The sequence below is a fragment of the Barbatula barbatula genome (assembly GCF_947034865.1).
Source record: "Barbatula barbatula genome assembly, chromosome: 8".
Lineage (NCBI taxonomy): Eukaryota > Metazoa > Chordata > Actinopteri > Cypriniformes > Nemacheilidae > Barbatula > Barbatula barbatula.
The window spans coordinates 2,990,794-3,061,939 of record NC_136771.1 but is presented as its reverse complement, the minus strand read 5'-3'; the positions used below and the strand labels follow the sequence as shown (position 1 = coordinate 3,061,939).

Sequence of the window (71,146 nt, the reverse complement as noted above, 5' to 3'; positions counted from 1 at the left end):
ATCTGTTTAAGGAATCTGAATACAGTGAGAGGATTAAGTATCTGGGAGATGAACAGCACGACTGCAGCGTCAGACTGACTGATGTGAGAGAGACAGATTCACACGAGTATTATTTTAAATTCATCACTGATCAAGATAAATGGACTGGTGAACCTGGAGTGACTCTTGATGTCACAGGTGAGAGTGAAAGAGTGTTTGATGATAATAATGTGATGTGTTGAATGACATGAGGAGGATCAGTGTTGTGTTGTGTTCAGATCTTCAGGTGGAGTCTGAAGGTGAGAGAGTGATGGAGGGACATTCAGTGAATCTGACATGTAAAAGCAGATGCAGTCTGACTGACACATCAACATTCATCTGGTTTAGAAACACACAGACATTAAATGACAGAAACAAGAAACTCATCCTGCCGTCAGTTAGAAGAGAGAATGCAGGAGACTATAGCTGTGCTGTACAGGGACACAGTCTCGCATCACCTCCTCGACGTCTCAATGTCATCTGTAAGTTCACTCTCAATTCTTTCATTATTCACTCAGAATGCCTTTGTTATCACTGATATACTGAATATAATCTCTCAATAGATCCTCCAGATGAACCAGTCATCTCCATCAGTTCTTCTGGTGTAATAGTGGAGGGTGATTCAGTGAATCTGACCTGCAGCAGTGAATCAAATCCACCTGTTCACAACTACAGCTGGTTTAAAGAGACTCAAACATCATCTGTTGGATCTGGAAACATCTACATCATCTCAAACATCAGATCTGATCACAGTGGACAATACAAGTGCAAGACTGAAAATGAACTTGGACAGAACAATTCAACAGTGACTTTAAATGTTTTATGTCAGTTAATGAAACTGTACAATAGTTCAGGTTGAGTTAAACAAATGTTGAACAGTAACAATAAAACTGTTTTTTAGATCCTCCAAGGAACGTCTCGGCATCCATCAGTTCTTCTGGTGTAATAGTGGAGGGTGATTCAGTGAATCTGACCTGCAGCAGTGAATCAAATCCACCTGTTCACATCTACAGCTGGTTTAAAGAGACTCAAACATCATCTGTTGGATCTGGACAGATGTTCAGCATCAGTAACATTAATTCATGTCTTGGTGGATGGTTTTACTGTGTGGCTCAGAATGAAGTTGGATCTCAGAGATCAGCTGCTGTATCACTCACTGTTAAAGGTGTCTCATGTAAGTAGGTCGAGTCGTTTCTTAAATAACATTTGATTGTAATTTTTGAATTCAATGCTGCAATGCAACATGTTATACATGGAGATAAATGTTGTGGTAATGTCACTTTAAATGGCATTTAAGTTTCACATCAATGGCATTTGTTTTTGTGTCCTCAGCACTACAAGCCTAAATGACTGAACTCTTTATTTTCAGCTCTCAGTTTCTCTGTAGGTTTTGGTGTCGGACTTTGTGTTGGAGTCTGTGGAGCAACAGCTGCTCTGCTTATTGTGATGTATATTTGGTAAGAATGTGTGTCAGTCTCATTTTCAGTGTTTAAAACAGGAGAACTAAATGTCATTTTCACAGCATCTGTTGATTTCAATGACAAATCTGAACAAGATGCCAAATCACCTCCATATGATCAGGTTTAGGAATGTCTCTGTGTTCTTTTGACAGCAGAAGAAAGAGTTCAAGAAGAAAAGCGTCTGAAAACCAACTGAAGGTGAGATGATCACCAATGAAATCTCTTCATACAAAAAACATTGGAAAGATTGAACTGTCCGTCACATGTTTGGTGTTCTCAAATGTGTCTTTATAGAATGAAGATGTCAGTAATGACACATTTACAACTCTTGAACTCAAGACCAGATCATCTGACCTGTATGACACACTCACAGTAAGTGTTATTCAATTCAACTACATGAAGAACACAAACACAGTTATTTTAATTCTTGATCATTCATCTTTATTTGTCTCAATGTTTGTATAGCCCAACCAGAAGAGGATGAAGTAAGAGGCGGAGCACAAAGAAACAAATCCTATGATCTCTGATGATTGGCAGCAGTTATGACAAGGAGTCGAAGGTTTTTATAAGTTTAATAATCACGATGTACTAAGAGACATTATTGAAAGTAAAGTGTAAAAAACAGAGGAAAACAAAACGTGATGTGATCTTTAGTAACTGGATACAAACTCATTATTGTTTAATATGAAACCTTGAAATGTTTAAAGATATTTTTCACATTTTATATTAATATAACCGTTTCTTAATGGCATCTGCAATGTTCTGCACACATATTGTTTGGTTTTTGGAACATCTAAGCTTCTGTAAATACTTTTTTACAGCTCCAACTTTCTTCAAGAAATAACTTTTTTAATTAATCTGATATATTTCTGTGTGAATCATATGAACTAATACATGAGAATGTGCATTCAAGAAAAAATATTAAAATGTAGACAAACCCAACCAACTGTCCATATGAGAACAAACTGATGTCAGCGAATGATTCTGCACTATACATTCATACACTTTGTGAGAATGATGCCATGATTATACCAACAACCCAGATCCCTTTAGATAATGTAGCCATTTAGTGGCACAAATAATCTTTTGTCAGTGTTTGCTTTCCGGCTAATGATGATAACTGCCATCAAGAAACCCAAAATACCCACATTTAAAAAAAAAAACACATTGTGTAAACAAATAACAAAAACAGAGAAAACACGTTGTGCATTGGTAATGGTGCAGATCCGACCCAAAGCGGACAATCAGATCCTTTTCTAGAAATATATAAATGTATATATATGCATTTACATATGTAGAAATAAATTATAGAAAAGATGTTTGTAGTAAAGTTGGTATTGAGCAAATCTCTTCCTTCCAGTGGCCAATTCAAAAAAATTTAAACATACAGGGAACGTGTAAAATATACCCTAGTGGAATAAAGGACGACAGCACCAAGTGTTTTGCGAACTGTGTGAATTGTAACCCGTGTTCAGCAGTTGAGTTGCTTTACCAAATCAGATTTTTGTTTATGAGAAATTATACTGTTTGAAGTGTACGTCAAGTCTACTGAGATCTTAAACTGTGAAAGCTAAATAATTCTAACTTTTATATTGATCTGCTACAAGATCAGCAGACTCTGTTGCCATCTTTAAAAAACGCCTGAAAACGCATCTCTTACGTCAACATGTCGCGGATTGATTTTAAGCTAATTCTCTTCCCTTTCTTTCATCTTATTCAAAATAAATAAATAAAATACTAACCTCACTATTTTTAGCTTTGCATACTGTGCTAGGCTTTAATGGACTAGTTTTGATGCAGTTATGTATTTTGTTGCCTTTGTTGTTATAACTGCTTCCTCATCTGTAAATCGCTTTGGATAAAGGCGTCTGCTAAATGACTGAATGTAAATGAATGTGGTTATATTCTAGTGCATGTAAGAGAACCACACAAACTGCAACTTCTGTGTTTTTATTAAATGTTTGTCGTTTTATTTCCATACCCAGTAATTAAGAGGAAATAAGATGAAAATAAACTGCAATGTAATTCCGTACTTACCCGTGGTGTTACAGTTTTGTTAAATGCTGCCAAGGGTCGTCTCGTCTACCTTATTAGACTCGGGAAGGGTATATGAAACCGTGTTTTACTTACATTTTTACTTCATCACTGGCCTTACTCTAGCTGAAGCCTACCCTTGGCAGTCTATAGTGATGTTTATCAATAAGGTAGGAAACAACGTACATGCCTTAGTGTGTAAAGAGACCAAAAGCACTAGAGACGGGGACCAAGATCCTTTCGTATCTCAGTCTTCCAGGGCAGTCATAATCTATTTTCCCCTACAAGATGGGCCAAATCCCCCGTTACACATAATTCACAAAACACATGGCATTGATCTGTGGCAGTGCTGGATAAGCATCATTTTAGTAGTTTGTGGGCAAATCCACTATTCTGCATGTAGACTTTTGTTATGTTTTTATAGAAAAATCTAATTGAGACATTAGTCTTATATTACACATTAAACACTTCCCGCTCTGAAAAAAATATGTTTGTTAGAATTTTTATTAAAATACTTGATATTCCAGAGATCTGATCATTAACACCAGAACCCGAATCATTCAAAACTTTGAGGAACAGAAATATATCCTCAAAAAAAGCCAGAAGATGATGATCACAGGTGAGTATCACAAAACAAACACCATCGATAGTTTTGAAGCCTGTATTTGGAGTGATTTCGAAGTTTTTTAGTTCATTTTTCTAACATGAATTAAGTCAGTTCTGTTGATAAAATGTCCAAAAACCTCCACCAACCCGAAAGGTGCTTTGCTGAAAAAGTTGGCTTTTCAAATAAATGCCCTAGATCTTTTGATGTCCTCTTTTCTTATGCAGTTTCATTCAGACATTATGCGTGGTATTTATGTAGATGTGAATGTACGTGAGTTTGACTTGAAGAAGCTTTAGAAACAACAGCCTTGATTCCTGTCGTTCTGGTCTCTGTGACATGAGGGAGGATGTGCGACGGGTCATGTTTGGTATAATCGCACAGAAACGAATGTGTGAGATGCATTGAATTCGGTCTTGAAGGGCAGCAGAGGTTCACGCTGTATTAAACAGAGCTCGTCCTTCCTGTACACCGCACAAAAGTGTTTTTTCTCACATGATTATATGACACTGATGAATGATGGCACATTAAAGGACTGACCTTTGATCAGACACAACAGACTCATCCGTGAGGAAAGGTTTGGGATGTGCTATGTGTTTGGTTTTGAGAAGAGAACATTAATCATTAAAGATAATGATGGCATGGTCAATATCAGACCCGTGAGTGCATTTCACTCGTTTCATTAAACAGAGGGGAATCTACATTAACTGATGAGGCAAGGCAAAATTATTAAATGAAGCCATTCTGACATTTTTTTGTGTGACTATACAGTATATTTGTCCTAAAAATAGAATTGCAGTGATCAAATAAACACATTTACACAAAATGTTTACTTTTATTCAAAGTATACAAGCATTCAAATGTCAATGCACCCAAATATTTACCATTTATTAACAGTACATTGAAAATGTAGAAATGCTCCTATGTATGAAGGTATGGTTGACATCAATTTTGTTTTAATAAATTAATAAATGTGTTATCTTATTAAATAATTAATTAATAATAAATATATTTGCTTGATAAATATTGATGTCTCTGTATCATCCCTTTCACGTACATTTTTACACAATTCAAAGGGACATCGCAAGCACAATCCCTCTTATTAATGTCCCAACCAGCTGATCATCATTTATGAGTAAGGGATATTTTTCTTTCTCTGACATCGACTCTGATAAGCACTTTATACTAGTGATGTCCGCAACTTCTGTGCAAGGCGTTGAGTTCATCTAATGTCACATACCGAATAAAATGTTTGAAATGAAATTGAAAATAGCATCAGGATCGTTTCAAAAGTATTTCTGCATAGTTGTGAAAGTGCTTTATTCAGGTGTACACAACTGTGTAGTGTGTTGATGAGAGGAACAGAGTAAAAACTTTACAGTGGACGGGGAACTGTATTGTGTTGCTCCAGCTTCACATCATGTCCACTGCATCTGGCCTATAACAAAGAACTGCACATGTAGATGTCAGAGCAAAAAGCAGTAAATTCACACACCTTATTCTCTTCCTCTGAACTTCACTCCGCACTGCGAGGCCCTGGATCCAAGAGCGCGCTAAATATCGCTAAATAAAGATGAGGCTTAACGGCTGTTGTCATGTGTTTTACGCGTGTTTCTGTCTGTTTGTATATCTCTCTCTTTGTCTGATTGTGTGTCTGTATACCTCTCTGCCCCTCTTGCTGTCTGAGGAGGTCTGTCAATCTTTGTTTTGCCTTTATGTCTGATTGTAAGTCTGTCTGCCTCTGTGTCTGTCTGTCTTTATTTATTTATGTTTGTCTGTTTCCCTGTTTGTATGTCTGTCTGTTTTTTTCTGTCTTTCTATCTTTTTGTCTGTTTATATATATGCCTTTCTGTCTGTCCGTTTAATTGTATGTCTGTCTGCCTCTTTGTCTCTCTGCCTGTTTGTCTGTCTGTTTTTGTCTTTTTTTACCTGTCTGATTTTGTCTATCTGTCTCTCTCTTTGTCTGATTGTCTGTATGACTGTCTGGCTGGATGTCTGTCTACCTCTGTGTGTGTGTGTGTATCTGTCTGTCTTTCTTCATGTTTGTCTGTCTTTCTTTCTCTGTCTGATGGTATGCCTTTGCAAATATTTCTGTCTGTTTGATCGTATGTCTGTATGTCTGTCTGTGATTGTTTTCTGTCTGTTTGTCTGTGGAGTGCTTTATAAAAATGACTTAAACAAGCATTCACTGGGAGGTTACACTAAAGTAAAACTAATGTTGCTTAAAATTGAAGTAAAAGTAATGTTACTTGAAATGGAGGAAAGAAATAGTATTGATTTAGTTTATTTATTTTGACCTGTTCAGCTTTTTCCTTAAATGTGTTTGTTTTGGTGCTATTGTTTTTATTTTGGTCCGAAGTGTGACCCAGACATGTTTATGATTGTATTTACACAAACGCCAGGATGACGAACGTACTAGACAGACAGCACAATCTCACGCATCATCTCTTGTCTTTCATCACTCTTTTTCTCTCCTCCACAGTGACTTCTTGATTGGAGTCTTTTTTCCAGCAGCTCCTCGCGTGCCAGTTCTGACTCCTCCTCCTCCAGCCCTCCATCCTCTCCGTCCAACACCTGTCCATCTTTCATCTGTTCTTACAGAGCCAGGCTTCTGTGTAAATGAGGACATCACATGACATCACAGTGACTTTTCTGCCGTTCTAAAGGTCTGGCACGAAGATCTACCATGATTTTACAATGCTACCATATTTAGTTATGGTTACTTCGGTCATTACAGTAAAATCCTAAGATTTCATAGTCTATATCAACTGATAAATAATAATTTGTGGAGCTTCTTCTATTTTCATATTTTATTTTGTTTAATTGTCATCCTTGTTTTTTCTGTGGGGTTGTTTGAATCGGGTGACCACACAACAAATTTATACACACAGATGAAGGTGTTATGCATTAATTTGTTAATATTACTGACCTTTGCAAAGGTGAACCCAGTACGTTTAGCGTCGGTCCGTTTTATCGCGCAAGGTGTTATGGGTGGTTGCTGAAGTGTTTTGAGTGCTGGTAGGTGGTTAGTTCTTGGAAGGAGTTAAAAGAGTTTGTTTCCCTCTCTGTGCGGTGCTCAAGGTTACCGCTCTGCTCCTTATTGTGTATTCACAAAAAGTTCAATGTTTCCTCTCCTACATAAAACCACGAATGAACGGTGAAAAATGCAATAAGAGACTTCATGTCGAGGTCTGCGAAGCTCGCCGCTCTTCGACACGTGTGCCATGAAAGAACATTGCAGAAGCTGTGTTGCCATGCCAACGCAGCATCGCCATATAGAAATTCTACAATTACTGCCCTTGGCATCGGTACACATTAAAACACACCACTGTCACTCAACTCTGGTTCACTAAAGAGGAAATTTTAGCTGCTGGTGGTTCATGCTGTTATTATAATTATGTTTAGAATTTTGAACGATATTCCTAAATGCTAATTGTAATGACTAAAACTATTTCTATAGAACGTATTTATATTTGATTTTATTTATGTTCATATTAATTTAGACTATTATTTTATTGTTTGATAATTGTATTAATTTAACGATTTGTTGAATTTTGTTGTATGTTCATTTTGTTAAATAAACAATTTGTTGAATGCAGTTCGGTCGCATTTAAAGCGCCTTTACAAACAGAGCTTCCGCATATCTTATGTTAATCTTGAGTACTTACAGAACAGTATCGCACCCTTCAAATATCCGTAGTCTTTAGTTTGATCACATTTATAAAAGACAGATACAGCTGTACAATTATTTCCGAAAACATGCTTTTCCGGGAGAATTGTCCAATCCTGTACGAACGCTGGGCGAGTGTATCGAGCGCAGAAATACTACGTAATACGTTCAACTCGTTTTTTGACAAGTTGACCATGTCAAGCATGAGAAGACAGCACGTTTAACATTGTAAATAAGTCAGAACGCAGGAAACACCGTTGCGGGGCCACTTTAAAGAAACCGTTTGGTACATTGACATCTAGCGGTTGTGCTTGGTATCGCAGTCTAAAATCGAAATATTGGAGAGACAAGTTTTGCCAAGTAACGGTTCTTCTCAGTTTCTTTTGCTTGTTATCAGGAATTGTATTAAAGTTCATGAACACGTGCATCCGCAGTAACGTTTGTTTATGTTGTAACTTTGAAACCGTCTAACCATCCACTCGAATAGATGATGCTGTGTTTATTCTAGGGCTGTTAAACGTGATTAATCGCGATTAAAAACAAACAGTGTCCTGCCGAACACCTGGAACACCCTAGCAACCAAGTAGCAATGCCCCAGCAACCACTTAGTCAAACGTTGCATTCAGAGTCTGTGCACGCTCCAGTTTTAGCCACTCCAGTGCAGTTTGTTTTCATGAAGTGAATGTGTTTGCTTGTGTGCAATACAACAAGCGTTAGGTTTTAATCTTGCAAGAAATTGCACTGAGAGCTATGCTATCCATACATATTTCACTGTACTGTTACTGTACGTAAAAGCCGAACAGATCAGCGTGTATGTGTGGAGGTGAATTTTCACAGTGTTTGGTTCGATCTGTTCCCTGTCAATGCCGTGATGTTTCCTCTTGCATTACGCCGGCACAGCAGATGCACTCAATGTTTTAATGAGCGTCGAGATCAGACAGTAATTACTGCACATAGATGTTCTGCGCACCGTACATCTTTTCCACACGATCAACAGCCTCAGCCATATACCAGGTCTACACTTTCTGCATGTTGACTGGGTGTAGATACCCAGAGTTTATACAAAAACATCAGGGTGCAGTTTGGAAAGTGAAACACAAACACACATTAAGAGTGATCATCATTATGGGTCAGTATTTTATCTTTAGTGCTTTTGTGTATCTAAAGCGTTCATTTCTGTGTCAAGATGAATAGCAGATGTGAATAGGTGTAATTATGAATCCAGACACTAAAGAACATCAACCTTCATCTCTTTTCATCGTATTCAATGGCATAAATGTCAACCAGCACTCAAACAAATAACCCAGCTCACAGGCACGCACCACAAGCACGGCCCAAACAAAGAGAGTGCCTTTGTTTTCCATGGTAAAGCGAGTAGTTATTAATTAATTGTGACATTTCCCAGGTTTTTTATGAGATGGGAGCTTTTACCATATTTAATACGGACTAATGTATATTAAAATAAAAAACAGCATTTAATGAAATGTAGATATTGATGTACCTGTATATTATGGTGTGCTATAGTATTTTATGGAGCTTTAGTAGATTTTTTATTGGCAGATGTAGATTCCAAAATAATAGGACATCAAATTTGTAGTCATTCACTTTGTTTAAAAATATGTTTACTACTCTTATTTCCAAGACGTTTGATGTCATATATTGCAAAGGTTACGGGTTAAGCTCTCAAGAGAAGCACAAACTTATTAAGGCACTGGTTTAAAAAAAGCCAATGGCAGGTAAATAAATGCGAGGTTTTGAAGGCTACTGCCACACAGCATCCTGTATGCGGACAGCATCTGAGGAGTGTTATGCAACTCTACAGATGAGTCATCCAAACACCCACATTCATTTAAATACTTTTAATATTTTCATCAATTTATTGTGACACCCCTTTGTTTATCTCTCTAGGCCTGTGATGTCCTTCAGTACACCTTTTCACAAATTCATCCATAAGTCATTCTGTTGTAAAATAGATTTTTTTATTAAAAAACATTGAAATGCTTACATATTATACAATATTGCATGATAACAGCCATTCACCGCAACACATTTTTTTGTCATTCCCATTCGGCCATTGTGAGATTAGATGCCATATTTCATTTGAACTAAAGGCTTTCACAGAGTAATGCAAAATGTACTCAACAAAAGTCTTTGCAAATTAAATATAGCTTCTTCTATACTAATGGCCAATAGTTGGATGTTTGTTGGAACATGCCATCATGCTGTTTGTTTCGTAGTCTCTCAGTCTTTTGTTTTCACTGAATCTGACATTTATCCAGTGGTTTGCTTTGCTTCCTATTGCCGTCGGGACCCAGAACCAGCCGCAAGTCGGTGCCAAAACTCGGTCTCCTTGCCAGTGGATAAAGCGCACCGCACGGAGCGTCGCACACCGCGCCTGTGCTTCCCTGGACCGCCTGGCGCGCCGCCCGCAGCGCGTGATACGACTTGATGGACATTTTACGGTGCTGCGAGGGTCCGGTCTCCAGAGGGAGTCCACCGCGCGTCGCCAGCCCCTCAAACACCTGCTCCAGATTCACACTGTCCTTGGCTGAAGTCTCGAAAAACGCGCAGCCGTTTCCAAAAGCGCGCAGCACTTCAGTGCGCGATACCGCGTGCAGTTCGGAGGGCAAGTCCACCTTGTTCGCGCAGATCACGGTGGGCACACGGAGTTTCTGTTTGGTTCGGTGCAAGGCCATTTTGGCGGATATGATCTCCTCGTGCAGAGCGCGCACTTCTTCAAACGAGCTGCGGTCATCCAGACTGAAGACAAGCAGAAATATATCACCTGAAAGAGCAGAGATGATCAGCTTAAATATAAAACACCATCCAGTTCTTCTTTTTTAAATATGTCTCATTAAATTCTTTAGTCAAAGGTTCTTAAAACGTTTTTTAAAACCAAATAAAAAAATCTGTATCTTTATGTACACAAAGAACATTTGTGCGCCTTTATTTTTAATTGTAAACAATGCGTCCTCCAAGAAAAATATGGTTACAGAATATGACGTGAACCTTTATTATGTTTCAGTATTTCAAACTTTTTGTTTAAGAGGAATCTAAGAGGAATAAATTGGATGAAATATATATTTAACGTACCGGTTAGAATGGACAGTCTTCTTTTCGCAGGGAAGCTTCTTTCCCCGGACGCGTCCAGGATGTCTATTTGGTACGTTTCCCCGCGTATGTGGTACAGTTTCCTGTGGAAATCCTCACACGTGGGCTCGTATCTCTCCTCAAAATCCTCGCGTAGAAACCGGCGCAGGATGGACGTCTTTCCGACCCGCGGCGCGCCAAGCACCACGATGCGCCTGCAGTTCTGTGGTTTGGTTCCGTACTGATCTTTCCTCAACTGCTGGAGACGCGCGTGTCCGTGCACAACCAGCGCGGTCAGCTGTTCCAGTGAAGATTTCTTGCACTGGCTGTTGTCGCTGGACAGCTGCGTCTTGCCCATTTCTGACGCCCGCACCACCCTCGCTTTCTTCTCCTGGTAGTTCAGCTGCGTCGTGGCCAGTTTCAGGACCCCCATTCCTGCTTTGGAAAGTGTGCTGAGTTTTAAACCGGTAGCGCCGAGTCTTTGCGTTGCGTTTTTGCACGCTAGGAGGACGCCGGGCGAGCTGGCACCGGCGAGCGCGCAGCTCGTGTGCTGGATCACCTGCATGGCGTTTTTAGAAACTAAAGCAGCGGTAACGCTCTGCTCCATCTCCATGACGGGAGACATTGATGGCTGATGATATGTTGAATATGAAATGGTTACATCCACCTCGAGTCGTGCTGTTTTGGTGAGTATGCCAGTAGGCTCGGCCAGCCTGCGATTTATATATGCGCGTATCACGTCACCAGGGGGATTGATAGGTGCGCGGCTCGTGTACCTACAGAGAACAAAACGTTTCTCATGCAGCACGATGATATAGAGCAGATCTCACAATATAATTGCTTTTTTAATCGGCAATAAAGCGCGTTTACCTCTTTTCAATAAGGTCAATTGTAAAAGTCAAAATGAGGAGTTCATTTGCACTAAAAATCTGGATTTTTATGGGTCCATTTTGTACGCAAATAAACTAAACTGTTTGATTGATATTAATTGGAAAACGCATTTTCATCAGTTAGTTAGTTTTGCAAGGAACCCCTCAAATATTTAGTATAGCAGTTTATTTTAAACGGTTTTTAACGTGTATTTTCCTAAACCAATAGGAACAGTGATTTGAACAATATAATATGAGATTAAAACATTTATTAAGTTAACCATGTTTTATTAAACATTTGGGCAGATTTAGGTCCGTCATTGGTTAAACTGATAAATGTTCGCAAGGGATGTTTATATTTTGATACAAATGTCATTTGTTAAATATTTGAGATGTTTTAAAATCATTCATCCTTCAAATCGTTGTTTTGCCTCCTCGCGCTGTAACAGGATCCCGCGGGTGCGTCCGTTGCCATGACAGCGCGCAGGCACGCGGAAGCGCAGTAAAGAAGGCTAGCAGCTACCATAAAAAACACTCTTTACGCCACTTTAGCGAGTTTCTCTGACGACCTGTACGAAAATAAAATCTGTCTTGACAAAAGTTACATTTGAACTTTTTAAAAGGTTCCCGTCGTCATGGCGAATTTGGCCAAATCCTGGTTTCACAAATCCAAAAGTGGAAGGAGGACCCGATCACCGCCAGGTATGAATATATGATTTATTCGCCTATTACGTTATGAATGTTAATCTCAAACCTAACGTAGCCTATTGTTGGTATAACATCTAAACCAACAACATTGCCTATTATTCAGCTTCACCTGATTCACATTGACTGCTTGATGTGGACTTAAAAGACATGTCACTTTAAACAGTGCTGCACAAGGCAATGAAAAACAATCAGACAATGCAGTATTTAGATGTTTTGTGGTCATTGTTTGTAGAAAAATGTGACCCCGACATGACAAAAACATTTCAACAATGCCCAGAGATGCTTTGAGAGCTCTCTGAGAGAAGAGGTGTTTTCTCTGATGTGTTTGGGGAGCAGGTGTCCCCTGAATGCCGAGATCGATGTCGGATGATACAGGACGTTCTGACTCGCAGGAGAGCCGCTGCAGACAGACAGGGACCAACATGTGTGTGTGTGTTTGAATGGGGTAAAAAGTTATTGTATTGTTGCCGTGGCAACGGCAATACCTCTCCAGAACGCAGAGGATGTGCAGACTTATGTAACAGCATAGCAGCTCTGAATGAGTGTACGGGAGGTCACCGGGAGTCAGTGTGGAGTTGATTCTGCACAAACACCTACAAACTGTTTTCCATGAATCTTTATTCTACAGCTAAAAATCACTGTTGTATGATAATATATCAGTTATTTACCATCAATGTTTGTGTTTTCGCTCTCGACTTGCTGGTGTTTACTTTGGCACGGCTGGTGTTTTTCTTCCTTTTGTGTATATATTTAGTTTTAGGCGTAATGACAGTAAGATATGTTGCTTCAGTAATTCCATATGGTAATGGTTATGTAACTGCAGGGTTTTTATATTGCTGTGGGTCTGTGATCGTGATCAGAGGTCTGATCATTTTGTATGTTTGATCAGCAAAGTTAAAACATCCAATACATTTTTGGGACAAATTTTGATAACAGTGAATGTTAAAAAAATATATATTTACACATACATATGTGTTTTCAATCGTCAGTATTGAGAAAGCAGTGTGAAAGCCATATATTAAACTTGTGAAACTTAATAAGTATTTATTTTGCGTGACATGCTTTGTAGCAAGTAGCTTATCATTGAAAATGCCAAATATCGTAATTGCCGATATATCGGTTCACTAGTTATAAATATGTTTGAAATGATATTACAGAGTTAATGTGAGGTATAAAATGAATTTAAATATTTTCTAACACGTTTATGCTGCGTTCCAGACAACTCCAATTTTGGGTATTGCGACCTCAATCCCGGAAGTGGACATCTCAAACGGCAAACTAAGTCGGTTATCTGATCTCTGAGCTCGGGGCAGATCGATTAACCCCCGACCTCAGCGAGACACGCTATTTGACATCATGGACAAGATGGCGACCAACCCCCATATGTGAACCGTAAACAAACTATTTTTACAACGCGTAATATGTATGAACACAAACCTTATATATATATCCATAAACTGTTTATGATCAAATGCCTACGTGTGAATTGCTACCATCAGGGGCAGACTGGGAGTAAAAAGTGGCCCTGGACTTCATCAGCGGGAGCGGCCCACAAAACCCAGCTCGCAACATAACATAACGCAACAACACACTGATACACAAACCATTCAATAGCACTATAATTCATAAAAGTTAAAAGTTCTTTCATGACACCTTGCAAAGTCAATTTCTACAATGGAAGGAAGCGGTGTCATGCCGTCCATCTTATATACAGTCTATGACTGGAACAAATTGAGGTCAGAAGTGTGATACTTTACGACATATTATCCGAAATCCGAGTTTTCTGGAACACAGCATAAATATATGTTGTTACATTGCTTTTCGAATTGGGAATGCTATATTGCGTCTTAATGCATTCAGATATTTTACTGCGCACTCGCGCCTTCTTGGGCTGCACATAACTTCCGGTACACATTCACAAACAATCGAGTGCCTTTAGATTATTTACGATATCAATGAAACCGAGAAGAAACATTACTTGTCTCTCCAATATTTTGAATTTAGACTCCGATAGTCCTACCAAGCTAAACCTCTAGATGTCAGTATACCAACCGTTTTTTTTAAATGCGACCAAACTACAGGAACCATTCAACAAATTGTGTATTTAATAAAAGGAACATACAATTAAAAAAATCTTATATTTATTACAACTATTATACAATAAAATAATAGAACAAATTAACATTTACGTATATTAAATAAAATATGAATACACATTTATATTATTAGAAACTAGCCAGTCACAAACTGGCAGTTAAGTGGGAGTCAGGCACCTGTGCGTCCACCTGTACGGTCTATAATATTTAACATTTTGTCCTATCCTCTACTCTGCAGTGTCAGATAAGAAGCCTTTGGGAGAGATCGAAAAGTCCACCTCAACTTTGGGTGAACAGGATCAGAAGGGCATTCTCAATGACCAAGACATCCAAAATCTGACCATCACATCACAGGACCTGGAGAAGGTGTGTGTTGTGTGTTAGTCTTCTGTGTGTTAGTAATCATTACTGCATGCCCTAGTATTAATTGTCACCGTTGGTTTATCTCTTCAGCTGCGAGTCCCTAAACCCCCTACAGACCCCCAGAAGCCCAAATCAATGACCAGGGTGTGTGTCCGTAAGACACGCCCCCCAGACGAGGTCGGCAGGAAGATGGAGGTCACCGTGGCGAGACCTCTCCCACCTGACGCTGCTTCACAGACGCTCAACTACACAGGTAACATGCATGTGACTACTGGAGGATAGTTTAATATAAACCTACTGCTATTCCTCGTGAAATGTTTAAAGGTCCTGGTGGGCCGCGGTTGGACGCACGGGGGATGGTGCTGCCGCACAGCATTCTGGGAAGTCTGGAGGATTTTAAGAGAGAGATGGCACACAGAGGAGACACAGAGGTGAGCGCAGAGACCAAGTAAAATGGCACATTGTTTCAAAGTGTGGTTGAACTTTTATAGCTGTCTGTGATATTTCAAAGAAACACGACCCTTATAAATTTTTTTACTATACAGTATATGCTTTATATATATATATATATATATAACGATCTTTAGATAGGAAAATTGGATTATCTATGTAGATCTGTTAAAAAAAAATTCAGACAGATTTACAGTTTTGAAACACTCTTCCTCAGCTGTTACAGAGAATCCCTGACACACAGAGAGTCACACCTCTGCTGGTGGAGTGTGAGAGAAATGACGGCCAATCGGAAGATGATACACAACGTAGCCACGCCCTCCAGCACTGGTACCGCCACATGACTGAGCGGCGCAGACAGCAAAACTTTATTTCACGTGAGCTTTATCTCTACCTGCCAAATGCAAGAGAGGTTTAATTTAAAGCAAAAACTTGAATGCCCATTTGTTATCATTTTGAGAACTATAACTGAGAACTTATGATGTGTTCACACCAAATGCGATTTGCATGAATAAATTACATACAAAGCCAATGCAAAGACACAATGACGCGATGAGTTTGGTGTGGACACAGCATTTTTTTATTGTTTATAAATTTTCTTAATTTAACATTGACAACCAAACAAACCCTCCAGATTAAAAGGACTTCAACGTTAATCTGTAGCATACAAATTAAGAATAAATTAATAAATAGAAAATTTGAACAAGCTACATATAATTTTTTACAAGACATCTTTTTAATTGGCCTTTTTAAAGTCATTTTATATTACTATTTAAAATGTTGAAAGCTTTTTTATTCCTTAAAAACACACAAAATAAATAAATAGTAAAAAAAATAAGTTAAGCCATTTCGTCTTATTTTACCATAAGCCAAAATCACTTCTATCCCCGACCGTGCAAGATGATACCCATCTACCCACCAGTAACACAAGAGGTCTTTTTATATCCACTCTTTTTGTCTATATGCTCTCCTCTGGTTGGTTAAACCTCCTTATATGGTGAAATGTTGTTAACCAGATGAGTCAGTGGAGATTACAGCCCCCTCCTGACCAGATCAGTGACCGGCAAGTATAGAGTACCTTTATATACACGGTAGACTTTATCATTCCATAAAAGCCTCACTTCAGAAGATGTGTTTTGTAACAGGATTATATCCTGCGGGAGTCCATCATGATGATATTCTCATCTCATCTTCAGCTGAAATTGATTTGGTAAACACAATGAGGCACATCGGTGGCATGAAATGATGAGCCAGGCACATATTATGTGTGTGTGTTGTAGGATTACTGCAGAAGCCGGTGGGACATCTGTTGATGAATCAGTCCGGCAGATTCAGACGCATTCAGGAACAAAGAGATCTCATAAACAGACTACATGTGAGACCAACATCTCTCGCTCTCTTCACGGCCGTCTATCACAGTTTTCATTTTACATCGTATAAACATGCGAGGAAACAATCGTCTACTAACAAGCTTATATATAAGTTGTTTTTCATATTTTATTTATGAATATCAATGCATAAATTAAACTCACTTGGAATAAATGCGGCAATATAGAAACACAGTAATATATACAGTACATTTTTCCTGAACTTTTTCTCAATTTTACTTGCCCTTTCAAGGGAAATTTCGATTCCCTCCGTTGCTGCAAATGGATCACGTGTGTTGTTTATTGCTATTGTTGTATCCCCAACCATGAAATCTCAAAAAAAGTTTCTAATATTCTAATAACTTTTCTAATTTGGTCATGATTCTGTAAGGCGATGCTGGACACAGCAAGGTCATGGACACAAAAATACAAAATATATGAAGCAGATGCACTGCGAGTCACGTAGACTAAAAACGTTTGAGAAATGCATAAATGTAAACTGCTGAAACACTTTCACATGAAGATTCTAGCGGGGTTCTTCAGTAATCATGTGAAGTGCCTCTATAAAGTTCAGGCTTCAGTCTTACAGTATTCAGGATCTTGTTGATGTGGGTGGAAAGTGCAGAAGAACCCGAAACACATCGAACTCCTCGCTGTCGACCTCAGCAGTATCATCGCTAAATATATTCCATACTAGATCATTCGACTGTATCCCTCTGCTTGTGGTGAATCATCTGTTTATTAAAGATGCTATATGATTTTGACTCGGTCAGGGTCGACATGTAGGCTGTGAATTCTGGAACATTCCGCAGCATTTTGGAGATGAGCTGAGTGGGATAACGGCAACCCTTAGTGAGACGGAGAGAGGAAACCCTCCAACCGTCACTCGCATCGGACAGCCAACTGTAACACGTCTGGAGTCAGGTACAGATCACCCTCATGGTTGCCAGATCTAAAATACATACTTTTCAATAACTGTTATGCATTGCAAACAATGCTTATTGACAATCATACAATAATAATAATCATAAAGATGCATTTTCATAAATATATTAATCTTGCCTTGAAAATGAGAGGTGATAAATAGGGATTTAAAAAGATATAAAAATGAATAGACTTGTTATGTAATTGAAATTATTGGTAAATATAAATAAATACATGCACATGTTTACTAAATATGTATTTTTGTACTTTTTTGTGTATATAAATATGCACAGTACACAGACACATATTATGTAAACACAAACTTTTATTCTGGATTAATGTTTTGACAGCCCTACTGATAAACAAAAACGGATTAAAAAACAACCCACGGCAAAAACCTGTGGAACTGGCAACCGTGTCGCTTGTCAGAACTACATTTGAAATATTCCTGTGTGTGTTCTTTATCACAACCATTTTAAAAATGTTAAATGAAAGCAGCCACAAAATGATATGATATGATATGATATACACCACAGTGTAACACGTTGTCAAATAGACACTTTTGTTTTTTTGTCACTTTGTCACGAAATATGTTTCTCAGACTTTGTAAACAACAACAAATGTTGTGTCACGTATTCTGTCTCTATGGCAACGGTCTGTCCGTCTGAATAATAAAATTTATTTTGAACATCATCGTATCTGTCCGTGGTAAATGAAGGCAACAGAGCTATTAAAAATTAATCTGACTCCACAGTTGTTGTTTCACTAGATGAGAAGATAATCTGCTCAAACAGAGAAAAGGAAATAGAATCGCCTGCGTTTATCTGTGTTTATCAATTCAGTCAGCGCCTGAGTTTTGAATTGGTTTAGCGTATAAACAAGAGTAACGCATTTGTGTTGATGTGCATGTATTGCGTGTGTAGGTAACGTGCTGTGTGATGCAGTAAACAGCGGATGGGATCGGAGTGTGTACCTGCAACAGCGTCGCCTTGAGCTCAGGGACGTTCTGAGAGACTTCAGTCCACCGGCAAGACACACACAAACACACACACATACTGTGTGAAGATATTGAAGGTTTTATAGATGTGGAAAGAACAAACAGTGAGAGATTTTGAAACTTTATTATAATATTTCCTGATGTCAAAGTCATATAATGAAAATACAAAGTCAAGAATGAGCCTAGACAAGAAAGGGTTGCATCCAAACCACGTGGCTGCGCTTTTTCAGTTACATTTTGTCAGAAAGCACGGAAAACGTGCATGTCAGATTAGAGCTGAAAGAGATACAGAATTCTGTGGATTAAACACCAGTTTCACACATGCAGTTTTGGCCTCATTTGTGCCAACACACACACACACGCAATACACACTGCATCAGAGTCACTCGTCCTGCTGTCACGAGACTCGGAATGTGATCTGTTTTCTGTCCTGTGCACAATAATTATTTGACATCATATTAACAAGCACAATAGAACAAAGATCATTCAGTGTTTGTTTGTGTGTGTGAGAGAGAGAGAAATGAGAAAACTAACCCTCTCTCTTTCTCTCAACAGGTATTATTCTAGCTTTTGTTAAAACTAACTTGGTATTAGCACCTATTTTTGCTATTGCTCCTGTATGACATAATGCTCTTTTGCTCCCTGAACTCTCCGTAAATCGCTTTGTATATTTGCGTCGGCTAAATGACTAAATGTAAATGTGTGTGTGTGCGTGCATATGTGTGTGTTTAGAATGATGCTTGTGGTTGTGTTAGTAACTCAACAGAACATGATGTACGAGCGGAGCAGAGAGCAGATCTGTGCATCGCCAGCAGTCATTATCTACACATTAACACTAAATATCATACATTAGCACATTACACACATCCGTTCAATGTGAAGGGGCTTTAAAAACAACTGTTGTCCTTCTCTGTTGTGTTGTTCTGTGTTATTTTGTGTTAGGTTGTCGTGTTCTCTTGTGTTGTCCCAGCTAACAAAAGTTTGTTATCAGGACGTTCCATAGAGGTTTTTCACCATCATGGTGATCATTGTTTCCTTGAGTTGGGCTCTTGTACCTTGACAAGACCTCATATACTTTTTGCGAGATTAAGCTGTGTGCATGTGATGTACTGTTGTTATGGCTATGCAAGGAGATTCTTAAACCAACGGAGATTAATGGTGGTCTTCATAAAAAAACATTATGTGGTGGTTAGAATCATTGATGTTGTTGGGTTTGAATACGGTACAGTTGAACATAAAGGATAAATTTTTAAGTCTGTGAATTTATTTTGCATTTTGATGTGAAATCTGGACGCAAGATAAACGACAGCAGGATTTAGACAAACACAGACGTCAAGAATCAGAGAATGAAACTCAACAATGGGGACAATCAACAAAAATAACTTCATGCCACAATGCATTATACCCAGCATGCATTGCAGTTGATCTGTTCATCAGAAATCGTTTATTGATTGTCACCATTTTTAAGATTCATACCCTGATTCTTGATATGTGTGTGTCTAAACTCTGTTGTTGTTTTTTTGCGTCCTGTTTTCACAAATCTTGCTGTTAAAACACAACTTAATTCCCTGTTATTATAATGATCTTTCAGGATCAAGATACAATTACAATTAATACCCATTAAGGGAATTGAACGACTACATTGTGGTGTTTTTATTGCCCACCAATAGACTTCATTTGATTAGATTCCCATTGCATTTTCATATCAACAGTACATCATCTGCATGTGTGTTGTGTTTTCTGTTGTGGTGTTGTGTTGGTTTTCATCTGTTGTGTTTCTCTTTTGTAATGTTGTTCTTGTGTTGAACGCCGTCGGTCATTTGTGCAGCACTAGCTTGTGTGAGTGTGTGCGATGGATGATCTGTGTTTCAGATGTGTGTCGTTCATCATATGCTGCAGCACAGACTCACAGATCGTCCTGATGTGTCATCACTAGAGAATGAGGACACTTTCATAAATTGAGACCGATAACAGAGACAATCAGTGTTTACACCAACACAACAACTCTTAACTCAACACTCACTCTCACGCATTACATACAAAATACAAGAAATAAAACAAAACGACTTTTAAAAAAATCATGTAAACATGTGAAAAAAGTCATGCTGGTGTGCAGCAAAACATATTTTAAACTGTTAACTTTTTTATATTCTGTCATTTTATAAGAGTTTGGTTCCAATGAATCTTTCAAAAATCATGTTTAACCACCATAATAACACAAAACTACAGCTTACTAACACAATAAAGCGCAATAAAACATAAACAATTAGTTATGAGTTATCTCATTTTGGAACCAAACTGTTTATTTATACAACATTGTGACAACATTAACAAACCTTACTGCCCATTTGCACGTTCGTGGACTGCAGTTCCGGTACACATTCACAAACAATAGAGCGCCCGTAGATAGATTATTTCTGATAACAAGCAAAGAAATCGAGAAGAACCTTGTCTCTCCAATAGTTTAGACTTCGGGACCGAGCTCAACCACTAGATGTCAATGTATACGTTTTCTTTAAATGCGACCTAACTGCAGGACCCATTCAACAAATTGTTTATTTAATAAAATGAACATACAACAAAATTCAACCAATCGTTTATTTAATACAATAAGTATATGATAAATTAATAATACAAATTATTAGTTGAGTAAAATATAAATAATGATATTATTAAACACAGCCAAACACTGGCGGGAAGTTAACTGCAGTCCAGCCGCGCGCGTCCGATGAAACAGTCTGTAATAGCAAAGTCTGTAGTATTATTGTAATAGAACATTTGTTATATTGTTTTTAATTTTTAACATCAACAGTAATCAAACTAAAATAATAATATTAATAGAATATAATGTGTTTGTGCGTATTTTATTTATAGTATTTTTTCACTTAAATATATATATAAATACAGTATGTATGTCAAATATTTATACTTATCTGTAGCATGTTTAAATGTAGTACGCTGCTATTTCTGGTGTCTTTGGCTACTATTGTGTGCGTGTGTGTCCGGCCTGTTTGTTCTTGTGGGACTAAATGTACTTTTCCATTGGCTCCTAATGCACTGACCTCTCTAAACCAATCACAGTTCACCTGCAGTACTTTACTCTCTCTAAAACAAACATCTTACAGTTACATCACAAATCATCCATCAGCTTGACTTCAGTGTTTATTGAAAATCTCTTAATGGACTTCTTCAGTATGTTCTGATTTAGGAAAGAATGCAGTAACTATAAATGAATTGGCTCTCACTTTCACTTTGAGAGTTTAATGTAAAATACTTGAGGGCATGTTGAAATTTTGCAGACTTTTTTTGTGTTGGAAAATGTGAGCCCAGTTTGTGACTGTTCCAGATGAAACACAATGGAGACGTGCTGCTTGTGTGATTTGTCTTTTCTGTGGGTTTCAGGACACCGATGGACTGGAGGTGGTTGGTTCTGGCCTGCCCTTCACCTCTACATCTGTGAGATCTTCATCTCTACTGGATGAGGAAAACAATGAAGATATACGGAGTGAAATAGAGCAGATAGAAAACGAGTAAGACTTGATATTTTCTTTAATCCTGCTGTGGCTGTGTGATGTTCTTGTGTCGGTGATGTTCTCTTCATCTCACCAGAGATCCTCTGGCGCTCTATGATGACATCATCATGGATGTCCAGCTGGTTCCTGCTCTGAGGTTTTGTGGAGAACTGGCTCGCTGGACCGGCACCATGTCCTCCCACCAGGTACAGAGAGAGAGAGAAGTATGCTCTCTTATGTCACCACATGAGTCATGTTACATCATGGGATTGCTGGAATTCTCCCTCCTCCTCGAAACACATGTAATGTTGTGTGTGTGTGTGTGTGTAGGAGCAGCGGGGTATCTCAGCGAGGATGATGTTTGAGATAGTAACAGGAGAGAGTGTGAGCTCTCATCTGGAGATAAAGAATGAAGGCAGTACTGTGATCTATTACAGCTGGGAGAGAGTGACACAACCACACACACACACGCAACACTTCTACTTCAACAATACTGAAGGTACCGCGTGCACACGCACACGCACAGCACTGTTTAACCATTACGCACGCACGCATGCATGATGTGTGTAATCGTCTTTCTCAGCTGTGATACTACCGGCTAGCACCAAACACATCACAGTCGTCTTTAAGAGCGCGTCTGCGGGCATCATGACTGAAGTTTGGCAACTCAACACACACCCTGTGCTGATGGGCGGAGCTTCACTGCAGGTCACACTGAGGGGCGTGGCTATAGACCAGGACAAAACCGCACACCAGAGAGCAGCACTGGAGGTGTGTGTGTGTACTTACAGTAAAAATACATGTATTTAAACATATGACTGATGTAATGATTACTTATTTGTATTTTATGTGTTTGTAATCATGTTTAGGATGTGTACGTTATGCTTTTGTGATTGGAAAAGTGTTTATGGACAACATGGAGTGTTTGCATAAATGTATATAATGTGATTGTGTTTGTTTGTCACGGTCTGTTTATGATGTTTGTATTTGTGTTTGATATATTGTCTATATATTGTGTCTTGATGTTTGTGTATGTTTAAAATGAAATGTGTGTGTGTGTGCGTGTGTGTGTGCGCGTGCGCGTGCACATATATGCATATAATGTGATGTTTGTTTGTTTGTTTGTCTATGTGTATGATGTTTACGTGTTTGTATTTGTGTTCGATATATTGTGGATATTGTGTCTGGATGTTTGTGTATGTTTTTTAAGAATTTGTTGTGTGTGTGTGTGCTTGTGTGTGTGTGTAGAGGGATCTCCAGCAGAAAGAGGCTGTGTGCTTGTGTAGATGGATCATGAAGGAGATGCTCAGTGGGGTTTGCACTCCAGAACGGCCGAGCTCACCGTTTGACCTCCACATCACCGAAGAGGAGCAGTTCCTCACCCACAACCCTGATGTACGACATTAACACAAACCCATTGCACCACCTTACAACAAACTCCTCTCACTCACATCGTGACTCACTGACATGCAGTAATATTGTGCTGAATCACACACAGATATCCAAACACTGACCTGATACTGAATTATAACAACAAGAACACGATCAAACAAAGAGTAAAACCTCTGCAATCTGATTGGACTCATTTAAAACTGCTGTACATGATGATAAATTAGTTCAATCCTATATTAACAGAACAAACAACTGCATTCAATTGCACACAATACACAAAAGGAAGGGGCTTTTAAGTACTTTTGTCAAAAGAAAATGAAGAGTTTGGTTCCACTTTTTTTTATTGTGCATTCTAATTAATATCAATTGCATCCGCAGTTGGTCTCTTTTTATTTAAGCCATTATAACAAAAGAAGTACAGCTAGCTAACACAATACAACACAATACAAAAATGCTAAACATAACAAAAAACATGATTCTAGAAATAGATGTTAGAGTTAACTCATTTTGGAACCAAACTCTTGCAAACTCTTAATAACAAGCATAAATCATTTAAAAACATTATGAACTGTTCCTTCAGTTAAGTCCAACAGAATATTAATATTATATAGTCCGTCTGTTTCGTGAAGTTTTAAAATTTGTGATTGATCTCTTGACCTCAAATACACCCGAGCACCAATCACAACACGCATGACCACAAATTCATGTTGAAGCACACGCTCAACGTTTTATTCTCTTGTTTTTTAGTCATTTTGATGTATTTTGCCGTCTGTATGATTTATTCACACACACACAGAGACACACGTCGCAGTCGTGACGGGCAGCACTAGGCCTAATTGTCTGTATTAAGTGGATAATTGCGTTGAGTTGTGTAATTTAGGCCAGGACATGTATGTGGGTCTCAGGGAACAGCTCAGCATGTGTCGGGTCCCTCGTGTACCTGGCAGAGTACAGCGTTATTGAACCCTGGAACTGACAGACCATCCTCGCCAACAGAATGAGCCCGAAACATGTTGTTCTTCCAAATCTCACTTTGTGTTTTTAAGAGGTTTTTTTGCACTCATTATTCTTTTCTTTCTGTTTAGCTGAAATGTGTTTGGCAGTTGCAGTACCACCGTGAGCCCGTGGAGGCGCTGCAGAGGTTATGGGAGCAGGTCAAGAGGTCAGGACCGGTGTGGGATCTGTCTTTAAACACCTTCACACAGGTACATCACGCTGACACCGGTGCTGGATTTGGTTCTTTTGCTGCGATGAATAAGATGAATCTGTCATACACGTGTGTTGGTCAAAATACTTAACGAAATCACTAATAATGTCTAAAATAGACCTTAAATGTATGCATCACTAATTTTATTCTTTGGATGAAAAATATTAGAATAAAACAGAAATAAAAATATGACCTGGACCTGATCTGTGTGATTGTGAGATTACATCGGCAATTATTTACTTTTATTCCCTTTTATTATAAGCTGAATAATTTCGGTCACCATTGATAATAACTGGACTTAAATGAACGTTTCTGGTAAAGTACTGATCGCTGAATTTACATTTCGTAAAAGATTGATTACTCGAATACAAAAATCTCTAATGCTTTAAGTGTAGTGTTATTCATATTGTCCACCAGATGGCACTGTCCCTCCCTGAGACAGATGAGCAGACAGACAGGCTGAGCAGAGAGACATGTCTGAATCAATATAACTCACTGATGATACAGTTACAGCGACCGCGGACACACGCGACTCCTTTAACTCTTCACAACATCAGGTGAGACACGCAATGAGGATATGACCTTATGATGTTTGTGTTGGACAAATTTAACACAGAAGTAAGCCAAAACTATCCAAACATTTGGGGTTGTACTCATTAAACAAATTAAGTAAATTCTGTGTGTGTGTGTGTGTGTAGTCTGCAGTTGTGGAGAGAGCTGGTGGACGGTTTGGTCATCGAGTCCGTGAAGTTGAGAGATACACTTGGACTTCCTGAACGCAACGTTTGGAGTGACACAACACGAGAGCGCAACACCTGTGAGCACACACTTAAATACATGAAAGAATATGACACGAGCACAAACCCAGTGAGAGTACTACCTAGGCAGTATGTTAAGGAACATAAGATTTCACACAATTCTGACGATGATCAGTAGTGGAGAAGACGAAGAATGAGGAGGCGGAGCAGAGGAGAGGAGGAACAGCGCTGAAAGACACGAAGAGAGCCAAAGATACAGATGTGAAGAGAGGAGGCAAAGACACAGAGGGGAGGAGAGGAGGAACTCGAGCAGCGGTGATGGAGGTGTGTGTGAGACATGCAGTGACTGGTGTTGAACAGCAGGGGGCAGCTTTAGTAAACTGACTTCATATGTGACGTATTAGTGTCCCGTTCTTTCTCTCTCACTACATAGACAACTTCTATATTAGGTTATAATGTAAATTCCAAAACCTTTTTGGGTGTTCCTGAAATGAATAAACCATAATTCCTGTTCAAACTGATTTCGTATGATTAGTTAGGTTTAGTCAAAAACATTAACAGTGTTGAGAAAGTCCTTCTGTTTGAGATATATGCGTGATACCTAGTTCACTACAGTCTCGCCCTTGCTGACTCATGAGCGTTGGCGTCAACGTAACGGCTCTCAGTGGGAGAACAGGTGCACGTTTTCACACGATGAAACAACCGGCCTCTGTTTTACATTCACGGCTACTGTAAACAAAATATGTGCAAACATGCACACGCTCGTTTGAATTCTGTGTGTTTGTGTGGTTTAGGAACAAGGGAACATGCCGATAAACTCGCCGGAGGAGAAAATGGATACAGGAGAGAGAGAATTACGCTTTGCTGTTGACGGACACACGCAGGAGCTGTACAGACGACTCCTACACACACAGGCATGAATTACACACACACACACACATACTGTATGTGCTTTATAGGGTCTATGGCCCGTAGCCCACCCCTAAACTTTTACAGAAACCTGATGACAATTTTGAATAGAAAAACACGATTTAGCATGTTTTTCGAAGACATTTGATTTATGAGAACACAGATACAGTATATGTGCGGTACACATTATAATACACAGTTGTTTCCTTATAAACCACATATACAAGCTCACACATAGACATGTGACTACTGCATACACACTAACAAAATATAAGCACCAGTATAGTGTATACAAATTGACAGTAAATAAAGAATTAAGTAGGATTAAAACTATTAAAAAAGCAATAAGTTTCCCATTATAAATGAAAGTAAACACAATGGTTTGATATCGGTTACTGTTGAACAGTGGATGCCCCCCTAAAGTTCTAGCTTAGCCCCCCTAAAATATTGTGAGTAATTATGTAATCTGTACAAGAATTCGAGATCGCTTTGTAGGCCCCTTTAAAACTCTTATTATGAAAAACGGTGGCAGGTTGCGTTATTTAGCGAATTCTTCAGTTCACAGCAACACAGAGTGGGTTGTATGGCAAGCCGAATAAACTTTTAACCATCTCAGGATTTTAATTTTTTATGTCTACAATTATATTTTTACTAGTAAAAATTATAATTCTTGATATCAATAATGGAATCTCTGTTAGCAACTGCTTATTGCTATTTTTGATGTCAGTCATTTGAAACACATGAAAACATCACTTGAAAATCTTGATATAAAAAAATGTATTCAACCAGTAAAAAACATAATAGAGGCTGCCATTCCAATTCAATTTCAGATATAAAAAATGCAATTCTTACTAGTAAAAAACATAATTTTGGTATCAACAATTAACTTGTTCACAAAGAACTGCAAGTGATGACGTGATTGTTGATATCAAAAATTCACATTCTTACTAGTGAAAATTATATAAAACTGATATAAAAAAATAGCAATTGTTACTGGTAGAAATTTGTTGATATCAAAATTCATATCCTGAGAATGATTAAAAGCTAATTCGGCTTGACATAGTATACTGGGAGTCATGCATGCGTTTTGAACTATGATGTTACCCAGCATAGTTGAGTTTAATATATTAATATTAAATATTATTAATATGTATATTTAAATATGATTCATTCAACTAAATACTGTACTTAATATGTGTGTGTGCAATAGTGGATTGACATCAAAATGTAAAGTCTAACTTTTACAATTCGTGCTTTAATGTACAATTCTCACATTTGCAATACTTTGGTCAGTTAATAATACTATTTTATGTGGATTTATATTTATTTGAATGATTTAAAAGAGCAGTTTCATCCTTGAATCACTTTACTAATCTACCAAGAAAGTAATTGGTAATAATTCTTTAAATACAATTTGGAGCGAGTCATTTGTAAAGTAGGCCTAATCGTATTAGACTTTTGTGTAATTCGTGACTAGTAATGTATCATTTTATCAGAGAAACTTGCCCAACACTGATCACAGCTGACTGTAACACACATGTAATGAGACATTTACAGAAGATGATTACACATTCACTTGTTATCATGATTCAGAGTGAAATTCATTCATCATTAGTCATGAAGTGTGTGTGTGTTTCAGGTGTCTGCTCTGATGAAGACGATGACGGACTCTCTGTGTGATTTACTTGATGATGCCCAACAAACTCAAAACATTTGAAGAATCGTCACATCTCTGTCTGATATACAGTTTCTTAAATTCGTTTTGCTTTCCATACACGTGTCTGTCTATTATTTATGATCAACTTGTTCAAGTCAGAATTCATAAAATATTATACATGGCTTAATCAACTTATCAACTCAGGGCTGAAATCGTTTTTAGCATCGCGTTTGCGGCACTCCTGCCATGATGCGGTTAAATGCTGACTGCGCGTGCAGCATCCACCCGCCTAGAGCTCTCTCTCTCTCTCTCTCTCTCTCTCTCTCTCTCTCTCTCTCTCTCTCTCTCTCTCTCTCTCTCTCTCTCTCGTGATGACGGCTTATCACTCCTCCACGCCGCATGTGCGAGGGTGCGTGCCAGCGTAAGGCTTCCGGCTCGCGGCGCGTCGCGCTGTATCGCAGCATCACTGGATCGTCGCAGCATCGCGGGAGACGCTCGACTGATAGCGACAGATAAACGAAACAGCGAGGAGATTCACGGGATCTGCGCTTCTCTCTCTCTCTCTCTCTCTCTCTCTCTCTCTCTCTCTCTCTCTCTCTCTCTCTCTCTCTCTCTCTCTCTCTCTCTCTCTCTCTCTCTCTCTCTCTCTCTCTCTCTCTCTCTCTCTCTCTCTCTCTCTCTCTCTCTCTCTCTCTCTCTCTCTGAAATGATGCTGCAGGTGAGCAGGGGGTTTAATCTCATCGTGATCATTTACTATGATTGTATGAGGTATTGTGTCAGTGGATTATAGATTATATATGATTGTGTTTGTGTGTATTGTGATCTTTTGTTTGCGTGAAATTTTGCGGGGCCTGCACGCGCATTTACGCTCATTCTGTGTAACTGGAGTAGAGAAAGAGTGACCTCTCTCTCTCTCTCTCTCTCTCTCTCTCTCTGTGTGTGTGTGTGTGTGTCTTTAAGATCAGAAATCTGCTAAACCGGTCTTTATCTGATCCTTTTGTGGGGTTGATTTTCTTGTTTGTATGAAGCCCAGTCTCGATAGCCTGCTAACATTTATTTATTACACATTATTTTTTATATTGTGTAGGGTTTTGGAGTCGACAATATCGCTCATTGACATTCAAAGGGTGCGTTTCTTACTTTACCCAGAAATGAAAATTCTCTCTTCATTTACTCACCTTGGAGTTGTTCCTAATCTGTATAAATGTATTTGGTCTGATGAACACAGAGAAAGATATTTGGTAGAACGCTTATAACCAAACAGATCAGAACACCCATTGACTTATTTTAGGGAAAATGACTTGATCTTTTTTTGTTGTTCTGTTAAACACAAAAGAAGACGTTTTGAAGAATGTAGGATGGCAAACAGCACTTTTTTTCCTACCATGGGAGTCAATTGAGGTGTGTTTGGTTATACACATTCTTCCAAATATCTTTCTCTGTTTTCATCGGAACAAAGACATGTTCACGCACAACTGGAAGGTGAGTAAATGATGACAGTACTTTCATCACTTAATCTATAGTATCATCTAGATTAATGCATCAGAAATGATGTTGTTTAAAAAACGTGTAGTTCTTTATGTGAAATGGTTTTCTAATGGTATCATGGAGGTTTGAAAGGTTCTGTCACTTATTTTTAAGACTGTGTGTTAGATTTTACTCTACATGAGTAATTTAATAATGACAGTGTTAAAGGCCTTTGGCAGAATTAAACATCTTTGTGGGTTGAAGACCAGGCTGGAAATTGTGTCATGTTGTGAAGATCAGACTCGTGTGCTGGAATACTAAGACCCACAACAAACTGTCTTGACTGACATGACTGGTCTATACCCGACATGTGTTCACAATTTAACGTGACAGTTCACCCTAAAATAAACATTCTGTCATCGTTCACTCATCATCATGTTATGTCGTATGAGTTCTGCAGAACACAACAGAATATATTTTGAAGAATATTGAAGAGCACTGAACCCCATTGACTTCCAGACACAAAACCACTGGGACATTTCTCAAAATATCTTCTTTTATGTTCCACTGTTTTCAACGACATAAGGGAAAATAAATGAGGACAAATGATAAATATTTTTTTAAACAGTGGAATAAGAAACAATGGGAAGAGGGACAGAAGATGATTATTGTGTAGGATTGAGTTTTGCCGCATACAGAAACACAGAGAGTCAATGAGCACAGCCGTATGCAAGAGTATGTGATGATGTGAAGGTCATCGCTGTCCTCCGTCAGCAGTGTTCTTCTGGACTCCACATCTTCAGCATCTTCATATCCATTATCTGCTTCACTGAATCAATCAATCTGTCACATTTCATCTCATCTCACTGCTAATCTTGTTTAATAACATTTAAAGGAAAAGTTTGGTTTGCGTGGTTCAAGTGTGGCGCCGCCATAATCGCTAACATCAAATCGCATTGGTTGTTGCATATCTTGTGTCTAAGACGCATTTGACAAATAGGAGACCAGGAGACCAAGAACCAATGCGATTCAATGGTATCAATGTGATATTTAAACTTACCACTTTAATCTTTGTTGCCATTGAGACATCACACATTGATTGATAAATAAGGTCAAAATATTAATTGTTTTCTCAAAATTGTATTGCTTCACTTTTGAAAACATTTAGTAATCCAAAGAGTTCATTGTGGAGTTTCAACACCTCTATTTATAAAGATGACATGATGTCCTTTTCATTTAAAATTGTTTCGTTTTTTAATGTCAGGGTTGTTTTCATTTAGGATATTAAAGGAAAATGCGATAGCGTGCTAAATAATGCTTTTTTATAATCAATTGAAATGGTTTTAAAATAAAAAATAGGGCTGCACGATAGTCCCATCAAAGAAAAATGTGATATACAATATAAAATAATTTACTAAATAATGTGATAATAGAATAATGGTTTAAGTTTGTAAAATGTATATTTAAAAACATTATTACTTATTATTGCTCATCTTCCACACATCAGACGGCGTCTCTCTGCTATCTGCCTCAACATAAAACTTATAGACTATAGACCACTTCGCAAGATACACTCATTGAATTTAACATTTTAAATCTCATAAATATAATTGAAACTTTAAGATATTAGTTTATCATTTTGATTCGGTTAAAAATGGTCTGTTAGTTGCATTTTGTTCAACTATTGTGTAGTGTTAAAAAAATGAAACAGGAAGTTATTTTGGATCAGTGTTGTTTACGTCATTGAAAGTGGTCTATACGTAACTGTTTGATTTTTATAAATTCAGTTGTTGCAATATATTGCGATATTATAAATATTGGTTGTATATTGTGTGATGTTCTATATTTTTTTATTTGAGCTCAGTTTTAGTTTTTATTCTAAATATATCACCGAGTCATAAAGGAATTAATATGTTATTGTTTGTTGACCCTGATTTAAATACTGTACAGTATCTCCAGGTTATGTTTTATCCATTTGTATTATATATATTAAGAAGTCTATTAGGTGTGAACGGTTGATAACATGCTAAATCCCCCTGTGATTCAGAGATGATCTCATGTGTCACAGTAGTGGGGATCCGGGGGTCTCAATGTTCCTGTGGTGGGCGGCAGAAAACTGTGCGTGTGTTTCTATACGCCGCAAAAGTCTGTAACTCATGAATGAGAATACAGGACAAATGAGACACATCAGATTTTTTATTTTGTAGTGCATTGAAGATTTACAGTATCATTGAATCCACGAGCTCACTGTTGTTCCAGTTGAGCCGTAGAGAATCAGATCAGGTGTTCTCTTGCTGTCGGACCATCTCAAGGACGTATGAGTGATTGGCAGGTTAAATTTAGGGCTGCTTTGGGACCCTGAAGAGGCCGATAACACGCGTCTCTCTCCTCCGGCCCCATGTGTGTTTATGAGAAGTGCTAACTGCAGAGTGAATCTCAATTATTGATGACACTGACAACTGTAATTGCTCGAGCTACAAATAAAGATGTTATGACATCATCATCGAATTCCCTTCCACACGTGACCTCTGACCTTGGAAAGGGATGATGATAGATTATAAACAAGATTTTTGTCTGATTTATAGATGACACGATCTTATCTGCTCTCTCTTTCCCAGTGCTCGCTCGCTCTTTCTTTAGCGTGACTCTCTGCCCACCTCTTATCACACCGGGAGGCCAGAGAACGGCCAACGCACGCACTCTCTCGCAGTCGCCATGACGACCTCGGCTCTGCGGCGACAGGTGAAGAATATTGTGCACAACTACTCGGATGCAGAGATCAAGGTTCGAGAGGCAACTTCCAATGACCCCTGGGGTCCGTCCAGCTCGCTGATGTCAGAGATCGCCGAGCTGACCTTCAACGTGGTGGCGTTGAGCGAGGTCATGGCCATGGTGTGGAAACGGCTCAATGATCACGGGAAAAACTGGAGACATGTCTACAAGGTGTGACACGTGACAGATGTGTTAAGAGAATCTCTTCTAGAATCAGAAACGATTCGATGAGTTAAAAAAAGATTAATTGACTCAAAAAAAGATTCATTGAGTCACAAATGCTTTATTGATTAAAAAATTGTTCGTTTAGTCAAAAATAGGTGAATTGAGTCCAAAAGAAATTCATCGTGTCATGAAAAAAAATATTCATAGTCTCACTGTCCATCTGCTCTAGGCTCTGACACTGCTGGATTATTTGGCAAAGACGGGCTCCGAGCGGGTCTCCCAACAGTGCCGCGAGAACGCCTTCACCATTCAGACACTCAGAGACTTTCAGTTCGTGGACCGGGACGGGCGGGATCAGGGCGTGAATGTGCGCGAGAAAGCCAAGCAGCTGGTTGCGCTGCTCAGAGACGAGGAGCGCCTGCGTCAGGAGAGAGCGCAGGCCCTCAAGACCAGAGAGAGGATGACGGGCGGCGGAGGGGTTGGAGGCGTTCCCCCCGCATACCCCAGCAGACGCAGCAGTCAGCCCAGCATGGCAGCGCTGTACGGGGAAGAGTTCACTCATTCCAGAGGATCACAGTCTTCATTTAACTGTGAGTGCACACACACTTTAAGGTGGATAAACAGACATATGCTTAGGTTCTGACCTCATTGTTGTGAAACCACCTGTCACTCAAGGGGACACACCTTTAATTATGCATAAGTTTTAATATCATTTAAACAGACAAATTCACCACCTCACAGTTGTCATTGCAAGGCAAAATTGCCTATATAGACCCAAATCATGTTTTGTACCAGGCAGTTAACATGTGTTTATCAGCTATAAAGTTTGAGCCAGTCTCTAGCGGCCCGTCGACGAATTGCAGTTTAAGTCACTTCCGTGGTTTCACGAGAGAGATGGGACGGTTGCCGCTCGATTAAAATGCGCAAAGCAGGAGCAATGAGACCCGACAAATGGAGAAGGAACAGCTCTTCACGGACCATAAAATAAATACTAAATTTTAATTTCCACGTGCGCATTTATGAGGAGAAAATTAAAAGGAAAAGAATGCTTTAAAAACGTAGAGACCCAAATGTTGACATCTGTAATGTCATTAATATGAGCTTAAATTTTTTTAGTGTAAGGTTGACAATTGCGTATCTGTTTGTGTATTTCAGCATCGTCTTCATCGCCGAGAGCGTCTGATTTGGAACAGACTCGACCTCAGACCAGCGGAGAAGAAGAACTACAGCTGCAGCTCGCGCTGGCCATGAGCAGAGAGGTACACACACTCAAAGTTGTCTCTTTCATAGTGTGGCAGAGAAAGGTCCCCCACGGAAAGTTGTGAACACCAGTCACTTTTTACCTTAAATGGACGATCAACTTAGAAATGAAAGAGATTTTATAATGAGGGGTTGAACATAAAGTTTCTACTAGAGCTGCACCATTAGGACTAAACCCAAAATTGTTGATTATACACCTCGATATTGTAATTGCAATTATTATCGATTAATAGATTCTGCAGTAATGTTTTGAAATGTTGTATAACTTTCAGTGAAGCAGCTGCATGCCATATTCTTTCAAAAACATCCAAAACAAAAATAATTATGTAAATAAAATATTATTATGGTTATGAAATTAGAGTTATGTTGTTAGTAAAAAAAGCCAAAAAGGACACGTAAGCGTATTCATTTTTGAAGTATCTGGTTCCCCACAGTATCGGGTGCACAAAACACTGCCAAAATTAGCACAAATGGGCAGCTGTAATTGAGGCTTTTGCCGATTATGTAATAGACTCTATGCACAATCGCGTCCACATTTGTCTCAGTCCGCTCTGTTAAAATGACGTTTTCCTTCAGGGTTTCACATAGGATTACGGCCAATGACGTGAGTCAGATTATCCAAACACTACATCATACACCGACAATCAAAAAGGTAAAAGGCTTGAGGCTATCCGTTTCAAGCTACATTCACAAATATGTTAAAAAACGAAATAAACTTTTGCACTTAGGCATAATTCACAGAGGCACTCACCAATGCTCAGCTGTAGTGCTGTCAGTTTGAAAAGAATTTTGTTATCATATCCTTATCAATTGGTGACAATTAACCTCAGCCCTATGAGAGCGGAAGGGGCTTAGCTGGCTGAGATTTTAGCGGGCGTACGTCATCACAGTGTGCATGGAGTCTATCGTCTCACCTGTAATTGTAATACTGATTTGTTTTCTGATAAATTGTGCAGCCCATGTTTGTACATTGTAAATGGTCATTATGTCTATGGAAAGATGTGAACACACGTGTGTGTAAAAGTGCAAGGAATTGAGAAGGTGAAATAGGAAGATGAACTTATTTGTCTTGAACCGATGTTCTTTTCTTGCTGAGGAACATGTTCATGTTGACAGGATTGAGAAGATGAGGGGCTTTCACATGTGCTGCTTTGATTCGGTCGACATGTGATAACTAAACTTGATCTTCTGTGTATTATGACTGTAGCGCTGTAGTCATGGAGATGCAGGTGGACTCCAGGTGGCTCTGTGCAGGTGTCTGAACAACCTGCAGTGGATGCTTACATCATTTCAGCAAACAAGTTTGAAGTTTTGTCAAAGGTTCTTGAATTAATATTACAATTTAATAGTTGGCTATTTTTCTGATGCATAGAAGTAGTCTGGACATTATTACACTGCGGCACTTTAAAGTCCCAGTGAAATAAAAAATGACAATGCCTATTTTTTCATGAAATATTTCAGCATTCATTGTAAATAGTTGTGGGGCATTATCTTTTTTTAAAAACCGTGTGCCCTCATAATCTTCAGTTAAAATCTGAAAATGCACTTCCTTCCTGTAATGACTATCCATCTTAAATGATGTGTGTTTGGCGGCTTGGGCGGGGCATCTGTTAACTCCTCCCCTTCAACTGTTTTATACATCCGAAAGCCACGGCCACTATTTTTCTCATTCAAAATTCCATTTCACTTGGAAATGTGTCAAAATACTGAAGTAAAAACGATCACAATTTCCTTTCACAAGGACTTCAAGACATCTATGCTGTGTTATGAGTGGCTTACCTCATCTCATCTTCACCTGTCACCCAACTCCTAACTGAATTTGTCTTTTTCACTAATGATCTTTCTCTCTTTTCTTCAATCTAAAGAGTTTTGTGTGAGGGCCGCTGGAGATGTTCTGTTCATGTGCCCTTTTACTCCTTTTGCAAGTTCCTCTAACTATGACTAACTGAGCTGGGTGTAGGATTTTCCTGTTTTTTTTCCTTCATCGTGTTTTTTTTCTTTCCTGAAGGATCAGCGCACAACTCACACCGGTGAAGGTCAACTTCATAAAGTTCTGGAAGAGAGGGCCGAGAGAGATTCAGGCACTGGAGAGGTGAGAGCGAGTTTTCTTATTGATCCTCTAAGGTTTGTCATTGGCTGTCGAGTGCTGATCAATTTCTCTGCGCAGTCTGCCATGATCGATCTGGTCGATATATTTAGCCCCGCGTCCGCCGCGCCGGCGAGCGAAGACCCCTGGGATGCCCCTCCCATGTGCCCTGTGACCTCTGACCCCTGGGAGTCTGTTGGTCAGTGTCTAGACTGGATTTCTCTCCGATTGTGCTCTTTATGAAAATCAAACCAGTGAGAATGCTTATTTTATTTCAGCTGTAGTTCATTCCAGTGACCCTGGAAACGGAAGTCCGTGGAGGACGCGCCCCTCCTCCTGTAGTCCCGCCCATCATTGGGGCTCACCTTCAACCCCCTCTATGAATATAGCACAACAGGCCTGGAGGAGTCCAGCGCGAGCAGGTTTAGCAGGTAAAGAAATTGATTTGCATTGATGTCCCAATTATTATTATTATTTTTTCTTAATAGTGCAGAATAAAAACTCTTCATCTTTAAGTGAATAGTTGTTGTTTCAAAGATGATTGTTGTTGTCTTGTCATCTGTGTTTTCCCCTCCAGTTCCAGGTGGGAGGGACCCGTTTTGCATTCAGGAGGAGGAAGAGGAGGAGCTGCGATTGGAGGTGGAGCCTCAAGTAAAGCAGGAGGGGCCAAACCGTGTCTTCAGCCCTCGCTATGGGAGTCCAGCAGGTGCTCTTTATACTGATCGCTCAGTGTTCTAATCTGACCTTGTTCACTTTCTCTCTTACTTTCACAGACGTTGAGCACTTTACTGGTGTTCAAGTGAACGGCAGAGACAGCGACAGTCTGGAGACCTTTGACCTCTCTCGACTGGCTCCTCCTCTAGAGGCGGTGACTCCCAGACAGTGCCGCACCCCTGAGACCTTCCTCGGACCCACGGCGGCTTCTCTGGTGAACCTGGATGCACTGATCCCAAGCAACCCACCCACCAAGAGTAAAAACCCTTTCCTCACAGGTATTCTACGTTCACACATATATTACGGTGTCTGATGGGGTGTTACGATATATCATGACATGATTTACCACTGTTTCTCCGCAGGTCTGAGCGCACCATCTCCCACCAACCCTTTCCATTGTGACCAGCCGAGACTGACTCTGAATCAGATGAGACCCAACTCCACATCTCCTCTACCAGCTCATGCCCTGTCATACAGCGCCTCCCTCCCTCTGCCCCTCCTCCAACAGAAACCTCAATCTCTGCCCTCCTCCTACACTCAACCTCCCCATGGCCTACTGGACATACCCAACAACTTGCCCCAACCTCTACTGCCCCTATGCACCGCCCCGACCCATCCTGCCACCATAAATTCACATCAACAAAACCACAACCCTTTCCTCTGATAGAGAGATATGAAACCAGACTGATTGAAATCACTTCTTGAACTGGATCATCTTCCATTGGAAACTGGATGACAATATTATGTTTGGTGCAAACTGAAGGAAATTAATAGAAGAGGCGATTTGAACGCTACAATCTTACTGTTACTGAAGAACAATTTAGGCTCGAGTTTTGTTGTGACATACATTTATGTTTGCAAATGTCCACTTGCATTCTGTGCATTAACAAACATATGGATTATAGTATTTATATGAAGTAACAAGCTGCGAATAGAGTTCTAAACTGTCTTATTACCCTGATTCACAACAGCTTGTTTATAATGATAGATTATCGCATTATTTTTACGTAAGGTTCATAAAGTAACTTGCGATGTTGTATTTTAAGAGAGATGGCGATAGAGAGTCCAAATGTATTGATTGCAGTTTTAAGGCAAACATGAAGTAAAAAACGATGGTTTTGTGGTATCGTGCCGATATCGCGATTACAACCTTAAAAATGTGTTCTTTTAAATGTCTGGATAAAAAACGCTTTTCCCCCATTGAACACAATATAGTTTCTTTTTTTACCAACACAAAATAGCTGATACTTTGCGAAATTGTTAGCTGTAAAACTGTGACTTTGTAAAACCGTGGTATACCTTGAAACCGCTAAACGGCTCATGCCTTCTCCTTCACAATACAATCAGATCTCAATAGATCAAATTTTGCTTTGGAATATTGTTTTTTACTCTGAAATCTTATTACAAAGTTTGCTTTATTTACATGTATGCATTCGGCAGACGCTTTTATCCAACGCGACTTACATTGCATTATCCTATACATTTTTCCTACAACAATACTCTCTTCCCGTCAGCCCTCAGATACATGGGACTGAGACTTTTCAGGAGCATCCGATGAACCTTCACATCACACACGATAATGTTTCCCGCACCATCGTGTACTTTCAGTTTCCCTGTATCTGTGGATCCCTGTGAATGTTTGACCTAAAGGATCCGACACTGATTGTAAACAAGCTCCTCCTCCTCCGTGCCTGTCTCACCGACAGTCCCACAATGCACCGGGGCCTGGATCTCAGGATCGTCGCCCGTTAGAACTCACACATGCCGTCTGTCCAAATAGAGAGCGAGAAGAAATGTTTTATGATCTCTGGAGTGACTCTAATGCTGATTTATCCAATGCTGTTAATTCTCTTCTCTCTGGAAAATAATTTAAGAACAAGTACCAGCTGTACAGTTAATCTCTCCTGATGAATGTGATGGAGTTATTTCAGATTACCCAGGTATCCATTTATCCTCTGTGAATTAAATGTTGTATGTTCATGGCACTAATAAATGAATGTCACTTTTAATGCTTGTTATTTTTACGTTGAGGTTCTAAAATGGTTTAAACAGTGCAGTTTTCTTTCCATGTTTGGTCCTTTTTAAAGGGAAAATGAAAATGCTGTCATCACTTCCATACCCATATGTCATGTCAAACCTGTATGACTTTCTTCCTTCGGCAGAACACAGAAGAAGATATTTTGAAAGATGTAAATGACCAAACAACATTGAAACCCATTGACTTCCATTATACGAACACAAAACCTGACACCTGAGAAAAACATTTCTCAAAATATCTTCTTGCGTGTTCCACTGAAGAAAGAGTCACAAGGAGGAGTTAATGATGGCGATGGTGAACTATTTTGGTCTCTAGACCATGATAACACCCAATATGACCGACAGAGATCGCTTTTTAAATCAAGCTGTCTACATTTTGGAGGCCTTACGAAACCAGATTGAGATTTACATTTAGCAGACGCTTTCATCCAAAGCGACTTATAGAAAGTTTAGGGAGAAATAAAGCGATTTATCTTACAGGAGCAATAAAACTGTCAAGATAGAAAGACTTTATTCTATGTCTGTATAAGTAACTTTATGTGTGAAATCATGCATTGATATCCTCATGTGTAGGTGGTCTTACACTTTCATGACCGTGACAGATAGAGTGACAGGTTTAAAAGTTTCGCCGGACTAACATGTCTGAACCCGCTGGGTTAAAACTGCACTTTCAGTGGTTTAACAGGTTTCGCATGCACCTGTTGCTTTCTGCTGTAACTTAACAGACCTGCGATAATGTGTTTTAGATGTTTGTTGCAAACGTCTGCGTATGTTGTGTGTGGACTTGCGCATAACAGTCATTTCAAGCCAGTCTGACGTTTGTTGTTTTATTATTATTTTTAATTCAGATGTAAATACATAAACAATATAAAACAGTAAGTTTCAAAAACGTTTAAAAAGTGAAAGGTAAATATGATTCAATGTTTCACTCAATACGCAGCTGCCTACAAATATGTCATGAATGTTTGTGATGTGTTTAAACACAACAATCTGTAAAACATTCACCTTTCATTTCAGTGGCAAGTTCTTTTCCTCAGATTGCGGTTACTGAGGTCACTCATTTGTTTTCTTTTGGTGGCGTGTGCTCCACGTGTTTTCCTCTTCGGATGTTCAACATTCGACGTGGAGGCGGAGACTTCTGTCGTATCAGAAGGATGGGCGGAGCATTCATCTGATTCTGAAGATGGTTTTGTGGAGTTTGTGTTTGTTGGAGCGGGATCCATTTGATCTCGGTCAGATGTTGGTCTTGATTTTCCGCTTGGATCTGTCACAATGGACCGGGCCAGCTGACACAGAGCGAACGCAGCCGCTGTCTCTTCCTCTACGAGTGAATCGTTGCCCATCTGTGATGTCACGCTACCCACAATCCCCTGCTGAGATCGGCCATCTTCACCCGTGCTGCTCTGTGATTGGCTCTCTGCCTTCACAGACAGATTCAGAGGATGAGACTGTTGAACTGAAGCATCGTTCTTGATCTGAACTCTTTTGGATAGGTTGAAAGGACTCATGACATGATGATCAACACTGTTAGATTCTGTCTCTCTCTCTCCAAATGCTGGTGACCTGCAGAGACAAAAATAAAAGAGAATATTGTTGGTTTCAGCGGCAACAACATTAGCAAACGTTATGTGGCCCAAACGTAACTTTCGGTAGACCTCTGTTTTAACTTAATACAATACAAGAAAGTATTAATGAAAATTTATTTTAATAACAATTATAAAATAAATTGTTATATTATAACCAAACACAGACTGGAAGTTAACTTCTGGTCAGGTGTGTGCGTCCAATGAAACCATCTATACAATGAATCTAAAAATATGTACAACAATTGTTTACTTTATATAACTTATTAGCTTTTACATTAAAAAAAATTCACTTAAGAATAGCAAAAGTAACAAAAACTTATCCAATAATAATATAATACAATTTGTTGTATTTGTTTGAAAATTAAGGGTGTCTACAGTCAATTTATTAAAATAATAATAAGCCATATTTATTTTATAAATATTTTTTATTTATTTATTTATTCATGTGCATCAAAATTATATTTATCAAATGTTTCTAAAAAATATGTATATTTAAAATAAAAAAATGATAAAAATAAAAAAAAACTTCAATTTAAAAACCAGATGTTCTTTTCCCATAAAATAGACCATATTTGATCTTACCTTTCAATGCCTTTAATTTGTCTCTGACCATCTTTATTTATCTGTATGGCCACACCCCTCTCCTCTGATTGGCTGTCGAGCGCTACCACCTCATCCTCTGGCTGCTGGTAGCCATGGTGAGGGCATGGTCGATCTGGCAATCCAGCAGCAGAACATCCCGTCTGTGGACTCACCTGAAGCTCTTTTCCTTCAGTATTCAACCTGAGCTCTCTCCCGCTCATGGCATGCCGCACTCTTGAGAAATCTTCTGCTTCATATCTTGATGTCATTGAAAACCCAGTAGTCATATTTGGCACGTGATGGGTTTCTTCTGAGTGCGGGATAAAATAAGGCACAGCAGGGTGGGTTTGATCATTCGGGCTATAACCCGGAGTCAAAAACGTGTGATAGTATCTAAAATACTCCTCAGGTGACGGAGAACTCACTGGCACCAGTTCTCTCAGCGGGCCATCCAGGGCGTACGGGAGGTGTGGGTGAGGCGGGGTTGGGCTGTAATATCGGGAGTAGAGCGGATGCAGAGAGATGGGAACGCCGTAGGAATAATATCCAGGAAACACAGCGCCGTGATAGGACAAATCCAACATCTCTCTGTCCTTCAGATGTGGTTTGTGTTCAGGACTTAAAGAGCTGTGTGGAAATGAGACCGGGGGTCTCCAGACAGCCACAGGGCTGAACACATGAGAAACCCGAGGGAGAAGAGCTTCGGGTTTATACACGGTTGTAACGTCTGAAGATGACGACACAGACTCAGAGCGATGTCGCTTTGGAAGATCGGCCTCCTTCTGTGTTTTCTTCTCGCAGGATTCATCGTGATTTAAAGTGACATCATTCTGGGGAGAGGGTTCAGACTCGTCTCCGCTATCAATCACTTCCACTTCTCTTGACACGTCACTCAAGATTGTGTCCATTGCAGACGGGATGTTCGTTGCGACAGAAGAGTGAGATGGACTTCTGCTTTGTTTGTCAGTTATGGAGATGGAGATCTTGCACAGGTTGTATTTCATATGGTTGAACAGGTGGGATTTCTGGTTGCAGGTGAAGGGACACTGGAAGCACTGGTATCTGAACGGCTTCCCGATGGGACGGGGGATGTAATGAGGCTTCTTCGGCTTGCGGTCTTTGGCAGAGATGCTCATCCCGACGGAGAAACTGTCGATGAACCTACAATGACTGAATGTGGTTGCTTGTACTGCCTTTAAAAGAGAGAAATAAAACATTTATTAGACTAGAACTTCTGTTGATGTGCTGGAGTGAAACTCTGTTGTGAAACTTCTATTGTGTTCCTCTCACGGCAGATCATTTGAATAATTGTTGAAATGTCTGCGTTCACGTTTGAATAAAACTCGTAAGTGTATAGGAAACTTTAGCCTGAGGCTTTCAGGAACCAGCGTTAGCTTCGCAACAGTGCTTGTAAATCATAGTAACTAGTTCATTTGCATCTAACTGTAGTCTTGCGCTTCATTTTCAGCTCTTGTTTTTCTGCTCATCTCATTTTACGCTTAGTTTAGACTTAAATCAGCTTTTAATTCCCGCCCATCTCGCTGTCATAACTCGTCACTCGAGTTCCTCTGGTTCCTGATCGTCAGACGTAAGCGGGCCAGACTGAGATTAATGGTTCCTGCTGTCAGCTCGGTTAATCCTGTGTTTGTTTTAACTAGTTCTCAGTTATTGCTCAAGCTCATACGTTTATATTTACTTTTAAAGAATAAATGCAAGTTTAAAAGAAGTCGTTTCATTTGTAAATGCAACGTGAAACTGCTCCATCGTTAGATCCAGTACAAAGATGAAGCAAAAATATAGAAAAGGTTACAAATAAGTTTCTTCCAATGTGTGTCAGTGCATTGATCGTTTAAAATTATGACGTTTTTTCAGAAGTGGCTTATACAAAGTTACCTCAGTTTCACAGCAGTGAATATAACATTCAAGCACATTTTAAATGTATTTATATGTGATAATTATACTTTTTAACTTTTGTTATTTAGCATGTTTAACGCTGTTCTTGATTTAAGCATCTTTATCTAATGTTATCACCACTTTTGCAATGAAATCTCATCTCGTAATCTTCGATACATCTAAAATTCACATTCATGTAAACTTTTGTTTTATTCTTACCGCGACGGCGTGTTGGATCAGTAGATCACCTTGTGTCCGGATGTGTTGAACAGGTGAAGATACATAGAGTCATGTCTGCTGAAGTACTCGTCTGTTAGACTGGCTCGACCTGTCTGACGGGGACACACGTGAAAGGGGCGGAGATCAGCATCAGTTTGTAAAGCCCTGAGGACACGACATCAGCTATGATAAATCCAGGACTGCGGGTAAAGAACAGCTTCAAGTGTGATTATAAGATTACTCATACATATGTAAAACATTTTGCCCTCCACCAACCGATGTATTAAAAGATCTAATTTGTGATTTACTCCTATAAGTATTATGGTACATTTCATCTCCCACATACCGCCCTTCCACATTCTCTCGAACAAAAACATTTTATAAGGTCATTCAGTAAACTTCACACTAACCTGGAAAAGCTTGAGTGCAGATTTGAATGAAGAGTGTGTGTTAGTGTTGACAGGTTGGCATGAGCAGAATGTGGCTGATCCTGATCTTTCTTTGTCTCGAGGGCACAAACATCTGCGTGTAACCTAAGGTGCTGTTGTGTGGGATATTTGAATCCCACACTTGCATCAGCAGGTGTAAAATGTCTACCTCGTGCTCTCACTCGTATGTCAAAAGAAGTGCTCGATGGGTGAACAGGTAAGGGCGGGTGAGAGCAGACGCGGGCAGGTCTGCACAGGCACATGTACAGCTCTAGAGGTCCTGCCGGTGAGATATGATTATTTCACCAATGAGGACTAGTGAACTCTCTTACACTTTTTTCATACGAAGTGTATTTTAAGCATAGATTCAGAGTAGATTGTCATAACATGTGGAGCCTGTGCAGAAAACCATTCATTTATGATAATGAATTAACTGAACAAAGATGATTTTTTACAATTCTACAGAAATAAGGAATTTAGTAATAATGCAAAACGTGCCTTTTGATATTATTAATAATTATGAAATATAGGAATGTTATGTTTACATTTGTTGTGTAATACATTTTGAACAAACAGTTTAAATGACAAATACAGCTGCTGCTCTCTGGTGGTAAGGTGCTACAGTGGAAGCGATCTCTGTGTGGATTTAATCTCATTGGTGGAACAATAATCTGATTATTGTTGTTAAATTATTTTGGTCTTTTTGTTGTTATAGTTAGTCGTATTGTATTGTCTTTGTTTTAATGTTTTGTCTGCGTGTTTCAAACCACAAAATAAGTAAACATTGCCGCTGCCGTACACCTATACAACAAACAACAACGTACGTGCCCCTGTAAAAACGACGCAATCTTAGGGCATAGCGTGAACCTCATACGTTTTATTTTTTTTACGTACACAAAATGACGGTACTTTAGTACAGTAGTGGTCTCAGATAACTCAGTATATATTCATAAATAGAACCTGTTTACGTGTCTATAAACGTGCTATAATGTTACATTTGCCGCTAGTATCGGTTATTTAGCGTTTCGTTTCGGTTTCTTGACGTGATCACGTGCTTCAGTTCAGAGACGCGCAAAATAACTGATGATCTGTTCTGTCCAATCAAACTCGCGTCCGCGTTTTTCCATCGACAAATCATCTCGCTGCTCCTGCCCTCACCCGGAAGTCGATTATGCGCATGCGCTGATGACACGCACGCAGGCGCGAATGAAGAACCAAAACACAGAAAATGTGTGTGTGTTTAACACTCTAAGAGCAAAATGAACACACACTCGACACGATAGACATTAGTGATGTGTAAGTGTGTGTTTGAGAGATGAGCAGCTGTAAGAGGTTCGCGACAGAGTCCGGCTACGAATTAAAGCGCTTCTGCACACGAGACGAACCCCAGATGTCTGCGCGTCACTGCAGTCGGCCAGCAGAGGGCAGCACCGCCGAAGTGGTGAGTTGTTAATGTTTTTATGTCCTATACACTGGAAAATTATATTAAACTACAATATTTGTTTTAATGAATGTTTTGGAAAATTAGTTAAGGCAGAGATTAACAAACAACAGAACAGAATCTATGTTTTAGGTCCTTTCGACGTCAATCATTATTTTTGCAATAGTTCCGTGTCTTAACCCTTTGTTTATTTAAAGTAATCAAGTCACACCAAACATGGAGAATTAAACAAATATTTAAAGATTTAAAATATAACGTTTCTTATGTCATATCATGGAATCAGCCATTGTAATTTGATGTAATTTATATAAATAACTACTATCTGGATTTATATAAATAACTGCACAATCTAGAGTTTTATACTTCTGGTTGATAAAATATTTCTGCAAATTAGTTTTGTATTCGTTTAGTAACTCTGTGAACAGTAGCGTATGGTACACATTGTCTAGATTATAATTGCACTCATCATTGCTCCTGTTTTCCCTATAAAAATAACTGCATGTTTAATATTTGCTTACCACCAGTCAGCAACGATTATTTACAATAACAAGTTACAATTGAAGTTATTTCTAAAAGCAAACATAAAACGAATTAATATCTGTGAAATTTACAAAACACAAAATCATTTATCGATCAGTATGTATTCTAAAAATAACCTAACATGCCTCATATAATCTTTGTAACTGTTGTGTGTGTGTTTCAGTCTGTGATCATGCCGGTGCATAACGCCTCCGATTGGCTGGACGAGTGCCTTAAATCGATTTTCCAGCAAGATTTTCAGGGCCGTATGGAGCTGTCTGTGTATGACGACGGCAGTACGGTAAACACTCGCTCCACCTGAACATTTCACATCAAAGATCAGATTTCAGAAGAGTGATTTCGCACATCATCTTTCTCTCTGTCAGACAGGATAACTCCAGAGAGATGATTGAAAGCTGGAGGGAGAGGTTGGAGGAGAGAGGCGTTTCCATGGTGATGTCAGGCCATAACTCCACCAGTCCTAGAGGAGGTGTGTATGTGTCCATATAGTAACTTAGGTCTGTGTGTGTTATTGCAGACACACATGTGTGTTTGTGTTTGAACGTTACGGTGTGAATACTTAAAATGAAAAAGTATTGATTTAATATTTCAGTTCAGTTGAATCATGAGCCGTACAAATCATTGTAATGAGTTCAATGAATCATTGTATCGAAGTCATCCAACTGCACATAATCATACTTGTGTCTTATTTTAATTTTTCCTGTAGTTGGATTTGCTAAAAACCAGGCAGTGTGTCAGAGCTCCGGACGATTCTTCTGTTTTCAGGATGCGGTGAGTGTTTAAGAGAGTGAACACGCACACACACACACACACACACACACACGCAGGCAGGTGACAACCACAGCAGACCGTGTGTTTGACAGACCCGTCAGAGAAACCACATTCATGAGTGTGTGTTAGACAGCTCAACGTGATGAAATCTTGTCTGTTTCATGTCGACTGATTGGAGTTGAGGGCCATTGAGTCATGGTGATATTCAATACAGACACACACACAGTGAGATTTAATAAATGTTATTCTTGCTGTGTGCTGTCTGTGAGAGTGAATATCTCCTGTGGTGTGTGAAAGAACTCAGTGTCCTCTTGATCATGAGAAATATACACACATTGTTTTTTTATAAAGGTGGATACTTTCCATTGACGTCTAATATATATATATATACACAGCCATGGCAAAAATTGAAAGAGGTCATTCAAAATTATTGTCAGTATTTCTAGGTGTGTGTTTAGGTAAAATGATCTTTTTTGTTTCATTCTGTGAACTATTAACAATATTTCTCCCAAATCTCACATCAAAAAATATTGTTTCTATTGGCACGTATTTGCAGAAAATGAAAACTGGAGAAACAAATAATTGGAAAAATGCTCTGTATTTTTCCAGACTTCAAATACTTCAAATATAATAAATATAGAGAACAAGTTCAGATTCACTTTTAAGAAATACAACAGTAACATTTCGTCATGTATTTATAATAAGTTCAAAAATGTTGGATGACCTCATGTCACTCCTGAGGTTTGATTTTGTTGACATTCAACACACACTGGACTGAAATGACCACAATAGATCTACGATGTATTTTTTCCAGAGGCTGTATCAAAATCGTTGATATATTGAATGACTATTTAATTATTATTTTATTAATTGTATTACATTAGATTTGGTTTATATTGCAATCGTGACATTTCTTATATGGATTTCATATTTTAAATAAAATTTAGGTTTAAATGTTTTATTTGTAATTGTGAATCCAGTATTGTGAATTGTTTTCTACCTTAAGCTGAAATGTTGTTACATCCTTACTTGGATTATTATGTTGTATTATATAGAGTCTTTCCTCTAAACATTAACCTGAACTTTTTTGCAGACGTATTTTGAAATCATTATTTGGTTTTATTCCTAAGCAGTTTTTCTCTGCTTCTCACGATGGAGCTGGTTTCAGGTTTTTACTTAAACCCTGTGGACATTTCAACGCACGCACACACACACAGATGCTGTGTAGATGAATCAGACGTCTGTGGACATTTCCAGCTCCTCGGTTTATTGTCACTTCTCGCGCTGTTTATTCTCAGTTTTTTATCTCCTTCATCTTCTCACGCTTGTCTGGAGGTTTTTCCGCCAGCTCTAAAATGAGCATAAAACAAACATACACGGCTCTGCGTTTGATTTAGTGCTGTTTTATTATTTATGTGCACTCTGGCACAGTAGCGTGTCAATCACAGTGCTGTTGTGTAAGGAGATCTGGGATGTTATATCTGCGAGGCTTCGGCTCACGGTTCCATCTCCCGCTGGCTTCGGGGCCGAGCGGTCTCCTGTGGAGCCGCTGGAGCCGTTCGGATCCAACTCTGTCGCAAGAAAGAGCGTGAGACCAACGAGGGAAGAAAAATAATCGTTCCCTCGCTTTCGCACTTCCATATTTAAAGTGACAGGTCACCTTATTACCGACATGAATATTCTGACATCATATACTCACACTGACGTTGTTCCAGATTGCTTGACTTTTATTGTATTTGTAAAACTAAAAAGATGTTTAGTAGAATGACCTGAAGTGTTTTTCTCAACACGGGGAGTGAATGGAGACTGGGATGGGCTCAAAGTAAAAATAATAGCAAATCGCATCCTAAAAGACATCCACTTGACTTCTGCACTGTATTACACGTTTTTTGACGTTACATGGAAATGTTTTATTAAGAAAAGATTGACTTTGAGAAACAGTCCATTATTTTAGTGAACCGTCTTTAAAGTGATAGTTCACCCAAAAATTCTGTCATCATTTACTCACTCTCTTGTCATTTTGAACCTGTATTACTTTATTTCTTCCACAGAACACAAAAGAAGATATTTTGAAGACCGAGCTGCACTGGACCCCATTCACTTCTATTGCACGGACACAAAACCAATGCAAGTGAATGGGGTCCCGTTAACAACATTCTTCAAAATATCTTCTTTGGTGTTAAACAGGTCATATAGGTTTGAAATCACAAGAGGTGAGGAAATGATAAAAAAAATATTTTAGGGTGAACTATCACTTTAAACTTGTTTCGTATGAAACAAAGCAAACGCACACATTGGCAAATACGTTTCTGAGTGACATGATGTTGAATAAATGATATAAAATTATATTTTGGTGAACTGTTATTTTAATATCAAATGAAAGGAACAGATGATGTATTCTTAGCAGTGTGCATACTTTGCCGTGGGTTAGAGTTTGTCTATAGTATACTAATTGTAATGTGCTCTATATAAAAGCAGTAGACGCCTCTGGTATGTATAAAGCTCACAAATAACCTGGTTGTGGTTTGTGTGGTTAAAACCTACACTGACCTCTCTCACACACACATACGCAGGCATGTAATTCCTGTAGTTGTGTAGACTTTACTGAGATCCGTTGTGTCTAGTTGTTTTATGGCCGGTGTGTGTACAATTGTGGTCTGGTTCTTCTGGAGTATTTTTCCTCGTGCTGGTTTCCAGAGGGCCAAAATCAGCTCTCCTTGAGGTTAACTGAACGTCAGGAATTCTCTTCTCCTCCATCACCGGAGCTTTGGAAAGCTACCGTTTGACTCCAAATTTAGCAAAACGTTTTACACGTGAAGTGACAAACTCAACGCTCGACCTGATGAAAGTGACTTTCTGTAACGCTTGCAAAAACAAACGTCATGTTATTTCAGCTGGGCACGTAATGATATCTGTCAGAAAGCTTTGTTTGTTATTCTAAACATTTGTCTGCCTCGAGTTGATGCACGAATGATGTGTTTTACGTTCATATTTGTAGTCATTCAACATGTTTAGGGATTTAAAAATGTTACTTAAGTGTATTGAGTATTGATGGAAAAGTATCGATTTTTCAAGTGAATTTAGATGTATTGCTCTTTTGTCTTTGCGTGTTTCACCACGTTAATACATTAAAACACCGACAAACAGAAGCACATGGTTTGGCAACTTCTGATTATGATGTCATGGCAATCTGCTCTGTTCCTCACATGTTTTTATATCCCGGTGGGGACCTAAACCTGAATACACACCAATTCATGGGGACTCGCGTCACCGTGGGGACAAAATTGTGTATACAGTTTGTACAGTATAAAAATGATTAAGCCGATGGACTGTTCCCACCGAGATAATAAACCAGACATGTGTGTGTGTGTGTGTGTGCTGCAGGATGATGTCATGAGACCTCAGAGAGTGAGACTACAACATGAAGCTGCTGTGTTAAACCCCACCGCAGTGAGTACGCACGCACGCACACACACACACACACACAGATGATGGGTGAAGATGTCTTCTGATGTTGGTGCGTTGGTTGAAGCTAACATAATAATATAGTCTCACTAATAATCGTCTGGATTAGTTGTTGGATCACTGGTGGACTAATAAAGCGTTACGACTCATGCCCTGATCATACTGATGTTGTATGTGAATGATGGTTTTATTCATCAGCTGCAGCGTCGGGGGGTCAGTGGTTATTTTTATACTCTCTGATCAGTTCTGAAGAAAGTGGTTTGTTGCTTTGACCTTTGACCTCGGGCCGAAGTCCAAACACAACAGCGGCGGATCAGGGAGAAAACACACAGCTGAGATCACACTCATCACAAACGCACATCCTGATCACACACACCAACACATACCCTCATCACAAACATATTCACAGACACACACACACTTTTGTTCAAAACATACAGACAAACGTGCACACACAATATGCACAATAAAACAAACTCAAACGCACAAACATTATAAACATAGACACACACACAGACAAGCACATTCACATTAAATGCAAACAGGTGCACATGCACACACAATCACAAACATATACACAGACACACACACACTTTTGTTCAAAACATATAGACAAACGTGCACACACAATATGCACAATAAAACAAACTCAAACGCACAAACATTATAAACATAGACACACACAGACAAGCACATTCACATTATATGCAAACAGGCGCACATGCATTCACAATCACAAACATATACACAGACACACACACATGTGAGTGCACACACCCACTACTTCATCACTAACCCACACAGAGGGAGAGAGAGAGAGGAAATGAAAGGCATGGGTTAAAGTGTGTGATGTGACAGAGTGTGTATAGAGTTTTAGCGCTGTTTTTGTTGTGTGATTGTCTTAAATAAAATAGTTTCTCTGTGTAATTCAACATTTTACACACAATCTCACTTTATATGCATGGATGCTTATGTGTGTACAGACTTATGACACTCAGATTAACCTTTAATGTGATGGTGATTGTGTGTGTGTGTGTGTGTGTCAGGTTGTTGGTTGTAAGGTTTGTCGAGTTCCTGAAGGCTCCACAGAACGATACACCAGGTGGATCAACTGTCTGACACCGGATCAGCTCATCACACAGGTAACATACACAGACACACACAGCTATAAATACGGCACAATTACACTAGCGACATGTGTTAAAGTAAAAACATTTTACAGCAAAAAGTGTACATTTTGATTTCACATAGATGTGATGCACGTCTGGGTACATTTGTCAATGCACAGCGTCTGTGATCTTTTTCCTCACAATGCTTCAGCTCGTGTGTCGACAGGATGCGGGTGTGTGTCAGGAAAGGCGAGTCATGTTGCGTTTCGAGGGGTCGCGTGCCACGCGGTCAGTAGGTCGCCGCAGAAACAGGATGCGTACCTGGAGACAGATATTTCCACGGAAACGCGGGTGGGCGTGAGCGCAGAGCGTCCACACGTGCGGACAGGAAACGGATCCCGAGGGTCATGACATCAGAGAGATGTGTGCAACCTTCCAAAGTACATGTATAACTGTTATACATGAAAGAGAGAGGGAGGAGCATTATTCTTAGTGGCTCGAAACTTCTGAGCATAAGTATTATTTTACTCCATAGAATGGAAATTCATCCGATGTGCAAAATTCATATTAAATTTTCTTGAGAGATGGATTCTTTGACATTGATTCGTCAGCCAGAACACTTAAGCAATGACATAGCAACCATACATCACGTTCTAGCAACCTTCACGTGTACCCTGTCATAGCAATGTGAAAAGAAACGCTCGGAACGCAACTGTTAAATGCTAAAGTTTCTCACACTTTTATTCAGAAAATGTCCAAATGTAGTTTTTCTATGTGTAATGAAAAGATTCATTTTTCTCCCGGGTGCACTCACACAGCCAAAGTTTTCCAGTTTGGGGGTCCAAAGGGAATACCAGGGGGCAACATCTTTTATCCATTACGACACACTCCGGGTAACGGCGTAAACATTGAGAAACTTGCATGATTCAAACCCTGCGATGTGGACTCATACACACACTGAGGCGTTGTTAATAATTCGCATCTTACGTCCCTGAACATGAAACAAAATGGCAGCTATTTGTGAAAAACATCCTTTGTGTGCTTACGATTTGACAGGAAGGTTGTGTTTTACTTATGTTATCGACTAGTGACATTTTGGACCTTGTGAATATGACAACTGCGCCAGAAAAATACCATGTTTGATAGTTTCGCATCTGGAATGTGTCATTAAAATATTCCTGAGCGAGCAGGCAGTTTGTGTATGTATGTGTTAAAGCTCATGGGGATCTTTACTGGCAGTCAAGTGCTGTCAGAAAAAACTAGATTATTGAGATCATGTGAATGTTTTCATCTAGGTCAGATTGTTTTCCTCCATCAAGAATCTTTGGTTTGGTGATCAAGTCTATGTTCGTTCAGACCAGTGCATTATGGGTTTTTCTCTTGTCAGGTCTACACCTCTCACGGGCCGACGGTCATCATGCCAACCTGGTTCTGCTCACGCGGTTGGTTCCAGAAAGTTGGTCCGTTTAATGAAGGAGGAAAGGTGACAAACATATAAGATTCACTTGAACTTCTTCATTTACATCTCTATGTTTCTTTCATACTCTCTCTCTCTCTGTCTCTCTCTTTCAGGGCGTTCCGGAAGATCTGCTGTTCTTCTTTGAGAGTCTGCGTTGTGGAGGCGGCGTGGTCAAAGTAGACGAGTGTTTATTGGTGTATCGATATCATGAACACTCGGCGACACATTCTGTTCTGGAGTAAGATATCACAAAATATGAATACACAACAATTAAATGAAACATATGCTTATTGTAAATATACAGTGACAGCATTGAGATTTAGCACATAAAGGGAATATTCCAGCATCCTGATGTTCTCACGGGACACTTGATCTCGTGTGGAATGAACAGAATTTTTCTGCTCTGTGTGTTTAACGTTTCACACATTTTCGCTGTCTGTCCAATGGTCCACAGCTGGACTCAAACCCAACAATGTTGTGTGCGTCTGTGTGTTGTGTGTGCGATGACCTCATGGGTTCTGAAGGATGGTTTAAAAGAAAAGAAATAAGACATTCCTCTGGCATCATAAAACCCCCAAATAAACACATCATCACAAACAAATCCACACTGAGCGCACACACATCCAATTTGTTTTTCCATTACAGTTGTGCATATGTCCTCTGACTGCTTATTAACACAATTGAATTCATGAGAAGTAGACAACACATATATTTTGCATTGTCTGACAAATCTGTAGCCCAAACATCATCCAACTCGCAAACTAATGACTTTTGTGATCCTGTACGTCCTTTTAATGAACCGCTCAAAAGACTCTTAAGTCGAACGAATCCACTCTCTGAATCAACTTGTTGGTTACTGACCCAACCTCGAACCGTATGTTGTCATATTACAGATCTTTATATAGTATACAATTATATATACAAAATAAAAGCATTTTCATTTGAAAAACATTACAAAGTTGTTTTATTAATGGTTACGTGACAAACAAAACGATGGTGAAATTGATTCTCCGTCTGGTGTTTGTTATTCAGGGAGACGATCTGGAGACTCCGCGTGGACTTCCTGCAGGAGCGAGTGCTCAGCCAATGGGAATCATTCACCATATGGAACGCTGGGAAACAGGGACGAAAGCTCTACCGCAGTTTGACGCTGGCCAATCAGAAGAAGGTGATTCACCGTCGCATGTTTCTACAGAATTATACAAGATTGTTTCAGAGAAACTTGAGCTTTTTTGCGTTTCTGTGTGTAAACACAGGTGACGGCGTTCTGTGACGTCGACGAAAACAAAATCCAGAAGGGCTTTTACACGTATGAGGATTCAAAGGTAAGGACAATGACGTATGACTTATACATACAGAAAACGTAATCATGATTTATACTTTCAGGTCTTTTCTCCCACTTTTCATGGTGCACAACATTCGGTACATGCAAAATGTGCACAAGTAACACAAGTAATGAATCACATTGTCAGATGTCTAGACAGAAACGAGCCCGCAGCTGTTTATAAAACTATACAACATTACTCTCGGTCATTCATTTCCTCTCAAATCAACCTTTAGCCACATGAACCCTAAAGTTTGCCAGACACCATCAGAATGGGCAGATTACTTGATGAATACGTTCTTCACCTTCTGAGAAAATGTTTTCATGAAGATAAAGAGAAATGATCTACTAAAGAACATGCACAGAACCGTAACTACTGATAAGTGATTGTAAAAGTGTCAACGTTATTTACACACACACACACACACACACACACACTAATGAATGTTATCCAAACACACCCCCTCTACACACATTTATTTTCTCTTTATCTCTCAGGAACGACCTAAACCCAAGATTCCCGTGCTGCACTTCAAAAACGCATCTCCTCCGTTTATAGTGTGTGTGAAACTGGTGAGTTCATGCATTTCAGGCCTCAGGTCTTCAGACGAGACCATAATTCAACGTCTGAAAATACACACACATAGCCTATATAGCCATCCAAATGTCTGTAAGGCTCATATTAATCACGATGAAAATCCGTGTTTCCTTCCTAAAGAAACTCCAGCGGGATGAGATGTTATCACTAACACACATTTTACATTTTATTTTGAGGCGAAATGTTGGTAAAGTGGTTTCGTAAGAAGGCTCTTCCTCTGTGTCTCTGTAGGACATGACTGATGGAGTGATGGAGGAGAACTTGCGCTCGCTGCAGCTAACAGAGGGAAAACATTATTACCATTTCAACTGAATGTGAAACACAAGCGTGTGTGTGTGTAAGAGAGAGAGAGAGAGAGAGAGAGCTGGGAATCTGTTCATGCTTCTCTTCTCAGAATACCAGCCTTGAGAAACCTCTCACTTCACTATTAGCACCTAGTCTTCAACCCACACACACAGACGTTTGTTTGCTTTCCTGATGGCCCGCGTGTCGCTCTCTTTCTGGGCGACCCGTCTCAAAGACCTCGAACCGTTTCCTGCGGGCGTGCTCGGGTTTTATCAGAACAAACACACACTGCCCGATAGAGAACACTCGGTTTCAAATGTGCGTTTAAATTAAAGGGACAGTTTACCCGAAAATGAAAATTCATGTCGTTTCAAACCTGCATGACGTTCATCTGCAGAAAACAAAATAAGATGTTGTGAAGAATGTCGGAAACCAAACAATAGTAAACCCCATTGACTTCCATTGAATGAACACAAAACCACTGAGACATTTCTCAAAACATCTTTTGTGCTCCATTGAAGAAAGGTTTTGTGTGTGAATAAATGATCATAACATGTTTATTTGTGTCTGAACTATCCCTTTAAGAAAGCCGTTTTAATTCAGAAGTAATATGACTGAATCAAGCTGGTTTCACCAACGTCATTTTAAGAATGAAAAAAAAAGCTGTATTGTTTTAATATTATATTGTTTTATTTCAAATACGAATAATATATTATAGAGACATTATGGTATTTGTTGCATGAAGAGCTAATGTCAAGTTAGGTCACGCCAGTGTCTGATTGGTCAGGAAACTTTTATCTCTTTTCTCAACAGTCATTCGTTTTCCTTTAGATTGTGTGTTTGAGAGAGAGATTGGTATGTGTGTGTTCCATTAAAACATTATCTGAGGTCAGCGGGCACGTGTGTGCGCTCATTCTGTCATCTGTCTTGACGTGTTCCAGGTGATGAAGCGTGCTGTAGGTGTGTGTGTGTGTTTGTCAGGGGTCAGGTCAGAGGTCATGACCTATAAATATTTAGGATGGTGAAGAGATGGAGGCTGGAGTCTTTCCACCATTTTAAAGAAACATGTCTGTGCAGAGATAACAGAAATCTCCGGGCGCACATCACATCTCTCATACTCTCCTTATAGTGTTACACATGCATTACAAATAAACAAATATTTGCCTTACAGCTATTTTAGGATTGGCGTATTATGTGTGACATTTTTATTTAGCTTGACAGTTTGAGTAATTCATACTCTTTTAAATTTAAGTTGTATTATCTTGTTTTATGTGTCTTGTATCGTGTAAGGAGAAGCATCTAAAAAGCTGTATAGTGTTACACTGTATATTTAAAGTTTAGGTCTTTTTTGTAGCACGTAAAATATTTTGTAAATGGCATGTCTTAAAAATAAATGGTTTATTTTATTTAAATTCAACTAGGCAACATGTATATTTATAAATGTATTGGGGTTTATCTAGTAATATTTTTGTTAACTGAAATATGATATAATAACGATTAAATATTATTTAAAATGTAAATTAATTTTAAGGCAAAAATGTTAAAATTTGAAACTCTAAAATAATACATAAATATAAATAACAATATGAAAGAATAATGTAAAAATAAAATCTAAATTCGTATTAGTAAAACTAGAAAACTATGTACAGTATGCACATGCATATTTTGCAAAACGTACCGTGTGGGCGTGTCGGTGCGGACGGGAGGCGTGGTTTGTGGGTTTGTCGCGTGTGGGTGAAAGTATCTGCGGGTGTAACTTCAGTGTCTGAATCTGTCGGGTGTCGGACACACACACACACACACACACACACACACACACACACGTTCTGGATTTATCTCGTGCATCCCCTCATGAACAGATCATGAAGTAGTTTCAGATGATTCATTGAGCGGATCTCAAGGCTTTTAAAGGATGTTTTTATTAACTGTGTTATCAGCTTTAGTTCTGAGTGGATCTGCACAATACTCCAGTGACCAGTGCAACTGGACGGGAAGGTGAGGATTGATGTCTTTATTTAGTATTTGTTTTTTAATTACATTTTTTCAGTAGCTTCATGTACATTTTACGACGATGTTAAGTTATTGCGTAAAGTGTTAAAGCTTGATTTTAAAGAAAGAATATTTATTTATTTTATTTCAGTAATGCGTTGTTATTCTAAAATACCTAAATCGTCATTTTTGCTTTGAGAGCTTTAGATTAAATATGTTTCTTGTACACTCGAGCACTACATTTCATAAATGTGACTTTTAAGGAGTTTTATTCTTCGTTTTACAATTTACGATGTATTTTATTAGGCCCACGTTAGTAAAATGTGGTTTGGTCCGGACATGCCCTTATGGACATGTGCTGACATTTGCCTTAAACAAACAATGAGTCGTTCGGTTCTGTTTGATGATTCAGTCGAACACGGAGTCAAGATGAAGTGGTTGAAACTATAAAACTATAAACGTTTAAAGAAAATTTAGTGATTTGCGTTGTTACTAAGTAATAAGTTAATTAATTACTAAAACGAACGTAATTTTGTATGTTAATGTCTTTGTAAACCAAATATGTCTAAATTGAATGAACTGATTCACTAAGATGATTCACTTCTCTTAAAACTGGACCTCTCTCTCCCTCTCTCTCACTCTCTCTCCCTCTGTCACTCTCTCTCCCTCTGTCTCTCTCCCTCCCTCTCTCTCTCCCTCCCTCCCTCTCTCCCTCCCTCCCTCTCTCCCTCCCTCTCTCTCTCCCTCCCTCTCTCTCTCCCTCCCTCTCTCTCTCTCTCCCTCCCTCTCTCTCTGCTCTCTCTCTCTCTCTCTCTCTCTCTCTCTCTCTCTCTCTCTCTCTCTCTGTCTCTCTCTCTCTCTGTCTCTCTCTCTCTCTCTGTCTCGCTCGCTCGCTCTCTCACCCTCTCTCTCTCCCTCTGTCTCTCTCTCCCTCTCTCTCCCTCTGTCTCTCTCCCTCTCCCTCTCCCTCTCCCTCTCCCTCTCTCTCTCTCTCTCTCTCTCTCTCTCTAACCATCTCTCTCCCTCTCTCCCTCTCTCTCTCTCTCTCTCTCTCTCTCTCTCTCTTTCTCACTCTCTCTGTCTCTCTCCCCCGCTCTCTCTCTCTCTCTCTCTCTCTCTCTCCCTCTGTCTCTCTCTCTCCCTCTGTCTCTCTCTCTCTCTCTCTCTCTAACCATCTCTCTCCCTCTCTCCCTCTCTCTCTCTCTCTCTTTCTCACTCTCTCTGTCTCTCTCCCCCGCTCTCTCTCTCTCTCTCTCTCTCTCCCTCTGTCTCTCTCTCTCTCTCTCTCTCTCTCCCTCTCTCTCTGTGTCTTTGTTTCAGTCTCTGAAGCAGGCAGCAGTTAATCTGGCCTCTATTACACACTCCACAGCTCAATTGGCTCCAGAAGAAGATTTAATAACGTTAATTAAAAGCAAGCTGGATGAAATGGAGGAATCGGGGGTCATGTGTGTGGGATTGAGCTCTTTTCTCTGGAGGACATTTGGCACTGATTTCAGAATAGAAACCGAACCTTCAAGAAAAGCTCATTAGTTTAATTTTAATGCCAGGCCATGAACCCTTTTGCTGCAGAAATAAACCCAAAATAAACATTCAGTTGTTACTTTCTAACCATCCTAGAAAGTGTATGTTTTTTTAAGCAGTGGTCTTTATTCTGCGCTGTTTCATAAGTTATTCATAAAATCAGCTAATTTTTATCTTGACTTAAAGGGATAGCCCATCCAAAAATGTATCCTCGTATCATTTCTTTTTGTGTTGTGAAGAGTGTTGATAGCCAAACAACACTGAACCTCATTGACTTCCATTGTATATACACAAAACCACTGAGACATTTGACAGAACCTTCATTATTTGTCCCTTTATCGCCATCTTTTGACATCTATACTCATTTGACTGAAAGATCATCTCTTTCTCGAGAGGTCACGTTCGGTCCGACATCCATTTTTAGTCTTTAAAGATCTCAGGTTTCTGACTCATTTCAAAAACCACCAGCGGTTGAAGCTCTGGGCCTGTTTCCAAAACACTATTGACTCGTATGAAATTGTGCCCTTGAGCCCTGTAGTGCACCCTACACACTTAGGGTTTAGGGTGTGCCAGAGAACGCTACAAGACCTTTCATTTCACCGAAGACGCTGCGTTTAGGGACAAATGCAAAAGTACTGCTTTGTTGTGAAACTGTTGTTTTCTCTTTGCAGCGGTCTGACGCACGAGTCTCACACCCGGGACGTGGAGCAGGTTTACCTGCGTTGTGCCGAAGGCTCTCTGGAGTGGCTCTATCCCACAGGTGCCATCATCGTCAACCTTCGACCCAACCTGCAGACGTCTGCGGGACCCGGCGAGCGCCTGCACGCATGTATCAAACCTCACGTTGACTCGCGGGGGGCCGCGCTGTACGTGGAGCGGGCCGGAGAGCTGAGACCGCTGCTGTCAGAGGCGGAGCAGGCCGCTGGTCACATGCGCTGCTTCAGTCTCCAGGAGGGGGCGCTGTTTGTGGAGGCCACGGCACAGAGGGATATCAGCAAGAGAATCACGGCGTTTCAGTATCAGCTGATCTCAACACAGATGACGGGAGATGAGCTCTACTCGCCCACAGGTAAAAATAGAGAGAGAGATGAATTTATTTTATGTTTGTGCGTGCGTACGTGTTCAGCTGAACGTCTTGCAAAGTAAACTGCTTTTGACTCGTATGTGTACACACAGGAATTGACCCGTTGCAATACCTCTCCGGGCCTACAGGGGTCGAGTTTTCTTTACAACCTTGAATCGATGCTCCCAGGATAATGCTGGTTAAACTAATTTGTGCAAAATTCTGGCGTGCAAAACACTGTATGCTGTCCCTCGCCCTCACGTAAAATGGGAAGTATACTTTCCAATTGCTTCTATTGTTGACCTTATTTGTTAGTGGCTTTGGATAAAAGCGTCTGCTAAATGACTAAATGTAAGTGTTCTTCACCCTGAAGAGACGGGTATCATATATGCAGTTTTATGGCTAAATTAATGTATATGTACATTATTTTCCTCTATTCATGAATAGAGGTCACTACAGTGGACAGCTACACAACCTTTCAGTTATAAACAAAATGCATGTCTACTGGACATCTGGACATTTTTCTTTGAAAATATGTGTCAAAAACCTTGTTTTTCATGCCACATAGGAAAAATATCTATAGCTGAGGTTGTAATTCATGCTTTAAAGAGATTTAAATCTACAATTTGACATTTTATCGCCATCAATGCTCGACAGAGAAGGTTATTTTTGCAATGTATGAAATGTCTTGGAAGTCTTGCTCACGTCTCATAGTTAAAGAACAACCTGTTTTCTTAGAAAATACAATGTTTAAATTAAGTTTCTTCATTTTGAATGTCATGTATACATCGCCCAAGGATGAGTGAACACAAGGAGAATAGAGTAGAATAACATCGCTGTCAAGCTCTCGTCACTCAGATGAAAGATGAAAGTTCAGGAAGGCAGTAAAACGACCTCATAAACCCTGAAACACAGACACAAAGACCAGCCGCTCCTGACCTCATGTTCTATCTGACACATGAAAATAAACTCTAATCAAGAGGTCACGCTAGGGTCAATCGGCCTGTCAATCACAGAGCTCTGCACGCGATTGGTCGAACGCTTCCTGAGCTGACTGTCATCGGCCGCTTTCGTGTGAAAGATGCTGTTTTATTGGCGTCACGGTGGTTAAACAATAATGTAGTGTGTAATGAAACACTAAGGGGTGGTTTAGTTTAGGATTAGTTTAAAACAGGACTTCGCTAAATTAGGACATTTAAGTATTTTTACAAACATTCCTTACAAATCGACATTACTCGTCTGTATTTTGAGATAAAACAATGGCTTATGTATTTGAAGGTGTTTCAATACAACATTTTTCAATGTAGTCAGATCTAACATTGACTTTAGTCTAGGACTAGTCTTAAACCCTGCGCGGGAAACCAGGCCATATGTTGTAATCTACACAATTCCTGGTATTTGCTTTTCGCAACACACACGTTTTTTCGTGAGCAAGACGCTTTAGATTTATGAACTTTTGAGGTTTTAAGTCATCACCTGTCGCTTTCTGTCAGTCTGTTAGTTTGGAAGACCTCCTGTGATTGGTCCAAAGGGATTTCAGTGAGAAAAAGTGTGCGTGTTAGTGAAAGGGGTTTTAGTTTACACGTTGACTTGCTAACCTCATCTGACTATGCAAACAGCACAACTGGTTCAGGTGACATGTTCATACTTAAAGTGCAGCGATTTTGTTGAAATTGTGTCGGGTCTGTTATTAAGAACCTTCAGACGTCTACTGTGTTGTGGTTTAACATGACCGCGGATCTTCAGACGGGGGTTTGGAGAGGGTGGTGGCTTTGGGGGGGTGATATAATGATTATAATGTTGTGTAAGTGGGGTGAGAGGGCAAAGGTCAAACATCACAGCAGGTCTGGGCACAGCTGGAGTCTACCGACACAATCCAGACGTGTCTGATAAACGCACATGAGCGTCTGGAGGAACTTTCTTCTTTAGAGGGTCTTGAGATATTATGTAGGTGACTTACGCTATTGACTTTAAGCAGTAGTTTTGCTGATGTTTACACGTTCTTGTAGAGTTGTGTGTATTTACTGTGACTGATGTTAATAATGTGTGTTTGTTTCAGCTTCATGTAAACGCTGCAGTGATGAAGCGGTGCTCATGGACCTGTGTGCCAGTGACTTCGGTAACATTCACATCTTTTTTCATAATTTTTTTTCATCTTCTTTTCTTTAATCTATCTTTTGTCCAGTTCTTTTTATTCTTTTCTCCTTTCTTGTCTCCCTTTTCTGTCCTTTCTTCTTCTTTTATGTCTCTCCTTTCTCCTTCTTTTCTTCTCTTCTCTCTTGTCTTGTCAAGTTTTCATCAGTTTTTTTTTAAAAGTTTACATTCAAATTGTCAACGTCAAAATTCCGGTACAATTGTTATTATAAAACTTTTTATAAACATTTAAAACAACTTAAAATAAATAAAAAACACGAATCAACTCTATGTGAAGAGTATTTCATATTATTACTCAATCATAAGAACCCAACCGCAGTTTCGTTGATATTAATTTGAATACACAATAAAAACATCTTGTGTACAAGTTCAACTCTTCATATGCTAACCATCATATTCATGACGTCATCTAGTCGTACCTGCGTTTAATGCCTTATGCATTTTTAATGCATTTGTGCCAAATCTAAACAGGTTTTGAGACCTTTTTTATTTCTTAAGAGATGTGACTTTACTCTTATCTTTTTTTATCCTAAAGTATAAACCCAAATTTGAACAGACAAATCATCCTTAACTTTTGACAAGATGCAGAAGTCTCAAACGTTTTCTTCCAATTACTCTTCAATCGTCTTATTTTTGAGTGTTTTTTCGGTTCAGTTCTGAATCATCTCTCACAAATCATATCTTTGTTCGTCCATCTAACGTCTTTTTCTCTTCCTCTCTTTTAGCGGTGCGTGGCAGTATTCAGAGGATCGAGGTGGAGAATGAGGATCAGATCACAGCTGTGGTGTCATTGAGTCACATGTATCGTCAGAAGAGCCGCGTCTTCGTGTCCGTCGGCGGGGGGCGCGGGCATGGCCGGTGGACGGGTCGGGTGAAGATCCCGCAGCGGTGCGGCCCTCGGCCGGGACAGGGCGAGTTTCTTCTGACGGGAGCTGTGAGGTTTGGAGAAGCTTGGGTGGGATGTGCTCTTCATTACGAAGACTTTCTGAAACTCTACCGCTCCGCTCTGGACTCGGGGACAAACCCGTGTCATATAGACACGGATTGAAACAAACTTTTAGGGTTTGGATCCGATCATCTTACGCAAGAAATTGAAGGCACAATGCGAAACATCTTAATGGTCCTTAAAAAACTTCATTACATGAAGATATACTGTCTTATTTATTTCTTTAAATATTTGTGGTGACGTTTGATTCAGAAATATTGTTGACAGGTGGTTTCGAGCGGTTTACCCGTGACGGAAAGTAAAGTCGGTGATTCTGTCCGTGTGTGATTCCAGAGCAACAGAAGTTTTTGTTTTGTTTGTTTCCGTTGCCTGAATCCGTGCATATGAAACTAATATTAAGAAAGTGTGTTGTAACACTTGTGAATCAAAGTTTATGAATATGTTCTCTTGCTGGCACACGTGTGCCGAGAAAAGAGCTTTGGTGCTTTTGTTAAAAGCTTTGTTTATAGTCCGAGCGGTCGATTCTCCAGACCTGGTTCTTGTGTGTTTGGATGCCCACATGTGCGTTCTGTGTATAGTTTTCATGCAATTGCCTTTTCTGCTCCATAACTGAATATCATGAAATTAAAACAGACTGTTGATGATTCACAAGCGTGATGTTTTTTGGGGCTTCACAAGTGAGGAGAAAATCACCAAATCTTCACGTTATCGTGCTTTCTAACGTCTTCCTCTGTGGTCAGTTTCTTTCTTTCACTACCTTTATGATGGAAAATGTTTAATGAAAAGCCTGCTAAGTTTAGTCAAACTGTCAACATTTTATATCAAGCCACCTAAAATAAATCCAGTTAAACACATTTACTGGAAACTCCATCGTCCAGTTCAGTCCTGGAGTTTGTTATCATAAATACAAGAAGGTATAATGTAGAAATCAATCCTCACTCTTCACTAAATATTCTAACAGCATAAGGCAGTGAGACAAGCGATCATTAATCCTTCATGCAAAATAATTCAGGCCAACGAACTGCATTTTAGTGCAGTTTTCCCCCAAATGCATGCCAAGAAGGACTCCTGCTATAACTTTGGACAGATGTGATGCATCTCAAATCCTTCCCACTAAAACTGTGATGCTTCATGAATTCTTTAGCATTGAATCATTATTTTATTGCGTTCATTTTGTGTGAGCTTGGCTTTTAGAAATCAGATTCTCATATTTATACTGTAATAGTTTTGATTTATAGTCGGAGCTGTATCTGGAAAAGTTTTGGGCAAAGTTTTGGGCAGGATAAACGTTTTGCTTTCAGACTGGAGAAGTAAACAGATGGAGAGAGAGAGTGTTTCTTTTGTTTGCTTCTAGATACTGGGCAAACATCCCTCTATTCATTCAACATCACACACACACACAAGAATGTGACTGCGATGTCATTACATGAGAACCATGACAACAGATCATTGTGTTTCCATGGACACGCTGTTCTCATGATGTCATGGCAGCATTGTTCATGCTCTAGAGAACTTTAGATGTGGCCGTGAGTTCCCGTATCACAGCCGACCAGAGACAGGCAGCCGGCCAGACAGTCGAGAGTGAGAATGGCTAAATGAAAATGTCTTTTACATGTGTGGAATGCATTATAAATTGAATTTGAGTGTGGATGTGTGCGGTGTTACGTGTATCTCAAGTGTTTGTCATGAAGGCTTTCACCCCTTCAGCTGTCTCAAGGACGACAGGAATGAAACCACAGATAACTCGGAAACACTGTGTGTGTGTGTGTGTGTGTGTGATGGTTTATTATTAACAACACCGATGTGAAGCAGAAAGTGGTCGTCCTCACTCGCTTCTAAACACCATATAAATCATTATGACTTCAACAATTAATCTAATAATTACATTTGCAATCCCTCTCGCCATCTCTGTTTAAAACATTCAATTGCAGTTTTCTTGACGTAATTCAAATGATGTTGAACGGACATTTCTGCACAATCTGACTTGACATCTTAAATAATAAATCATTGTTATAATCTTACCGTTGTTGAGTTGAGTTAAGGAGATTTTGTATGTATTTGTTGTTAACCGACAAGTTACAGACTACAACTTTAACAGACAAAATCTGCATGAAAAGAAGTAAATATAAATAAAAAGAAATATAAAACGTAAATGAATTAAATACTTATAACACAAATAAAAAATATAATTATAATATATTAAATAATAAAACTTAATAAATACCAAAATACACTTAAATGCACCAATTTTATAATAATTTAGTCCCAAGTAGTACAGTAGTATACACTTAAAGTACTTTGCCAAGATACAGTATAGGCTAGTTAGTCAAATGATTCTTAAATGTACTTATTTTTAATCAAATCAGATAATTATATTTATTCAGTTCAGGTCAGTGCTATCACATACAGTATATATTTACATGTTGAATCAATGTTTAACCGTTTTTATCAACATTAATGCAGCATTAATTTGCTATCTGACATGAGGATGGATGAACTTAATCTATTTCAGACCTTTTTTCCATTTCAGAGTGAGTGTGTGCGTGTGCGAGTTTGTTTTGGGTAGAAGGGGCACACGCGTCCTGCACACGCTACCCGGATCCCACAGACACCCAACACCCCCTGACACACACGCATACTCATACCAAACACACCCCAGGACTGGACACACAACACTCCCTCTGGCACACACACACACTTTCAGGGGTCAGTGCCGTGTCTTCTCTGAGCATCAGCTGTGTGGTCAGCAGGCGAAGAGCTGAGCAACGAGAAACTAAAGCCGAGTATTCACATAAACATAAACCATGACACTCGATACACAACGTTTCCTGCTCGCAAGTGAGGGCGCAAAAAATAAGCCACACGTGTTTCTGACCGACGCCCTCTCTGCTGATAATGCAGCATCGCATTTCATTGTGGGGTTTTCCTGTTTGATTTCTCCAACTTCTGACAAAAACAAAATTCATCAAATCATTTATTTTATACAATTATCATACAATAAAATAATAATACAAATTAATATTAATGTAAATTAAATAAAATATATATAGTTATATATTAGTATACTATAGCCCAACACAAACCGGACGTTAACTGGGGGTCAGGCGCGCGTCTTACTAGAAATAAATATTTCCAATATTTGTATTTAATATTCTTCTCTATGGACTTTATAGACCTTTAGACTTAGACTGTATTCTCTCTTTCTATGAGATCTACACAAAACTGATGGTGACAATAAAACAATTTTAAATAACTAATAATTTGACACAGTTTAAAAAAAAAAACACACAAATCTGAACTATAACTTGGCACTTGAGTGTTTAGTATAACCCCAATGGAAATACTGAGAAACCATGTGAAATTGAGACATTATTTACAAAAAAAAGATTTGAGCTTGACATGATAACATCAGCAATGATAAAGCTTATGAAAAAAACTAAATTCACAAAACACATTCACTGTGTACAGCGGCCTCCAGTGGCGAGTGACGGTATTGCATACATCAATATGTATAAATCAACATGAAACTTTGTATTCAGAAATATTATATAAAAAATAAATATTCAGATTGTTCTCATGTGAGTATTCCCCTATACAACACACGTATAATCAGCATATTGCAAGATAAATTGGTTATTTCTGCATTACAAATGTATTTTGTGTTTAGAAAGATATTCGACTCAGTTCTGTTACATGTTTATAAGAACATAAAAATGTGGCCGTTTGAACTTTTGATATGTTTTTGGGTGAGCTTTTACTCTCCGAAGTTTGGGAAGCTCAGTTCTAAATGATGTGAACAAAGCAAATCGTGAGACGATAATATAAAATCAGACGAGTTTATACGAACTTCAGTTCTCATAGACACAAATAGAGAGATACAAATAAAACAGTGGAGCAAAGGGGACAATCAAGGGGGAAACACAAAGATGATGCTTTTACTCTTGCACAATTTCCTCAAATACAAAAAAGGTTTATCACAGAGATGCCACAGAAGAACCATTGTTGGTTCGACAAAGAACCATTCAGTCAGAGGTTCTTTAGAGAACCATCTCTTTCTTACTTTATTATCATCTGCAAGAACCTTTTGTGAAACAGAAAGGTCCTTCAAATGTTAAAGGTTCTTTATTGGCATCGCAGAACCTTTTAAAGCACCTTTTTTAAGAGTGTACATCAATCCTGTCAATCATCGAGAGCTCCTTCCATATACAACTTTTAATGGCTTTTTTTCAGCATCTTTTCATTCAGGCCTTTGAGTGGAAATGTAAAGCAAGTTAATAAGAAATGTTTCAAGATAAGTGAGGTCAGAAACTTCCTGTAACATTCTCATAGTCTGGTGAACTTGAGTCGGAATCATCACCGCCGTCGTCAGCAATCTATATGTGTGGGAGAGAAACACTGTTAGAATAGATGGGCTAATGTTTTTATTTTCAGGGGGATGAAACCACTTACCATTACATCCTCATACACACGATCAGATGTTTTATTGCAGATATGAGAAGGAACTCACAAACGTTACAATTCAGTTTGTGATACTTTGACCACGTGACAATCTGTGATAACCACACACTTACTTTTACACATGACCATGACTATATTCTCCTTGATCTGGTTTGTGAAGATATATTAAAGCAATCTTAAATTACTGAGCGTAACAGCTAACAAAACCGTAAAATCTTAAAATATAACTGTGACTAGTCGAAACTAGAAATACAATTGAAACTATCAAAAATGGATAGTCAAACCTAAGGTTTATATGCTTGCCATACACTAAATCCAATTTACTGAAGAGATATCTGGAATCGGAATTTTGACTAGTCAAAACTAAATTATGACTACAGCCAGGGGTATTTTATGTCAAAACGGCTTGCCATAAAGGCACACATTTCTGGAAACACTTCCGCACATTCGAAGTCGTCGTCTGGTTGATTGAATCTTACAGAATTTTTGGGAGACGTGCATGTCCGACTGAAACCCATATGAAGCTGTCTGATCTAAGAAGTTAGAAGAATTCATCACGATCGACTAAACACTTAATTCTTAAAAGACGATCATGGTGTGGCAAAGAGGGGGGAAAGATACCGGAAAAGGAACATTTTTAACTAAGCTACTCAACTGCGCCACCCGGAACTCACAGTTCACAGGTTGAGAGTCAGAAGTGGAGTGAGCGTAAATGAAAAGGAAGGAAGGACAATTTTACACAAGGCCTCATCAAGTAACTTCAAACAACCAAATGAAAACAACTTTGTCATATCAGTAAGGAGAGAGAGATCGCCAGCAGGGGTCAAAATCTGTCTGGTTATAAGCATTCTTTCAAATATCTTTCTTTCACAGATTTGGAACAATCTCACAGACAAGGGTTCAAGATGCCAAGAGTATAAACTTTAGTTGCCCAGTCAAACAAAGTGAGACACTGAAGTTGTCCAACAAACACACATTTGACTCCATACTTTAAACCTCAAGTCGCTGTCACAGTGTTAACCAATCATGACATCATCTTCTACCAATCACGGTTCACATGATATCACCTCCTTCTTTGTTCGTCCCCTTTCCTGTTCGCTACTATTATATTTTAATCGGGCCTGCGCTTGCTACAGTCATGTTTCCGTCCCACCATATTAGGATTTAACCGTAGCGATCGCCTCTCAAAAACACATATATCATATCTGGACCCCTTTTCTGGGCTTTCGGACGATATGTGATTTATTATCGGCTTTATTAAAAACTAGCTCATAGTTTAGCGTAATAATGTAATACAATTTGTCACGTCAGATCATCAATCCTGTCAATCATTGAGAGCTCCACACACACGTGAGTTAAATGGCTTTTCAATGCTCTCTTCTACAACTTTTGTTCGGTTAATGAGTGAGTAAAATAGTAAACAAGTTATTATGAAATTATGTAAATTATAAGCATAATTTGACAATCAAAAAGAGTTAGAGATCAGAAACGTCAAAACCTTTTACATTTTTTTAGCACTACAAAACCTTCTTTTGATAAACCGCAACTGAACTCTCAAATTTCCAAACACATCCAGCAATCGCTCCGGAGACTCTTAAATCATGTTAACCTGTCTCCTGAAAGACATAACATGCTTCAGGGCCGCATTTATACATCCTAGCGATATCACTTTAAACTGACTAACAATCTTACCAACACTAATGAACTCCAACACCTCATTTGATATGAACGGCGGCTCGCTTGAGATGGTCATTTTAACAGACGCCGCATAGAGTGCAGTAACTTGTACAAAGTTTCCGAGAACATCTTCCACCTTTACACCATCAGCAGGTGCACAACTGAAGCCATTTCATCTCTCATCTTGAGACACCATTCCTTCACGACAAACTCACCTCAACAACAAACCAGAGAGAGGGAGAGGGAGAGGGAGAGGGGAGAGGGAGAGGGAGAGGAGAGGGAGAGGGAGAGGGAGAGGGAGAGGGAGAGGGAGAGGGAGAGGGAGAGAGAGAGAGAGAGAGAGAGAGAGAGAGAGAGGAGAGAGAGAGAGAGAGAGAGAGAGAGAGAGAGAGAGAGAGAGAGAGAGAGAGAGAGAGAGAGAGAGCGACAGACAGACAGACAGACAGAGAGAGAGAGAGAGAGAGAGAGAGAGAGAGAGAGAGAGAGAGAGAGAGAGAGAGAGACAGAGAGAGAGAGAGAGAGAGAGAGAGACAGAGAGAGAGAGAGAGAGAGACAGAGACAGAGACAGAGAGAGGTCCAGTTTCAGAGAGAGTTTGGAGGATCTAATGTTATTTGTCTTGCACAGCGACTTTTACACTTTTTGGAATGAAGAAATCAAAACACTTACCATTACATTTTCATACACAGGATCAGATGTTTTATTGCTGTCATTAGGAGGACTGTGATGATCAATCTGTCATGAGAACAAACCAAAAAAAATAAGCCAAATAACACAAACATCTACAGTCATTGTTCAAAGAAATTCACACAAACCAGATCAGAGAGGAGAAAGTGTATTACTACATCACTTACCTGTGACTCATTTCTCTTTTTCATCCACCTGATTCTCCTTAAAAACAAACAGGATGTAAATATGTCGTAAAGAAAGATGGAAAAGTTGCTCTCGCATAACACTAAAGATTTTGATACCATAGTCTCGTAATATTTTCTATTCAGTGTTAAATTTTTCCTAGTGAAACAGAAGTGATTCGTCCTTTTTGATAAAATATCAATTTGATTCGTTCATACACATCTTACCAAACAAGCAAAAACACAACCACAAATGCAGCTCCAAATGTCAACGCTCCGATGATCGAGTAAAACATCACCATATTTCCTGAAAAAGACAACATGAATTGAGTTACATGTTATATGATCTACCTTACACTGAATATAAAGAGTTATTGTCACCTTTTAAAGTGAGTGAGACCGCAGCTGATCTCTGAGATCCAACTTCATTCTGAGCCACACAGTAAAACCATCCACTGAGACTCGAATTAAAGTTACTGATGCTGAACATCTGTCCAGATCCAACAGATGATGTTTGAGTCTCTTTAAACCAGCTGTAGATGTGAACAGGTGGATTTGATTCACTGATGCAGGTCAGATTCACTGAATCACCCTCCACTATTACACCAGAAGAACTGATGGATGCTGTGACGCTCCTTGGAGGATCTGAAATTGTTTTTTTATTGTTACTGTTCAACATTTGTTTTACTCAACCTGAACTATTCACTGTTTCATGAACTTACATAAAACATTTAAAGTCACTGTTGAATTGTTCTGTCCAAGTTCATTTTCAGTCTTGCACTTGTATTGTCCACTGTGATCAGATCTGATGTTTGAGATGATGTAGATGTTTCCAGATCCAACAGATGATGTTTGATTCTCTTTAAACCAGCTGTAGATGTGAACAGGTGGATTGGATTCACTGCTGCAGGTCAGATTCACTGAATCACCCTCCACTATTAAACCAGAAGAACTGATGGAGATGACTGGTTTATCTGGAGGATCTATTGAGAGATTATATTCAGTATATCAGTGATAACAAAGGCATTCTGGGTGAATAATGAAAGAATTGAGAGTGAACTTACAGATGACATTGAGACGTCGAGGAGGTGATGTGTGATTGTGTCCCTGTACAGCACATCTATAGTCCCCTGCATTCTCTCTTCTAACTGACGGCAGGATGAGTTTCTTGTTTCTGTCATTTAATGTCTGTGTGTTTCTAAACCAGATGAATGTTGATGTGTCAGTCAGACTGCATCTGCTTTTACATGTCAGATTCACTGAATGTCCCTCCATCACTCTCTCACCTTCAGACTCCACCTGAAGATCTGAACACAACACAACACTGATCCTCCTCATGTCATTCAACACATCACATTATTATCATCAAACACTCTTTCACTCTCACCTGTGACATCAAGAGTCACTCCAGGTGTACCAGTCCATTTATCTTTATCAGTGATGAATCTGAAATAATACTTGTGTGAATCTGTCTCTCTCACATCAGTCAGTCTGACGCTGCAGTCGTGCTGTTTATCTCCCAGATACTGAATCCTCTCCCTGTATTCAGAGTCCTTAGACAGATCTGGAGGATCAGAACTGTCAACCTTCATCCAGAACACTTGTGTGATCTTGTGTTCAGGAGGGTATTTATAAGTGCAGTTTATAGTCACTGTTGAGTCCTTTAGTGCACAGATGTGTGAAGAGCTGTAAGTTACACCCAACCACCATCAGCACTGTAAACTCCTGAAACACACAAATCACAATGAATACATTAACAACAGCTTCTACAAGTGTGAAAACCCCCCTCTGTTTGTATATGTGAAGGGTGTTTATGCTAAAGATCATTTAACAGTTGAGACTGAAATCTTAAGTCTGAACAGAAACAACAAAAAAATGATTCTTTATTAAATCAAGTGTTTTATAGAAAACAGAATTAAAGGTTTGTTTGAATAATACATGTATAACATCAGTGACTCACCGTGAAGAATGAGGAGAAAGATCAGAGGGGGAGGAGTCATTATGATTGACATCACCATAGCCACACCTACATTCAACACATTGTAACGGACAAAATGTTACTTTTTTGTGATGCTATACTTTGACCCTGTTGTGATGTATTGGAGTCACGAGCAGTAACAACAGGAACAGTTACAGGGCGCTACTGCCTGGAGGTAACTGGGTATATAAACACTGACATCATAGATAAGGGAGTGTTTGTTGG

At 39.2% G+C, this 71,146-nt stretch overlaps 7 protein-coding genes across 9 annotated transcripts in view; 5 read left to right on the top strand and 2 right to left on the bottom strand.

The window, feature by feature from the left end:
* Window positions 1–2,437, top strand: part of LOC306897494 (cell adhesion molecule CEACAM2-like) — a 3,264-nt gene extending 827 nt beyond the window's left edge. The window contains exons 3-10 of the mRNA XM_079462300.1: window positions 1–177; window positions 258–500; window positions 582–842; window positions 920–1,192; window positions 1,388–1,475; window positions 1,631–1,676; window positions 1,773–1,850; window positions 1,944–2,437. The exon at window positions 1–177 is cut by the window's left edge and continues 174 nt beyond it. Coding sequence (XP_079318426.1) covers window positions 1–177; window positions 258–500; window positions 582–842; window positions 920–1,192; window positions 1,388–1,475; window positions 1,631–1,676; window positions 1,773–1,850; window positions 1,944–1,967 — 1,190 coding nt within the window. The 3' untranslated portion in view covers window positions 1,968–2,437. The remainder of the gene's footprint in view (window positions 178–257; window positions 501–581; window positions 843–919; window positions 1,193–1,387; window positions 1,476–1,630; window positions 1,677–1,772; window positions 1,851–1,943) is intronic.
* Window positions 2,438–9,750: 7,313 nt separating this feature from the next.
* rasd2b (RASD family member 2b) lies at window positions 9,751–11,567 on the bottom strand. Its single transcript, XM_079462303.1, has 2 exons — window positions 10,880–11,567; window positions 9,751–10,571 (listed from the first exon to the last, which is right to left on the bottom strand). The coding sequence occupies exons 1-2, from the start codon at window positions 11,499–11,501 to the stop codon at window positions 10,042–10,044; spliced, it is 1,152 nt and encodes a 383-aa protein (XP_079318429.1). The 5' UTR covers window positions 11,502–11,567; the 3' UTR covers window positions 9,751–10,041.
* Window positions 11,568–12,215: 648 nt separating this feature from the next.
* On the top strand, window positions 12,216–26,439 carry mycbpap (mycbp associated protein; the record flags this gene model as incomplete). Its single annotated transcript, XM_079461562.1, has 18 exons — window positions 12,216–12,447; window positions 14,788–14,915; window positions 15,003–15,165; window positions 15,237–15,343; window positions 15,580–15,739; window positions 16,643–16,737; window positions 17,503–17,653; window positions 18,577–18,680; window positions 22,053–22,180; window positions 22,260–22,368; window positions 22,493–22,661; window positions 22,746–22,933; window positions 23,411–23,557; window positions 24,640–24,759; window positions 25,179–25,318; window positions 25,460–25,578; window positions 25,695–25,843; window positions 26,314–26,439. The coding sequence occupies exons 1-18, from the start codon at window positions 12,381–12,383 to the stop codon at window positions 26,437–26,439; spliced, it is 2,370 nt and encodes a 789-aa protein (XP_079317688.1). The 5' UTR covers window positions 12,216–12,380.
* A 5,828-nt stretch (window positions 26,440–32,267) lies between these two features.
* On the top strand, window positions 32,268–37,213 carry epn3b (epsin 3b; the record flags this gene model as incomplete). The annotated part of the gene is made up of 9 exons (XM_079461561.1): window positions 32,268–32,495; window positions 32,719–33,079; window positions 33,645–33,748; window positions 35,758–35,841; window positions 35,917–36,034; window positions 36,114–36,266; window positions 36,413–36,541; window positions 36,609–36,827; window positions 36,912–37,213. The coding sequence occupies 9 exons, from the start codon at window positions 32,268–32,270 to the stop codon at window positions 37,211–37,213; spliced, it is 1,698 nt and encodes a 565-aa protein (XP_079317687.1).
* Window positions 37,214–37,916: 703 nt separating this feature from the next.
* LOC306897492 (zinc finger protein 750-like) lies at window positions 37,917–43,485 on the bottom strand. 2 transcript variants are annotated; one of them, XM_079462298.1, is made up of 4 exons: window positions 42,867–42,955; window positions 40,755–41,947; window positions 39,592–40,149; window positions 37,917–38,406 (listed from the first exon to the last, which is right to left on the bottom strand). In XM_079462298.1, the coding sequence occupies exons 2-3, from the start codon at window positions 41,888–41,890 to the stop codon at window positions 39,600–39,602; spliced, it is 1,686 nt and encodes a 561-aa protein (XP_079318424.1). In that variant the 5' UTR covers window positions 41,891–41,947; window positions 42,867–42,955; the 3' UTR covers window positions 37,917–38,406; window positions 39,592–39,599. The 2 variants fall into 2 exon arrangements, with proteins under 2 accessions (XP_079318424.1, XP_079318423.1); XM_079462297.1 differs by lacking the exon at window positions 37,917–38,406 and adding an exon at window positions 43,277–43,485 and having other exon boundaries at window positions 39,428–40,149; window positions 42,867–42,979.
* A 968-nt stretch (window positions 43,486–44,453) lies between these two features.
* On the top strand, window positions 44,454–55,701 carry b3gntl1 (UDP-GlcNAc:betaGal beta-1,3-N-acetylglucosaminyltransferase-like 1). Of its 2 annotated transcripts, none has more exons than XM_079462301.1 (12): window positions 44,454–44,735; window positions 45,439–45,555; window positions 45,645–45,744; window positions 45,982–46,046; window positions 49,431–49,496; window positions 50,558–50,653; window positions 52,008–52,103; window positions 52,193–52,317; window positions 53,112–53,247; window positions 53,336–53,404; window positions 53,902–53,976; window positions 54,233–55,701. In XM_079462301.1, the coding sequence occupies exons 1-12, from the start codon at window positions 44,610–44,612 to the stop codon at window positions 54,311–54,313; spliced, it is 1,152 nt and encodes a 383-aa protein (XP_079318427.1). In that variant the 5' UTR covers window positions 44,454–44,609; the 3' UTR covers window positions 54,314–55,701. The 2 variants fall into 2 exon arrangements, with proteins under 2 accessions (XP_079318427.1, XP_079318428.1); XM_079462302.1 differs by having other exon boundaries at window positions 44,466–44,735; window positions 45,641–45,744.
* A 315-nt stretch (window positions 55,702–56,016) lies between these two features.
* Window positions 56,017–62,606, top strand: metrnlb (meteorin like, glial cell differentiation regulator b). The gene is made up of 4 exons (XM_079462305.1): window positions 56,017–56,281; window positions 58,468–58,865; window positions 60,919–60,978; window positions 61,739–62,606. Exons 1-4 carry the CDS (start codon window positions 56,199–56,201, stop codon window positions 62,059–62,061), a joined length of 864 nt encoding a protein of 287 aa, XP_079318431.1. The 5' UTR covers window positions 56,017–56,198; the 3' UTR covers window positions 62,062–62,606.
* Window positions 62,607–71,146: the final 8,540 nt, after the last annotated feature.

Bases quoted from the DNA above. Each gene is read 5' to 3' on its own strand.
- b3gntl1 (XM_079462301.1), top strand. From the start codon at position 44,610: ATGAGCAGCTGTAAGAGGTTCGCGACAGAGTCCGGCTACGAATTAAAG. The intron at 45,556-45,644 runs GTAAACACTCGC...TCTGTCAGACAG, and splicing joins TGTATGACGACGGCAGTACG to GATAACTCCAGAGAGATGAT. The intron at 53,405-53,901 runs GTAAGGACAATG...TTTATCTCTCAG, and splicing joins ACACGTATGAGGATTCAAAG to GAACGACCTAAACCCAAGAT.
- rasd2b (XM_079462303.1), bottom strand. From the start codon at position 11,501: ATGTCTCCCGTCATGGAGATGGAGCAGAGCGTTACCGCTGCTTTAGTT. The intron at 10,572-10,879 runs GTACGTTAAATA...CTGCTCTTTCAG, and splicing joins AAGACTGTCCATTCTAACCG to GTGATATATTTCTGCTTGTC.
- LOC306897492 (XM_079462297.1), bottom strand. From the start codon at position 41,890: ATGAGCATCTCTGCCAAAGACCGCAAGCCGAAGAAGCCTCATTACATC. The intron at 40,150-40,754 runs GTAAGATCAAAT...TTGTCTCTGCAG, and splicing joins CAAATTAAAGGCATTGAAAG to GTCACCAGCATTTGGAGAGA.
- metrnlb (XM_079462305.1), top strand. From the start codon at position 56,199: ATGTTTTTATTAACTGTGTTATCAGCTTTAGTTCTGAGTGGATCTGCA. The intron at 56,282-58,467 runs GTGAGGATTGAT...TTCTCTTTGCAG, and splicing joins CAGTGCAACTGGACGGGAAG to CGGTCTGACGCACGAGTCTC. The intron at 58,866-60,918 runs GTAAAAATAGAG...TGTTTGTTTCAG, and splicing joins TGAGCTCTACTCGCCCACAG to CTTCATGTAAACGCTGCAGT.